The sequence below is a fragment of the Lygodium microphyllum genome, chromosome 24 (genome assembly GCF_053477565.2).
Source record: "Lygodium microphyllum isolate KBCC chromosome 24, Lygodium_microphyllum_v1.1.10, whole genome shotgun sequence".
In the NCBI taxonomy this organism is placed as follows: Eukaryota; Viridiplantae; Streptophyta; class Polypodiopsida; order Schizaeales; family Lygodiaceae; genus Lygodium; species Lygodium microphyllum.
Window position 1 is genome coordinate 80,473,712 of NC_141158.1, and position 72,089 is coordinate 80,545,800.

The following is a 72,089-nucleotide window of genomic DNA, read 5'->3' on the forward strand; positions in this document are numbered from 1 at the left end:
TTGATCAATGAGGGCGCTGACTTTAATGTCATGACTCATGATCATTGGACTCAAATCGGCAAACCACAGCTACAACCCACTAACACCAAACTCAATCCATTTGGCAGTCGATCATATGCACTTCTAGAAAAATGCAAAGTTGCAGTCTCTATCGAGTCTAAAAGCTTGCCCATGATCTTTTATGTGTTGCCAATCACGAAAGATGCAGGCACAAAATTGTTGTTAGGACAAACCTTTAAAAAATAGACCCACTATAATGTCGACTAACAATCACAGTGCATCCACCTGGCCATGGGCAACGCATGAGGCAAAGCACGAATCGTCACAACCTTTAGCAAGGGCTGCGCGACTCCATTAATGTTCGCAAAGCCACTGATAGAGAAACCCACCATCAAACCTAAGGAGGGGAATCATGATTCGTCACCATCCACCAAACCTTAGCACTAGCAAAAAAGCCAACCACAAAGCTAAAACCCTTGAACACCAATTCAAATGGATGCCAAAACATCCATGATCTTCACCTAGGAGCACCCAACCCTGAACTCGCAAGGCTAGGAACCTCCCCTCAAAAACTAGGAGGCCTAGAAGAAACTACAGGCATCGAAGAACAGTCAAGCCATGATGGGTCCCCAAGAACTTATTGCAAGCACAAGGCTATTACAAGGGTAATACCTGGATTTGGGTACATAAAGCCAAGACAGCCAAGCACACTACTCAAACGTCGCCCTCAAGATTGACCAAACAAAGCATCAAGACAAATCACGCATCAGCGTCACAAAAGCCTCTAGGTGCAAGGCCCATTACCCTTCCAAAACCTAAATCCATCAAGACTTAATAAGTTATCGACCCAAACTGCATCTCGCTACTCCTAAACCGCCTCAACCTTGCCCTACTAGTACCCCAACTACCGCCCAAGTATCTCATAGCATGCCACCCACTACACCGGCCATGCCTAGTGCACCAAGGCCACAACCCCAGCCAGAAACGCAACCAGAGTTGCACCCGTCGACTACTCAACTGTCCAGTCCAACCAAACCTCAAGATCCTCTTACCAATGAAGATCCATTCTGACCTTGGCCGCAGACTTAGTGAAGAATACATGGGATGACTTGGTTGCTTGCCTCAGACGTTTGGATGCCACGTTTACCATGCTTGCTAAAAGCTACAATCGATTAGACTTAGGTCTTTTGGAAAAAGCCTTTAGCAACGGAAGTGCGAACGCTGCCTTGCTCATGGGAGGAATCTGAATTCATATTTTTCAAAGCTTCCCAAGTAGCTGAGAAACTCATTGCCATCGAGATTTCCGTTGAACAAGCACACAAACAACACTTGATCACATCTTATGACAAGAGCAAAGTCCTTGCCACTGACCAGAAAATTGGGAAGTTGAAGCAGCTCGCTGACGACTCCTCTTTTCTACACACATGGTATGCTCTTTGCCTTCAGTGGGAACTAAAAGGATGCCAAATCAACTTCCTATAGGAGGGTGTTGACCACCATTTGTAATCAACCCCTTGAGGACCACATCAGAGGGCATCCCCATTTAGATCGAGTCCTCACAGAAGAGAGAAGCTCCATATTGCCAGCAGAGTCGACTTCGGGGATTTCCTTCTCGATGTCCTTACTTACATCACACAAGTAGGTGTTAGACCCTACGACATGGACCACTATGCTCAAATGGAATACAACCCCGATTTTTATCATTAGCTCATGCAAAAATAAACACATTAACCATGCACGAAATGCCCTTAACCCCTTAACCATAATCCTAGGAAGGATTCTTCTTTTTTTCGCAGGGGGAGGGGGTAAGGTGGAAATAAGAATAAAACTCAAAAGCAAAGGAAAACAAATCAAAACCAATTCATGGCTAAGAAAAAGGGTTGTAAAATTTGGGATGTATGGACTACTTGAGGGAGAAGTTTAATTCTACAATTAAGCATTTCAATTCCGCAAGCATGTGATCTTTTTCCTCTGCAAATAATTGTTTTGAAAAGCACTAATGGTGAACATGGCTTCATGATAGGCACCCAGCATGGCAGGCCAAGAGAAAGCCAACAAGTTTTCGTTTTCACAAGAAGAGCATGCAAAATATGGCCTTTATATGGAAACAAGGGCCTTTAACCAATTCAAGTTTAGGCACGTCTTGAACTTGGAGGATGTTGCCATGGAGGAACAAGCAGTGAAGCAGATCATTGAACAATGACATCTGCAAAAGTACATGGAAGCAGTCGGCCAAGCCGTCGACTACGAGAAGTGCACGAAATTCCTCCGGACCTTTGGTAGGAACCGCAGCAACGTAACAATGCGAGAAAGAGAAGAAACCCGCTAATTCCATATCGAGATAACCCCAAATTTGGTAGAGAAAGCATTGGGCCTAGCCAATAAGGTGGAAAGGCGGTCAAAGAGAGATGTGTACACCATGTTAGGAATGGACAAAGTGGTGGTCCACACAAACGATGGCATCAGCCTGGTAGACATCCTCGACCCTGAAATCTAGCTCCATGCTAAAATGATGCACGCACTATTCTCCAGCCATAGATACAACTCAATAATGAGCCAAATCAACGTGCCTATGTTGGAAAGCATTGCAGTAGGATCCCTTGACGAAGTGGAAGCTTCAAGGGAAGGACAAGGTGAAGAAGAAGGAGTTGGAGAAACACCAAAGAGGTCATCCCCTCACCACGAACAGCAGCCACACTCCAGTGAAAGGACAATGAGTGATGATGAAGAAGAAGAATGAAAAACGCAAAGTAGCCAACGAAAACCCAAAAAGCCAAAGAAGAAGGATTCGCAATAGAAGGTCGAGGAGGAAAGTGGGAAAAAAGAAAAAGTAGACTTACAAAAAGCTAAAAGAAAGTCTAAGAAGGAAGAGGAAGAGAGGATGAAGAAAGAAAAGGAGGAGTTGGAGAGGTTGGAGGAAGAATAAAGAAAATCTGGCCACCCAAGTGAGTTTCGAAGCCCAGCAACGCACCTTCCTAAACACACTACTAGATGTCACTCAAACGGAGGAAGGAGGGGTCGTTGACTCCATAAAGAGGAAGCTAGGGATTGCACCCATGGCCCTAAAAGCACACCTGCAGATGCCAGTGCAGCCCGAGCCTTGGCCTTGAGGATCAATGAAACTATCTACTACAAGCAAGCTTGGCTCCACAAGAAGCCGATGCACTAGGGTTTGTTAATGAGGGGGCACAACAGGCAGGCCAGCAAAAGGAGAAGAGGCTAGCACAAGTTGACATGGGACCTCACAAAGAAGAACTCGTCCCACAGCCTCCTTCCCCACGCCCAGAAGAACATCAACAGCAAGTAGACACCTCTGCTGAAAGAAAAGTAGAGCTTAAGAGGAAGAGACAACGGATGGTGGAGCAAGCAAAGTGAAGATTGAATGCCAAGCCAGCAGTGGTGCCAAGAGTGCCCACCCCACCAAGCTAGGACGATGGCCCAGTGAGCTTTAATGTTGAACTTGTGATCTGGAAGCAACAGGAGACCGCTAGAAGGCCCTTCGACCTTAATTTTTTATTCCCTGTCAACTTGTGCAAAGTACTACCAGTTAAGGTAATGAAAGAGGTGATTAATGTGGGAAACTAGCTAGGAGACAAATGGACCTCAAAGAGAGCAGAATCCCACCCTATGTGGGGCCGAGGAGGACGCAGATTTTTCGTAGGATAAAGTTTTTGAAGTGCCCAGGGCTGTGAATGGCTATGAGTGCCAACCCATATGGAGGCGAATTTTTTAAACATGGACGCCTGGATGGCTTTTTGTAACACCCTACCCTTCAAGAGGAATAATCCAACCTTTATGCCATATCCGAGAAGGGTAGGAGTGGATTTTAACCCAAGCATCCATAGCCGATACGACTTTCCATGGATCTACAACGCCAATGCCACTAAACCTGAAGAGGCCCTCGTTTTCACGCTAGAGAATCTATATGATTCAATAATCTGCTTCATCGATGAATTCTCTTCCTTTCCCAATCCTGCCTTCATCACGACCTGTAATTATCTTAGACTACTTAGGATACTACTTAAACATGATCCTGCACCACAGGAGCATTGCCTTACACCCCTCTTTTTAGCCTCAATGGAATAGATAGTTGTGCCATGGCAAGATTGATGATGCGAGCCGCTCTACTTCCTTCATTTTGCTTAGCCCTCCTGGAAGAAATGAATGATAGCCGCTTCACATACTGCAATCATCCATTTCTTTCCACCACCACTCTCCAAGTACGTATGAACCTCAAAGGGTACATGCAAAGTTGGTAGTTCCCTAGTAAATCTCATAAGCCCCCAACGCCACCCTCTCTCGACATGGATGACAAAGATTAGCTCTCATCATGACTATGTAATTCACCAAAAAAAAAAAGAAAAAAAAGAGCAAAAGAAAAAGAAAAAGAAGAGAATAAAAATGAAAAGAGAATGAATTCATAAGAAAAAGTAGTTAGCTCCACATTGGCCACAGTCATTGCACTTAAGGGTCCTCAAGTTAGAAACATTTGGTGGCTTCGATCGGCGGTTAGTCCTGTCCCTAACCCCCTAGCCCATTTTAATTCTCCACTTCACGCTTAGGGCACCTCAAGGACAAGACTTCCAGATCTGTCTCCCTAAGTCGTGCACCACACATACAATGTCCACAAACTAGGTCTTCAAGTGTGGGACAACGCCCAAGCTTGCATGTGGTTCGATCCAACTCCTAGTTCCACTAGCACGAGCACAATGCACAACACGATAAGATAGATACACCCCCATGTAGTGCACCTTCTTTTCTTTTTAGGTAAATACAAATACTGCAACCCACCAACTTTGGAGCCCCCATCATCAACTCAATTCACTCTCGACCCCAAGATCGATCCCTATGTAACCCTATCATCATCGACTTACACGACCATTGTTACATATGCCACCATGCAACCGAAACAAAACAGATGAGGACCAAGGAAGCCCAAGTCAAAAAGTGAATGAAGAAGCTAATTCTACTCGCGCAGGAAAGTGCAGGAAATAGCAACCTCAAAAAAAACGTAGAGAAGCTCCGAATATTTTGACAATGTCCTCTCAAGGATGAGGGAGGTCCTATCAAGGATGACATATACTCTCTCAAGGATGAATGAAAGCACCGAAGATTCTAGCAAGGTGCTCAGAAAGAAGGTGGGGAAGCACTTGATATTCTAACAAGGCTCTCTCAAGGATGAGGGAGAGCCTCCGAGGGGTCTCGCAAGGAAAGTGTAAGGCGCAATGTAATTCATTTTATAAGAAGTGATTGGTTCCCTCCTGTACAGGTGGTAAAGCCTACACGAACATAGATGAAGTGATAAGGCAACTTGAAGGGAATAGGGAAAGCCGAATTAAGATCGTGTCGTAGCGACCTTTGAGGGCGAGAAGAAGGATCCATCCAACACCATCGTCAATTTTAAGGATGGATCCATCCATTTGCTATACTCCAAGAAGAATCAGTCCAATATGATCTTCAATTTCAAGGGATAGATCCATCCACTGTCAGCGTCACGGAGAGATCCATCCCAACTTCATCTTCAATTTCAAGGGTCGATCCATCCAACACCATCCCCCGCAAGGGCTCATAAACAAACTCAAAAAAGCCATCTAGTTACACCCATCCCACCTTCCAACTACTACCCATCAATGTCATGAGACCAGCACTAGCCTAAGAGGGGGATAATGTTAACCTCAACACAAGAAAAAGTGAAAAAAAATGAAAAAACACAAATTGGGAGCTGAAAGAGACAGCCTAAAGAAAATTAGACGCAACAAAAGAAGCAAAAAGAGAAATGACCAAAAGTACAAGAGCGGCCTCAAAAGCGCAAAAGTGCATTTTTAAATGCAAAGCACCCCTAAAACTTTGTAAAAAAATACCATGCTCCCTCCTATGCAATTTGTAAAAAAAGATGGGCAGTAGAAATGAAACTTAAAAGATAAGAGGACAATGGAAAAGAGGACCTAGGCCACGGTCAACCATGTAAAAAAAGGGATAAGGAGATAATCGCCCAAAAGGGATTTAGGATTTTGTATATAAACTGAAAAAATGAATGAGGAGCTCATTCTTTGGTATTTGGCAAAGTGAACTCATCTTCTCTTCTCTTCTTGCTTGCATGTACTTGAAAGAGAGAGTGTGGAAGTAAGGAAGTGTGTGCGGGTGAGGAATCTTGGAGGTAAAGCTCTCCATCATCTCTTCTCTTCTTTTCTTCTCTTCTCTTCTCTTATCTCGCACACGGCTATGAAAGATAAAGCTTGAAGGTAGATGCTTGAGGTTGCTCAAGCTCGCATCTTGAATCGTGGGGCTTCTAATGTGCTCGAGGGAGGAGGCAACTCATTTGGGCATCGAGATAAGCTAACTACACCTTGGTAAGATCAAAGGTGCATCAACTAGATAAGAGATAGCCATAAGTGTTCGCTTGAAACACTTGAACAATAAGCAATCCAAGAATCTTGGCGGTTGAGTGTAAGCTCGCCTCTATTATCTACATTGGGCATTTCTTTGTATGTGGCAAGGATTCAAGAATCACTACCTAGCAACTCTCTCTGCATCTAGGGCGATTAAAAAAAAGAAGCTTCAACCATGATTTAGATACTTGGGATCCTACTAGCACATTAGCCTCTCCTAAGGTTTCGCATCACATGGAACCTACATGTTAGCTAGATCATCTTATGTACACTTGATTCTTTCAAAAGATATCAAATATTATCCGAAAAAAAAACACCCAAAACCGACCAAAACATTTCCTTGTACAATATGTTTCGACCTCTAGTATCTTTAGCAAAGACCAAATAAGAATCTAGGCGAGAAGAAAAGCACATTATCCCAACTATGTCCTTAATGAAATTTCATATATTCCTGCACTTACATTCCCCAAGACAATTGGCTTAAGGATATAGAGCAAGCAGTAAATTGCAAATGTTTGTGAAATTATCCATTCAACATTAGAAACAAGCACACACAAGGTCTCCCAACTTATTGGACCATTGCCCATTGTGTGTGTGTGTGTCGGAGCATAAGTTGAAACCCCTCTTTTACATTAACACGGAAGTCACAAAATATACAGCCTGCAAAACTTCCTGAGCAGTCTTTTCAAACCAGTATGAAGTGTATCTCTTCAATGTAAATGGAATGGAGTCACACAAGTACACTGCATCATCTCTTCACATTTCAAAGTAGTAACTTGGAATGAACATGGCGACAAGTTTGCTTCTTGACATCACGTCAATGTACTCTCAAATACAAACTCAAACCAACTTCGTTAGCACATCAGTATTTCTTTTCTCGGCCTCTTGTATTTGCTTGCCCTGTCCATCGATTTCATCAACTCCCATTCACGGAGCTGTTTCATTATGCATTGCGTTTACATTCATCGTCATTCAATCAGTGACTACACCAAATTCCAATGTACACAACACGAGATACAAAAACATGGGATTGCTCGGGAAAACTCCAAAATTAAAAACGATTGCTTCACACCTGCCTTGGTGTAATCCAAGCCTGGCAATTGGCCGGTTGAGGTTCAAAGAAAAGAAAAGAGAAATCTATTTGCATCCTGATACAACCCAGTTTAGCATCTCTCAAACCCACCGGACCTTATATTAGAATTAAGGTAGTTAAGGGTAGAAAGTAAAAATAAAGTAGCTTTATTAGGGAGAAAAAATGCAGAAAAGAAATGGAGGTCACCTGTCAACAATTATACAGGTTAGAGCCACCAGATGTCCAAACTCTAGGCGCAATGTGTACGCTGTCAAGTGATGCATGCTCAAAGGATTTCAACTTAGCTCAGTGATTAAGCGTTCCATACAACTGAGCTCGAAGATTGCCTTATCCGGCCCACCCAAGGGAATAACCCATGCTTCTTTGCCAGTTGATAGTTGTTAATATCAATACAGTAATGATCCAATTGACCAAATGATGTGCTATGGAATGGCCCGGCCTTCATGGCCTGACCTTCGACTGACTAGCTGCACAATACACTTTTTACGTACAAAAAGACTACAGTTGGCTCATTTTCCAGCCAATTTACAGAGAATGGAGGTCTCTTCTTTTGCTCATATGCAGGGAGTTCTTCAAGACGTCTTCCCAAGTACACTTGCTGCACGTCTGACGGTGGCCTGCGCTTCAAGAAAATGCCCAAATAAAGAATACTTGCTGATGGGAAAGCTGATCTGGTGATGTTTCTTCCTGAAGCATACATCTCAGCCCTGGCCTTTGCATTTTTTAAAGGCTTGATGCTCATGATCCCACTGTTATTCACTATCAATACTACGTCCTCCCTTCATCCAAGCCAGGATTTGCACTGCCTACACGACGAGATATATGCTTTCCTCTTCCCCCTTTGCCACCCTGTTTACCTTTTCGTTTTCTGTGTGGATTGGTTCTGTCAAGGATCATTGAAATAGACAGTGCTGATGGTGGTGGTGGTGGTGGTGGTGATGGTACTGGTAGTGGGGGTGGAAGATGCTCTGCAGAAACCTCGAGCCAAGGGGTCGTTTTTGAAGGTACAATAACCTCCAGACGTGGATGTGTTATCCACCTGCTTTGCATGCAAGTTGAAGTTAGAAAAAGAAAATAATTTCAGATATCCTGCAGAAAGCAATGCAGACTAGAAATTTGAGCAAAGCAGCAGTGCCGTACAATAAAGTATGTACTTTTCAAGTAATTCTGCAACTCGGATCATTGAAATGGCTGCATGCATTTCTCTGCTCAGAATTAGCACACATACATACCCACCATTACCAATAGATACAATAAAGCATGTACTTTCCAAGTAAGTCCGCTACTCAGGTCATTTGAAATGGCTGCATGCATGCCTCTGCTAAGAAACTAGCAAGCATACATAGCCACCCATTACCAATAGATTCAATAAGCATGTCCTTTCCAAGTCATTCTGCAGTTCAGATCATTTGAAATGGCTGCAACTATCTCTACTAAGAATTAGTATATATAGATAACCACTGTTACAACCAGCTAACCAACACAAACGAGGCTTTCAGCTTGCTTACCCTTTTACTATCCCCAAACAAGGATGTCATAAACCCTACCTCACTAAGTTCAACATTGTATACTAAGCACAGCAAATTCACCCAAACCAACCTCTATGCTGAACTGATGGTGCTGCATATTGAGAACAAATGGACCTTCACGCTGCAGTTGCTGGGACATGAGGTAAATAGGCCCTCCCCTTGGGCCTCCACATTGGCTCAATCACTTCACAATGAGTGAAAAGCAATGCAGTGGTATGCATCTTAAGTTTTTCAGTTCCCCAATTTTCATGTTCCAAGATTTAGCACCTCTTAATCCTCCATATCCACCTTGATTAGTTCCTGTGTCTCCTGATTACACTTCAGGTTTGATGCAGTCAAACCCAACTGCAGTTTTATAAGGAGAGTCTACATAACTAGGTCTCTTTAGTCTCATATCAGTAGGCAGTCACCTTATAAATTAACTATGATTAAATGTAAAATACATATAACCGACCTACTGTAGAACATTCTTGGTATTTTATGATTGAAAATAGGCCAGTGTTCCCTCAATTGTGCAGTGCCGTTCATTTTGCAGAACTCTATCAAAATCACAATTCTCTGAGAGCAGCAGCTAGTGTCTTCAATCACAGGGTGTTACAGAGCCTAGAGGTGGAGCTGTACATCAGCTTTGAGAAGCACAAGCACTGCTAGGCACACATAAGAGGGGGTCTTTTCTAATGGTGCAGCAACAGAGTGGCACAAAGGAAGGACCAGGCAGAGAAGAGAAGGGTGGAGGAGAGTACAAAAAGGTTACTCCAAACTGATTGAGGGAGAGTTTGAGAAGATCTCCAAGAAGAAAAGGTAACATTTGCAAGAATCAAGGGTGGCAAGTGCAAAGTTGCCAAAGCTAGCACTGACAATGCAATGAAACCTCTTCAAGAATCATCACCCCTACTTTCCATTCATTTCTCTGTTGGGTGTAAAGTCCCTTCGGGTGTAAAGTCCCATTAATCTCCATGTGTATAAACTTACGGGTGTGAACACACCCTTGTTTGTACCCTAACATTTAAATACTTTTTTATTATTTGTGTACCATAACACTTACTGTTACACTCATCTTGGGATTCTCTTACTCACTCTCAGCTTTGCTCCTGCTCCATTCCTCTCACACTCCATTGCACTCTCTCACAACAAACTAGTATTAGAGCTACGTTAACAGTGTGCGCTTTTCCCAAGAACTGCAAGCCAGTTCTGCGCATGAGAAGAAGCTCATTTTTGCTCAGACAGTCCCTCAACAGCAAGGCGCAGGTCGTATTCTGCTCAGACAGGTCAGAGTCAGCAGCTGACTGGCTATCGAAGGCAATTGGACAAAGGGGGGCACGTTCTCTGCAGGCAACAGTGAACAGACAAGCAGGTCGGGCAGTCAGCACATGATGTGCAGGTCCAGTGGGCGACAGCAGGTCAACACATGTGTGCAGGCGCACAGGTCCAGTGGACGATAGCAGGTCGACACGTGTGCAGGCACGCAGGTACAACAGGCGGCCGCGTGCACGATGGGTGAAGCGTGATGCAACAGGCCAGCGACAGCGCAGGCCAAGCGTGAGGCAACAAGTCACGGTCACGTATCGGCGGTTTTCTTTTGTCTTTTTTTTTTTAATTTCTGCAAACTTTTCTCCTTCCCACTGATGGGGGTTCACACCCATAAGCACAGCTCTCAGATTTGTGCACATTGGCCCTGAAAATTTGGGGATTTCCCCGAATTTGGGAACTGTGATACAGAACTAGATAATCTAACCCAAAAATTGCATAAATTGTGCACATTGGCTCTGATGTACTTACAGACATTAAGTGACTTGATACAGCTTATATCATGTGGAAAATTTTGATGGACACTTATGAAAATACAACTCCACTAAATCAAGTGCATCTCATGCGCAAGCTTGTAAACATTGAGTTGGATGAGTCTAAGCCAGCATCGGAACATTTGAGTGCTTTCACGAGGATTTTGAGTCAACTACAAGACTCTAGTTTGCAACACTTCAATGATAAATTGAAAGCTATTTTCTTGTTGATGACTTTGCCTGATAGCTAGGAGTCTTTGGTTGTTTCACTAAGCAACAACCCTGTTTTAACCTTTGATGGTGTTAGGGGCTTTATTCTCATTGAGGAGATTAGAAGAAAGTCTAGTAGAAAAAGTAGTGGTTCAACCTATCATCTTAGAGGTAGGTCACAAAAGAGGAGTAATGCAAAAAATAAAGGCAAAAGCAAGAGTAAAAGCAAGGGCAAATTGCAAGATGTTACTTGCTATCAATGTGGACGTAAAGGGCATAAAAAGACCAATTGTTAGTACTACAAGAAAGAGCAAGAAAGAAAGAAATAAGAAGGAAAGAAAAAGAAGGATGACAAGAAAGATAATGACAACTCTCCCTAAAAAGAAGTTGCAAAGGCAAATGTTACATCCAATGTGGTCATTGAAAAGCTCTCTGACACTGGAGAGATACTTGTTGCAGCCTCATGTAACAATGTAGATGTTATGGCAGTAGCAGGTAATATGCACATCACTAAAAAGGAGGTAATTGATGCCTTACTTTCACTCATGATGGGCTGACCTAATCATGGATAGTGGACAACGGTGCCTCTTTTTATGTTACTCCCTCTTTGGAGTCATTTTCTGAATACACTGCAAGTTGTCTAGACAAGGTTTACTTGGGTAACAATTATGCATGTGAAATAGAGAATATAGATACCATTCACTTGGCCCTTGAATATGGCCATGAGCTGATTTTGCAAGATGTCAAATATATACATGGCATAAAGATAAGTCTACTGTCAATTGGGTGGCTTGATGCAAGAGGGTATTTTACTACCTTTGGTGGTGGATCTTGGAAGTCCACAAAGACTCTATGCCGATTGTTAAAGGCAACAAAAAGGGGACTTTGTATTATTTGCATTGTAAAGCATTACCTAGCAAGTTTTTAGTTATAGCTGAAGTTTATTCACAGATGGAACTTTGGCACAAAAGACTTGACTATATGAGCCAAAAAGGCCTTCAGGTTCTCTCCTCTTTAGGGAGATTTGATGTAAAAGGCTCTGACCTCAACTTTTGTAATGATTGCATATATGGAAAGCATGTGAAGTCTCCTTATTACTCTGGTGTCATTAAGACATCCAATGCTCTTGACTTAATACACTCTAATGTATGCACTATGCCTATTAATTCACATGGGGATGCACAGTACTTTGTCACTTTTATTGATAATTTTAGTAGGAAGTCATGGGTGTAAGTGTTAAAGAGTAAAAAGGAAGCTTTGGATGCCTTTAAAAGGTTTCATGCTTTTGTTACCACACAGAAAGGGCTCGAGTTAAAAGCTATAAGACCGGATAATGAGAGCGAGTATGTTTCTCATGAGTTCAAAAAGTTTTGTGAGATGCATGGTATTTAGAGGGAGTTGACAGCCCCTTACAATCCTGCATCAAATGGTGTGGCTGAAAGATGGCCATTCGGCCCTTTAGTATTCGGCCCTCGACCAACTACACTCGGACACCCTTCACTCGACCCATCCGAGTGAAGCATTCGGACCAACTTTAAAATTCGGCCCTCTACCTTGCCGACTCGCCCCAACCCCACTCGGACAAGTTAACATTCGGCCCGGCCGAATTCACCATTCGGCCCTCAGTCCACTTGCCTCGGCCCACCTGACTCGGCCCTCGGCCCACTCGGCCACTCGGCCCTCAAACAACCACACTCAAACTGGCTGAATTCGACATTCGGCCCTCGACCACTCGGACGGGCCGAATCAAGCATTCAGCCCCTGCAATTCAGACCTATTGATCCGAATTTGGATTTTTTCAAATTTTAACCTGTAGACCCTGAAACTGACTGAGAGACCATATAGAGCAGAAACCACATCATAGATTTATCACTGGGCTGAAACCTAGAGCAAGTAGTTCAAAACTTGGTTATAAACGGTCCTTCAAATCGTGCATGGAATTTACTGTAACGGCCCTGCGGGCGGGGGGGGGCTGCCCCCCTGGACCCCCGCAGAGGGGGCTCTGCCCCCCTCCGCACCTCCCCCAAGTAGGTTGGAGAGAAAACGCGCGTTGTGACAAGTCCTCCAAATTAGATCCTACTGTAGTCATGGCTTTACACAAGCATGGATTCGCACCTGCAAAAGAGCAACCAAAAGCCCGTAACCGAACAAAGACAAACAAAGACCCTAGAACCTCAATGGGCCAACCTCGCCAACAAGGGCAAAAAGTCCACACCACAAAGACACGTATGTATTGCATTCGGACTGCATCTAGTCAAAGTGGAAATCAACAACATCAAGCTACAACTGCAAGGATGACTAGATATGACAGTCCTAATGATAGATGCACCTTGAATAGCACAGCACATACGATCCAAGACATCAGTGGAGAACCCACATCTGGTCGTGCAGTTGGGGACTCAAGGGCATTTGTCAGAAGGCCTAAATTTACAAGCCAAGACCCGGAAGACGAAGACATAGTATCACATGCTTATCTCAGGGTCAAACTCACCGCGAAAAGAGAGCACACTATCAATGCTTTGATCGATAAAGGAGCAGATTTTAATATCTTGACCTATGAGGCATGGACCCTACTAGGCCAACCAAAGCTAACACCGACTAATGCAACTCTTAGTCTTTACAGGGGACACCCACAAGCACTTATAGAGAAGTGCAAAATCCTCACAACAATTGAAACTGAGAGCTTGCATATCCTATTTCATGTTCCTCCAAATAGTGCTAATTGCGAAAAGGAAACCCTCCTAGGAAGACCCTTCAAAAGGGCAACCAAGTGTAAGACCAATTATGTAGCACAGAGGATACACTTGACACAACTAGGTGTGAGAATAGTCACAACCTTTAACAAGGGTGACCTCATTGAACCTCGAGGGAAAGGCAAGAAAGGTGCTGACATAACAGGCAAGCCTAGTAATGAGAGCAAGGACCTGTTGAAAGAGTTGATACAAGCACATGTTAAACAACGAGAACCAGTGAGTGAGGCCACGCTTGAAGCAAGGAAGTTAGGGGGCAATACCAAGGACAGGCTTTGGACTTACAAATATCGTAAAAGACCACAAAAGAAGCCCAAGTCTTATAGACAAAGGTATCGATGAAGAGTCAGCACAACGCCGCGACGGATATCCAAAGCGTTGCTATGTGAGAGAGAAAAATCAGACTTTCTTCATGACGAACTGAAGAAAATCTGTCATTTGCAACTGCTGCCTTGTCTCAATAGCTTATAGATGTAAAGTATTAAAGAAAATCAGTCATTTACTATTGTTGCCCCCAATAGCCACTAGATGTTGTCACCTCTTGTTGATTGGTCTTCTCCTACCCCTGGCTATCTCAGAAGGTCCTCCAATGGCTGTAAATCAAACCAGCAGCATCTCCTCCCTCTCTCTTGCAAGCTAAATACACTAAAAATGCCTCTTTTCAACCTCTAAAGACGTTTTTCAATCTTGCATGGGCATTTTTGACAAGTGGCAACCTTCCCAAATGGTTTTTTCAGCATTATCAATAATTAAATATTAATTTTCAATCTTTAAATACTAAAAATTAATCTAATAATTATTTTAATGCCTTGAAAAATAATTTGACTGGCCAATAATTAACTTGGCTAGACAACTTTCATTCCCGAGTGTCTCTGTGCTATCTTTGACCATCAAATTGGCATTAGGTACCATTAAATGTCACTTCTCTAGTATCACCAATTGACACTTATAACCAAATGAATGACCTAGACCAACAACTTGCACCAAATACTACCAAGTACCTATGCGGCGTAACTTATAGCAACTTTTACCTTTGACATCCCGTGATTTCCTCAGATCCTAAGCTCGTAAATTTACTCTAACCCCAAATATACCTCACATGTGCAACATTTACTTAACCATGTTGTTAAAAATTAATCCACATGTTAAGTGAGGTTTCAAAAATACATGTCCTCGTGACACCATTAGCTGAACATTCTGTACCTTTTGACATTGAAAATGAGTAGCAACCTATTGTGCTATAGTCAGAAAACAATGGAAGCAAATAGATGCACACGATGGAATAGGACAGCAAGAAAAACACGCTCAAAACAAGTTACAGCAGCAAAAAAATGCTAAAAATCAACCACCAGGTGATGGTGTGCACATACCTGAGGATATAGGCCCATTGCCTATTAATACAGATCATTGGATAAGAAGATCTAGACATGTCAAAAGGAGCCACATAGGTTTCAACCATCTTTGGATTGCATTTTATTGACTGATGAAGATGAGCCGCTGACATTTAGAGAGGCACAATCATGTAAAAACAAGAGAAAGTGGAAGCTTGCTATGTAAGAAGAGATGAAGTCTCTATATGCGAATAATACATGGAAGCATATACCTTTGCCCAAGGATAGGAAAGCTATTCCTAATAAATGGGTTTATAAGGTGAAATGTATTGATAGGAAGCCCAAATACAAGGCACGTTTGGTTGCTAAGGTCTATACACAAAAGAAAGGCATAGACTTCTAGGAGGTTTTTTCATCAATGGTAAAGATGACTACGCTCCATGTTTTATTTGCTCTTACTACATCCTTGGATTTAGATTTGGATCAGATGGATGTGCATCGTGACCTAGATGAAGAGTTGTCCCTGAAACAGCCCGAAGGTTTTGCTATTCCAGGGAAAGAGCATTTAGTTTGTAAGTTGAACACGGCTCATATGGGCTGAAACAAGCCCCTAGACAGTGGTATAAAAAGTTTGATACTTTTATGCTCATGGTCATGTAGATCACTGCTTATACACTAAAAAGGCTGATGATGGAAGCCTTATTGTGCTGGTCTTATATGTGGATGACATGCTAATTGCACGAAAGCATAAGAGTACTCTACATGCTCTTAAAAAGCAACTGAGTTCAGCCTTCTCAATGAAAGATTTGGGAGCAGCTGAACACACTTTGGGCATACGCATTAAAAGAGATAGAGGGCAGCACTTGTTTCTCTCACAAGACAAGTACATCAACAAAGTACTTGATAGATTTAATATGGCTAATGCTAAGCCTCTTGGTGTGCCTTTACCGCCATATACAAAGCTTAACAAAGCTGATTGCCCAAAAGATGATGCAATTGCTACTGCTATGAAGGGCATACCTTATGCATCAGCTTGTGGTTCTTTGATGTACGCTATGGTTGCAACTCGTCCTAACATTGCTCATGCAATGGGAATTGTTAGTAGATTCATGTCTAACCCTGGCAAACCACATTGGGAAGCAATGAAATGTATCTTTAGATACTTAAAAGGTACACAAAAAAGTGTATATGCTATGGAAAGGATGCTATGGAAAAGGTATACTAGAGTTGCAAGGATTCTGTGATTCGAATATGGTAGGAGATCTTGACACTGTAAAATCTACCAATGGGTATATCTTTACTTTGGCTAGTGAGGCCATTTCTTGGCGTTCAAGGTTGCAAAAAATTGTAGCATTGAGCACTACAGAGGCTGAATATATTTCAGCCACAGAAGCTTCTAAGGAAGCTATTTGGCTTGGCTCTTTAGTCAAGGATTTTGGTCTTTCTTCACGAACTCCAACGCTTGCTTGTGATAGCCAAAGTGCAATATGTTTGGCTAAGAATGCCATGTTTCATGCACATACCAAATGCATAGATGTTCGGTATCACTTCATTCGACAGGTCTTGGATAATGGTCTTGTCACACTAACTAAGGTCAAAACCCAAGATAACCCCACAGATGTTCTCACTAAAAGTCTTGCAAAGACTCAGCATGAGCATTGCATTCAATTAGTGGGAGTTGGCTAGCTTAAAGGTACCACTTCGGGCCTTTAAGTGGGAGATTGTTGGGTGTAATGTCTCTTGAGGTGTGAAGTCCCATTAATCTCCATGTGTATAAACTTACAAGTGTGAACGCACCCTTATTTATACCCTAACATATAAATACATTTTTATTCTTTGTGTGCGGTAACACTTACTAGTACACTCATCTTGGGATTCTCTTACTCTCACTCTCAGCTCTGCTCCTGCTTCATTCCTGTCTCGCACTCCATTGCACTCTGCCACAACATTCTCAATGTCCCTCATGATTCTTGTTTGGAAAGAGATGACCTACAAATGTTGAGAAGACGAACAAACTTACCATTCACCTAGTGTACAGGTGTGTAGCAGACACCTTGATCCAAGACACACAAGTTGAAAGCGCAAGCTCAAGACTACTTGACTATCCTAAAGCAATCAATGGAACAACAATGGAAAAGGTAGCAACAGCATGGAAAAGGTGACCTCAACAATGATCACCAATGCCCTGCAATAGCATACTAATATCGATGTTGATCGTACCAATCCTTGAAAACTGAGAGTAGCCATAGCAACTCTCGATACCTCTCACTAATGCCTTGCAAAACAAGCAAGCTAATTCCTTCCAAAGAAGAGTCTCTCAGGTCCTCCATGTAAGAAGGCTGATATAGAACACATCGTACTTTAGAGATGGCCATCAATACTTAGCATCCAAAGTTTCTTCTCCAAGGCGATCAAGGAGAGCCATCAATACTTGGCATCCAAAGTTTCTTCTCCAAGGTGATCTTGTGGGCAAAGGTCTTTTGATGATACAAAGAAGTAAGTTTTGTCCACACTTCTGCTGCCATCTTTAACCTATGAACATGAACACGGACCAAGTCCTAAAGGCTCATAAAGAGAAAAGATCAGGCTACACAATCCATAGAAAATCCCTTGCAGGATCCTCCAAGAGATGAGGAATAGGGATAGCGACAAAATCCCAAAGATCAAAGGTGTCAAGAATACACTCCAATTTGCAAGACTAGAGTGAGTAATTTGATCCGTCCAAACAGTCTTCTTTGGAGAGAGAAGGAAGAACAGGCACCTGAACAAAAGGTGCCATCATAGGCATCCAAGGGCCAGACGAACCAGCCCTATAGAGATATGAAGAGAGGGAGAAGGAGAGGCTACTCCGATCGATGTGATCGATCAAGAGAGGGCTCCCATTCAGAATGGGGAACAAACCTCTTGTCTTCACGATGATCACGCTGTCTCTTAAAGGGAGTAGGCATAGACTCCTCATCTAAGTCATCAAAGCCTTGGAACCAGTGATAGTCCATATCTCTAAACTTGCAAGCACACTAAATCTACTACCTTTGGCTGAAGAAAAGCCCCAACAGAGAGAATGAGTAGCCAGACCTTCAAGGAAACAATTGTAGAAGACTTGTCTTTGTCGAAAGCAACTATAAAACACAAAAAATCTATGTAGAAGACAAAGAGTGTGCAAACAACAGTCCTTCACAGAGACGGAGAAGAATGCTGCAAGTTGTCAAAGCCCCATCAAACTCTAACAAAGCTCACAACCAAGAGATGATAGACCGACAAAAGAAAATGGTAGGCTAACACACAAAACTTGTATTGGCCAACCATGTCAACTGCTTTCATATGAACGTATCCATGTATAGAAGAGGCCATGATATTAATAATGGACCTATAATGCATGTCAAACCATCCATTACATACAACAATAAATCCACATTTCTTCCATTTCTCCTTAATGCCAAGAAAATCCTTGTCCACACACTTTACCTCATCTACAAGTTGCTTTGTGCGAATACTATTATATGTAGAGGGCTTATAGCTAGTGTGTGCCTCCCTATCGCTTTCATCATATCAACATAGTATGGACTCTCCTCAACTTTTCCCCAGCATAGAAAAACCAATGAGTAACAATTTTTGGATTCTTTCTTAATTGCAAGTTGCAAGCCTTTGTTGGAGCTTCCTTTAGTTTAGCTAGCTTTGCCTTTTTAAGCTTGGCTCTTCAAGAGTATATTAAACATTTGCATATGTAACATTGGAAGCATCTCCACTTCCGCCACCATGCGATCCTCTCCAAAATCAGCCACAAGTGCATCAACAGGTACCAAGGAAATTAGCACATCCTGCAACCATACGCACTTTTTGACATATTCTTTTGACATACTTAGGTGGTTTATGTGATGGGCCTCCATCCCAAGAACAATGACAATATTTGCATTTGCACATGTACTTTTAGTTTGCCAAAAAAGTGTAACTAATTATATTACTTGAAAAAACCCAGCAATGTACAAGTCCTTAACAGTCTAGCTAGAGCTAAATGCAGTCTAGCTAGAGCTAAATGCTAACCAAATCATATAAATACAAGGCCTCTCAATGCAAGGAATGAGGGAAAGAAGCCAAGGTTGAGAGATATATCACAATTGAGTGTTTTTATCGCATAGTGTGAAAAATAACCTCAGAGTACGAAGGAACACTATCAAACCTCTTGTCGATGCCAAAAGTCTTCCTAAAGCTACTCCCAATGGCCTTGGAGAGAGTCAATGATAGACGAGAAAAGTATATATAGAAACGCTCTCTTCCATGAATGTAAGCTTGTAGTGAGCCTTCCACACAGACCACCCTTCGATAATATCAATAAACTAGCGACACTAAGAAATCTAGTACCTTCCAAAGGAGTAAGACATCCAATCCAACAGCCCCGCACAAACTGATCTCAATTATTAAAATTGTGTATGTTGGAAATCGGAGAAGTGAGATTATTGGCAGATTTGTGTGTTCATGTGTCATGAGGACATGTATTTTTGAAACCTCACTTAACATATGGATTAATTTTTAATCACATGATTAAATAAATATTGCACATATGAGGTCCAACTGGGATTAGAGTAAATTTACGAGCCCGAGACATGAGAAAATCATGGGACATCCAAGGCAAAAGTTGCTACAAGTTATATATTGCACATGTACTTCGTGGTATCTGGTGTCAATTGTTAGCCTAGGTCATTCATTTGGCCAGAAGTGTCGATTTTGATGACACTAGAGGTGTGGCATTTAATGGTACCTAACGCTAATCTAATGGTCAAAGATGACATAGAGAGACTTGGAGTGGGAGATACTTAGCCAATTTAATTATTGGCTAGTCATATTATTTTTCTGAGCACCAAAATAATTATTAGATTAATTTTTAATAATTAAAGATTAAAAATTAATATTTAATGATGGATAATGTTGGAGAAACCATTTGAAAAGGTTGCCACTTCACCAACTTGCCCATATAGACTGGTAAAAGGCTGAAAAAGAAAAAAATCGAGATCGTACTTCTTGTAACAAATGTGGGAGAGCTGTGAGAAGCCATAGCCAACCTATTTTTAGCCATTGCAGCCAGCCACGAGTGAGTTTTGAGGAGGCGATTGCAGATTCGGACCCTCCATAGCTGGGCAATTTCACCTAGGTACAAGGTAACAGCTGATTTGGAGGTCTCAGCTGTAGGCAACAGCATTTAATGCTATTGTGGCAGGGCAGTAACTGCATTTGATTGATTTTCAGTCATTCTTTGCGACAAAACTCTAAATTTTCTCTCTCTACAGCTTTCTCTCTCATCTCCCAGCCATTTCACAACCTTGCTCCAAAGATCTCAACATTTGGACCCTTGGAGATTGAGAAATTGTAAATTTCTCTATTGTAAACCCTAATTTACAACAGAAATTAGGGTTTAGCAACAACCTCAAAAAGCGTGCCAAAATTTGGAAGCTCCAAGACTTGGATTTTTCACGGCTGAAGGTGAATTTCACATAAATTCAGGTGAAGGACTAGCCAGCCATTGAATTTGGAGCATTTCCATCGTCCATTGAATTTGGGGCATTTCCATCGTCTATGAAGTGGGTGAATGCCAATTAAGTCCCCGAATCAAGGGGCAAATCAAATTGAAGACTTGCTGGTCACTTTGGACAGCAAAGGGAGTTTGGATTGCAACGGGGATCGGGAGAATCCCATTGTAAATCAACTTCTTCTTCAATAAAGCTAAAGAAATACCGAAAGGGGCGCCAATTTTGGGGCCAATCGAGTGTGCATTGTCCAAGATCAGTAGGTAAATTTGTATTTTCAGATTTGCATTTATTGTTTGCTGCTGTAATTAAGTTGTAATTTCATCATGTGTGAGTTTTGTACATGTATTTGTGGGTTGGGTAGACTATGATATGGTCGCCACATTATTGGCGCTTGTTTAAGGCCAATTGGTAATTATTGAGCTGGCCAACTACATTTATGATTTTGGCTAACTCTAATTTTGGCCTCTAAAGGATTATGATTATTTGCCTATATATAGGTTGGGCTCCATCCCCCTGATCATCCATCACTTCAACAAACTCACACATCCGTAGGTCTTGCTAGAGAGAGGAAGCCATTGCCAGTGCCCACTCAACCAGCTACTCACTATTGTATTTGATCAGTCTTATCTTGGTATATGGATTCCATTTTCCATGCATTCTTCTTCTAAGTTCTCTTTGCAGTGTTCTTCTCTCTTTGCAATGTTTCTTTCTTCTCTTGTGTTGTGCAATTCTATGACAGCAAGTTCTCATGCTTCCATCGCTACACTCACTTCAAACATGGTATTAGACACCCGTATTCAAGATCTTGGTGTTGTTTTCAGCTACTGCCAATCTGCCCGCAAAGTATCCAATTGATCATCCTTCTCTTGTCTACTACTACCTAGGTGACCTATTCCTAATCGGCATATGTGTTCTGCAAATCTCATACATCGTTTTATGCTTGTACTACCTACGCTTTTCCTACAACTGCCTACGCCTTCTTGTTTTTTCTTAACCTTTTGTAGGCTAGGTGACTATATTTTCATGTCTTGTTGGCTATTATCTTACTTTACTGACTGTGTCTGATCGAGATTTCACCCTTTTGCAACGATCATTTTATGACCAACTGTCCCCTTCACTACATGTGAACTCCTAATCAGTGCAATTTGTGTTGTATTCCAACTGTACTCTCTCTCTTTGTACCTCTTCTTTGCTTCATCTTTTCATTTTCATCCTCTACAAATGGCACGTCCCTTCTATTCTACTAATGATAAGCTTCCTGGTCTTGATTACCCAACATGGAGTGAAAACTTGGTTTGTGCGAAAGCACCTGTGGTACATGGTTTCAAAAGAAGTTCTTACTTGGGATACAAATGATGCCCATGCTTATTCTCCTCTTCTCAAGTGTCTCTCCAAAAAAGCCCTTCCAATAGTTACCTCCTACAAGACAGCTTTAGAGGTAAGGGAGATGTTACAAGTGTTGTACAAGGCTCCATCAACCATGCAAGTTGTGACTCTCTATAGTCAACTCCAACAAATCAAGTTTGAGCGAAGAATATTATTCAATCCTTTCTATTTCAAAATACACAAGTGTAGGATTAGCTTCGGCACATGCAGTCCATCTTTCTAGAGGCTCATCTGGTGGGGATTGTACTCTATAAGCTCCCTCCAAAGTTTGATGCAAGAGCCAATGCTCTACGGACCCAAACATCATTGACACCGGTGAGCTTTACACCTATGTCCTCAATGTTGCTTGAGTATGAAACATCCTTGATGTTACAAAGGAGGCTTCCACCTCAGTATGGTGGCCATCCGGAGACTTTTGCAACTTAGTAAGGGGAGCCAAGTGTGAGAATGTGCAACGGAAGAGGAACACAAACACAAAGAGAAAAGGAGAAAATAGAGGACAGCAGGAGAGAGAGAGAGAGAGAGAGAGAGAGGGAGAGGGAGAGGGAGAGGGAGAGAGAGAGAGAGAGAGGGAGAGAGAGAGAGAGAGAGATCTTCACTGAATCTGAAATGACTGCTGAATACAAGGGTGGACTGATCAGTCCCTACACGCAGCCCAAAGCATCAGTGAGGGCACCAAATCAGGCTGGAAAATGATGACAGCACCGAAGACAATGACAAAGACAGTGACGGTAACAGAGACGGAGTGCGCAGCCAGCAGTCCTCAATGTAGACAAACGAGAACGGCCAAGTTGGAGAGTGCACCTACAAGACAAAGAAGTGAATAATCTGCCCCAGCCAGCCAGCTGCTATATATAACAGAAAATGGCCAAATCTGGATGACTTGAACAGCTGGCCAACTGCATTACTTGCAGTCTGACTGCCAATTTGGTCAGTGAAAACGCTGATGTGACAGTGCATAGCTGTTGTGGCACTCCTCAGGGCTGATCACAGCCAAACAAAGCTGAGCAGGCAAAAAATGCACACTGAAAATGAATGACAAACATAGTAAAAGCTCTAATGTCCCTATCAAACTCTAACTAGTGCTCACAACTAGCAGAAGATAATAAATTAACAAAATAGGGCAGGCTAACACCCCCTCTCAAATCTTGGGAGAGTCTGAAGACCCAACAACCGTATATGTTGAAGCATGGAAGCCTTGGGCAATGGCTTCATGAAGAGATCCGCTGCATTGTCCTCCGTTTGACAATAGGCCACCGCTAACTCAGAATCCACAATCTGCTCTTGTACATCATGATACCAAACCTCAATATGCTTTATGTGAGCATGAAACACGGGGGTTTTTACAAGCGCTAAGGCACCCCAATTATCCATGCGCCGTTGTGTGGGTCTTGTCTATGGAAAGCCAATCCCCACCACCATTCGACAGAGCCAACCTACCTCCATAGCTATAGAACAAAGTGTGCAGTACTCCGTGTTTGTAGAAGGTAAGGCCGTAATAGGCTGCTTCTTACTGCTCCAAGAGATAGCTCCTAAGCCAAGGGAGAGAGCATAACCTATAGTGGATTGTCTCAACCCCACATCACCTGCCCAATCTAAGTCACACCTTCCAAAAGTGTGGCCCCCTCTCCATACATAATCTTGTAGGATCCAATCCCTTGTAAGGGGCGCAATATGCACAAAGCAACTCACCAGTGAGAGCATGAGTATAAGCTTTCATGAAAAAAGACAACAATGCCACTACAAAGGAAATATCCGGACTAATGTGTATAAGCCAGACCAAAGAACCAACAAGATGTCGAAGTGCAATGAATGCAGAAGCATATGGACAAGACTAAAAGAAAATGAACATGAGAGAAAGGGAGAGAGAAAAGAGATAAGAACACAAAAATTTGCAATCAATGAATGTTGAAATGAAGAGGGCAAATATGCAAGGGTTGTTGATGTATCTATTCGAGCTATCTCTCTCCCGCAAGCACCTAAAAAGCAAGTGAGTGTGGCAAGCTGCCAAGTAAGCCTAAATAGGAGGAAATAAATACAATAGAATAATGCAGTCGGCCAGCAAAACTGGCTGACCTAATCAAAAAGCTGCCGACTGCATCAATATTGAATAAAATAATCAGCAACTAATCCTCCAGCTGCCATGTGGCACCATCGCCTGCCTGATGGAACTACACATACATTGTGCTTGCTGAAAATGCCCATTGACTGGCAAGAATAATGAACAATGCCCTTCGTGAGTACCTTGGAGAGAACTAACTGCACCAATGGTAACCTAAGAAATGCTAGTCTAGGGGATGACTAATTTCTAACACCCCCTTTCATATCCTGGACGTGGCATAAAGCTCAGGGATCTCGAATGTTGTTGGAGAAAAAGCTGAGGAAGCACCTTCATAAACAAATCTGCAAGATTATCCTCCGTCTTGCAATAAGCCACATCGATGGTCTCATCCAAGATCTTCTCCCGAATGAAAAGGTACTAAATCTCAATGTTCTTCAACCTAGCATGAAACAATGGGTTTTGTGTCAAAGCAATGTAACTCTCATTGTCGCAATGAGGTGTCATAGGACCTGTCTAACGACAGCCAAGCTCTCCTAGTAACCTCTGAAGCCATATTGTCTCACATGTGGTAAAAGATGCCGCTTGATACTTTGTCTCTGTGGAAGAAAGAGCAATAGCGGGCTCCTTCTTGCTACTCCACGAGATAACACCGATACCCAAAGTAAAACAATGTCCTGTCGTTGACCCCCGATGGTCAACATCTCCAGCCCAATCCAACCTATAAGAACCAAAGGTGAATCTCTAGTACCCGCTAGATAATGAATATCAATCGCGGGTCCCCCTCACGAACCACAACATCCGCATAGCAACTTGCCAATGTACCGTCTTGGGTTCACTCATAAACCCAGTCAACAGACCTACAAGAAAGCACAAATCAACCCAAGTGTTAAAAAGCCAAATCAAGGACCCAATCAACTACCTGTAGTGAAGTATCCACCACTAGAGAATCTAAAAGGGTTGTACCCTTCCAGTTTATATCCATAGGAGTAGAAATGGCCTTACATCCCTCCATCTCAAATGTGACCAAAAGCTTCTACACAAACTACTACTAGGAGATGAAATCCCCCTCAAAGACTGGTAAATCTCATGGCCTAAAGAGAAATGAAGAAGGCCCATATTTGTCCTCTCAAACACCTCATGTAGTGCCGCCTTAGTCTCCTTGACCTTGTGGACATGGTCACCTGTCAAAATAAAATCATCCACATAAAGCACAAACAACGTGTGCCCTCTAACTGACGTGTGGGCATATGATTAGGGATCAGAAGAGAAAGGTTGATGCCCCAACTTCCCTTGGAGGAATGAGTCTATCTTCTCATTCCAAGCACGTGGAGCTTGTTTGAGGCCATAAAGGGCCTTCTTCAACTTGCACACCTATCCATCTGATGAGGAAAAGCCAAGAGGCTACTGCTCAACATAGATCTCCTCCTTCAAATCATCATTTAGAAAGGCAAACTTCACATCATACTGATAAACCAACCATCTCCTCCTTCAAATCATCATTTAGAAAGGCAAACTTCACATCATACTGATAAACCAACCATCTCCTATGACTAGCTAAGGCAAGAATGACTCTAATGGTAGCCATCCTAGCTGTAGGTGCAAAGGTGTCATGGAAATCCACCCTCGCCATTGTGTGAAGCCCTTTGCAATGAGGTGCGCGTTGTGCTTATCCAGAGTACCATCACTATGATATTTTGTCTTGAAGACCCATTTGACACCAATCACCTTCCTATGAACAGCTTGAGGCACAAGATCCCAAGTCATTCCGCTCAATAGCATCCAACTCCTGCTTCATAGCCTTCTTCCAATGTTGAGACTGCAAAGCCTCCTCCACGGAGGTGGGTTTCCTATCTTGTATCGCACAAGTCATCAAACAATAGTTAATACAAACAAGTTCGATAGCATGTGCCTAGTTCATCCAAGACCACCACAGTCCTATCCTATGGCTTTCACTCTTTGTGAACTCCCTCAATCTGTGAATCACGGAGTGTGTCTTGTTGAGAATCATGGACCTAGAACTAGATGAGCTATGGTAAACGCAAATCAAACACACGATACATGATAAAGAGAAGAGATTGTAACTCAAGTGAATTAGGTTCCAAGATAGATTAGCTTGGACTCATAAGCACAATCTTAAGTGACTCAAACTGAAAGTACCATTACCATTGAAATGAGTGTCAAGTACATGCCTTTATAGCTTTTTGGATAGTACCATTGTACTCACTGTGCATATGGGATTTTGGACATCTCTTCCTAGAGCTTCTAGAGTATACATCTTTGTCATATATTATCTCCTAGCCTCTTTAGGGCATAGATTCAGCCTCTATGGGCATACATTTGGCCTCTATGACCAAGCATCATTTGCTATTCTCAACACCCCCCCTCAAATGATGAGTTCCTATCCTTGCTAGCTTTTTCCCCCTCTGCATGCAAACATGGACCAGGAGACTAGCTCTTTGGCAGCCTAATCAAGTTAAGGCTTGAAACTTTACATTTTTTGTATTAGTAGAGTTTGTTACATCCACTATGGAAAGCAGATCCACTACAGGAATATTCTTTGTTGTCAGTTAGCGGCGGAGATTTCTTTATCTTCTTCATGCCTCTTTGACATCCTTTGCTTTTCTCGATCTTCTTGGTCTTTGTTAGTCTTGGTCTTATGCTCTTCATCTTTGACTTGACAAGCTCTCTTTGACATACATGACATAGATTTTGAGATACATGATTTGCGGGATTTATTTGGCTTGATGGATAGACAATTACTAAAAAGGTTTGACATGGCAATGGATTTTGGAGAAGTGTAGGTGTGGATAAGTGTGGGAGAGAGAGGATGAGCTTGTGTGAATGGACTTTAACGCTTTAACCTTAGCCTTTATGAAAAATTAGACCTTTTTTTTTTAACGAGGATAATTCAAGCTGCAGGTGGTGAATATGTTTGAGATAGGCTCTTCGAACAGCACGGCTAATTGCTCTGACTGCCTCATCTTGCCCAATGACATGGTTGTGCAGTGTCTTCTCCATCTACAGCAACAGATTTGACTCATCTATTGAACCTTTTCCACAGGTATCCCTGTCCAGGCAGCAACTATTTGTTAAATGTCAGCTTCAGGCACAACTGGGCCAGAGTCATCTGCCTCACTCTCGGACTATGCCTGTTTCTTTCCTTCTTCCTGGTCTTGCAGGTCATGTCCTCCATGTTGTTCATGGCTGCATATACCACCTCTCGGACTGCACCTATTCCTTTCCTTCTTCTTGGTCTTGCAAGCCGTGTCCTCCAGGTCATTCATGGTTGCAAAGACCACGGCCCCACAACCGCTGCTAGAGGACCGCTGACCACCCGCTCTTCGGCTTCCTTGCACTCAAAGGGTCCATTATTAGCGCTCAATTCTTGATCTACCTCTAATAACTCTATACCATCGCATACATATGGAGATTGTCAATGGCCTCTCACTCTCCTCACTCTATATACGATCACGATCCCCCCTTCTCTATCTTCCAAGCTTGACAAGTATTGATGGTGGGTATAATAGATGAGATTATAAAGAAAATCATATTTTGAGGATGGTTTCCCAAGGATTGTTGTTCAAGCTGAAAAGCTTGATGTTAGCTTGGAGCTTCAAGCTCTTCTTCTACCACTTCACCACCCAAGGTAGCAGCAAACCTATTGCTCCCCGTCAAGGTGAAGACCAATCCAAGCTTCTTGATTTTGCCTTGAGTAGAACGCCCTTCCTTGAGCTTCTTCGCCTCAAACACGCACTTGATATTGGATGGCTTTAGAGATTGGAATGAAAATAGACTTGAAGAATGAAGGAGGGACAATTTTTAGAGCTTGCAAGGAAGAAATCACACCACTAGCTACCTAGCTCAACCATGGCTCTGATACCATGTTGAGAATCATGGACTTAGAACTAGATGAGCTATGGTGGACGCAAATCAAACACACGATACATGATAAAGAGAAGAGATTGTAACTCAAGTGAATTAGGTTCCAAGATAGATTAGCTTGGACTCATAAACACAATCTTGAGTGACTCAAACTGAAAGTACCATTACCATTGAAATGAGTGTCAAGTGCATGCCTTTATAGCTTTTTAGATAGTACCATAGTACTCACTGTGCATATGGGATTGTAGACATCTCTTCCTAGAGCTTCTAGAGCATACATCTTTGTCATATCTCCTAGCCTCTTTAGGACATAGATTCAGCCTCTATGGGCATACATCTGGTCTCTATGACCAAGCATCATTTGCTATTCTCAACATGTCTCAAGCCCAATGAGAAGGAGACCGGATCTCTCCCCTGCGTGCACCATTTGCTGAAGTCTTTGGAATATCCCCAGGTATCCTCATTCAAAGAGGAAGCATTTCCACAAGGCATCGGTTCCAAAGGTACAATTGTTGGTGCCCAACTATCTCTTGAATCTCCAAGCACGGGGTGCTCCTCACCCCTCTCTAAGGCTAGAACCTCCATGAACCAAACATCTTGACTCATGTAGACATCTCGCTTATCAAGATCATACAATTAATAATCCTGGGAGTGCAAGTTGTAGCCCACAAACACCTATCTTAGAGAAGCCGCTTGAAATTTATCATGCTTTGTCGTCGGGATGTGGACATAGATGTCACACCCAAAAACCATGAAATAGAAACATCAAGCTTAAACCCAAAATATGCCTCGTAGGGTGTTATACCAACAACCGAAGTAGGGACTGCAATAGTCACAACCTTGACCCAAGGACACTGGAGATGTCTGTCTATGCTTCCTCATGATGCGAACCATCTCAATCACACTTCGGTTCTCCCGCTCCAATATGTTGTTCTCCTAAGATATGTTTGTGTTTGCAAACTCCTAGTGAATACCATGATCTACACAAAACCTAGCAAGCTTATTAGATACAAATTCTCCACCCTTATCCAATCATAATGTCTTCAGTTTTCGGCATGATCAGTTCTTCCCAAAGAGTAACCAATCCTTGAAGTGGAAGAAAGCCTCCAACTTTAGCTACAAAAAATAAGCCCATATCATCCTGCTAAAATCATCCACAATCAGCATGAAATACAAGCTTCCCTTAAGGAACTCCATCCTCATAGATCCACACAAATTTGTGGAAACAAGCTCCAAGGGTGCTAAAGACTACCTCAAAGCCTTGTTAGGAATTGCATCACGATGTTGTTTCCCACAATTGCAAGATACACACAGCTGCTGGCTCACCACAATGTCCAGCATAACTTGAACAAGCAACAAGAGGTCAAGGCAAAAGGAGACATAAGCTTGTAGATGTCATTCTTCTCATAACCAAAAGTAAGCACCTATCTCGATCCACAATCAAGAATCCAAAAGGACTCCTCTTCAAACACAACCAAGAGGCGGAGGACACAAATCTTGTGTACCAAAAGCAAATGGTAACCCAAGCATGGCACATAAAGCACCTCTGAAGTATGAGCATCACCCTATCCATCTGGAATAAGCTGCATATTACTCATCCCCTGAATAGGAACAAAAGAGCTATCGATGATGAGAATGTGTCTATGCGAAGGCCACAAATATGCAACACCTATTGCAGAAGGAGTCATGTGCCGAGAGTATTTTGAGAAGGCAAAGCTACAAAAGATAAAAGGCGCAAAGAATTTGTATCCTAAGCTAAGTATGTGTTACTTTAGGCCCTTCCCAATATTGGAAAAGCTAAGTGATGTGGCATAAAGGTTCGAATTGCCTCCACATTGGAAGCTACATAATGCTTTCATGTTAGCTTGTGTTTTTAGTATTTCTCTCTTCTCATTGCGTATTTTCATTAAATCCAACCTCTCTGACTGCGTTTGCTGGTGTTCGATACCAAAGGCTACCTTGCTGCATTTTGAGATCCGTCTCAGAATACGACACACTCTCCAACTCATCACCTCTATATTAATCCCAAAGATACAAGAATTCGAGGTTCAATATTCATTGCATAGTGCGTTGTTGCATGAGCATTGTACACTCAATAATCATTCACTTCATTCTTTATTGTCTTCACTATCTTTGAGTTACCCTAACCCTAGCTATATTCTAAGTTATCACGTTGTGCTTTGCCATGCGATTGGTTTTGTGTTTTCTATGTTTAGAACATTTCTTCACACAAAGGGCTTAGCATTTTAAACTATGGATGGCAATGGCCAATTGGCAAGCAAGGCCAAATAAATTTTTAAATTCCTACAACTAATGATTGTTGAGAATTTATTTCTAGAGGCTAAGACATAGGAACAGGAAACGGTCATCCTGAGCCTCCGAAATCCAAAAATGCCATTCCAGATAGATCTGTCAAAGGGGATACCAAAATGGGATGGGGGATGTCCCTTGTTCCATCCCCGACAACCGTCTCCCCATACCAACTATCCCCTTGTTAGGGATGACTAATAGGGGACATTTTAACTAGTTTTTTTTTTTAATGGTTTGCTATTTTGGGGTCTTTTAGTCTCCTTCCAAAGAGTACTCTTGTAAGAGCCACATTACATATGTGGTTTTTCTATAGTGGAAAACATATGTATGCATGCATGCACATGCACATGGTCTTTGGTAGTACGCATTCACTCACACATCACATGCATACATTTGGTAACTATGAAATGTAAAATGTTATTTATGTACACCGTCCCCTTCCACCTCCTAAACCCAACCCCTATTTTTTGCCATCCCCTACCCCCGAACCCATCCCTGTCCCATTCTCGTCCCACGTTCCATGTTACTATGGGATGAGAACTATTGAAATACATGGATCTAGAGCATAGCTATGGCGGATGGAAGAGAAAGAGAACATGGTAATCACCCAGAGGTCGTTGCAAACAAATCTAAGTGTGGATACCAAAAACATGGTGGACATCCAAAGGCTGTAATAGGGGGGTTCACAAAGTATACAAAGGCTATAGTGCCAAGTTACATGAGAAGTTTACAAGCTTATGAAAGGAGCATTAGAGCAAGGTTATCCAAGGCTTCAAAAAAGTCTATCAAAGTAGTGTAAATAGAAGGACTAGTGAGGCTTGTCCTTCTGCTCCTGATGGTCTTCTTCTTCTTCTACTTCTTCATGTCCATGGTCTTCTTCTTCTTTCACAGCTACAAGATAGGCCTTTTGATGCCTCTTTCTGGCATGGCAAAACTTTTCAATATGTCCAATCTTTCTGCAGAAGTCACAAACTACCTGGTCCTTTTTGCCTTTGTATCTGTTATTGACATACAACACTTGTTCATCCTTAGAAGTACTTGGCGATGGCTTGAGCCTTGTCATCACTTTTCTACCAAGCAACTGCAAGAGTTGCATCTCGAAGCTTCTTCTCTTGTCCACTAGTGATGGCCCATAGGCCCTTCTGTTAGCTAGTCATCACCTAGACAAGCAACGGCCACGTGGCAAGCAGGTAGTCGGCCAAGTGCCACATGGCAGCAGTCGGACTACAACAATCGACTGCATTAATTGCAGCCCACCTGGATTTTTCTGGCCATTATTTTCAGCCTATTTATAGGCTTTGTTTTCAGCAGCCTCAGTCAATTGTGCCCCACAAATTTCAAGCTATAGACCATAGAGACTACCCTCATGGCTGATGGAGATCGAGATCTTCGAGGTGGAGACATACGCAAATATTCTCTTTGCACCTATGCATCCTTATACAGCATTCTTCACTGCAAATTTTCTGTGTTTCATTGCCTCTTTCTCTCTCTCTCTCTTCTCTCTTTGTTCACTCTTTGTCTCGGTCATTCACTTCCACATTGCTTTACTCTGACATGGTATCAAAGCACTAAAGGATTGACCTAGGGTGGATCCATCTGAAGAGGAGATTTCAGTGCGACACAAGGCTGAAGTGCGAGTAGGTGGACTGAACCTCAAAAAAAGACTAAGACAAGCGTGGGCGAGCGAGAAAAGAGAAGATTTGCTGAAGCTGCTTCTATTTTTTGCCGTTAGAGAAGAAAGAAGGCTGCATTTTGGACCTTCAAGTGCAGATTTTACCTTTTCATCGCCTCCGGCAGGTAAAGGAGGAGCTGGACAAGCGAACCATGACCCTAGCATGCTGTATTTTCACAATTAGAGGGGGCTGCTCTTTGCGTTTTGTGCAGGCATTGTAGGTGAAGATGTCTTCTGAGGCTGAGACAAAGTTTCAGGCGATCATGGACCGGAAGGTGCCCGTCCTACCAACTCTTCCTTCAAATCAAAAGTTCGATGGTGAGAACTACCGCATCTAGCGGGTCATGATGCTTGCCATATTGGAGTCCTATGATTTGGTGGAGCTTATTACGAAGGCTATCAATCGTCCTTCTTCGCGTGACGATTCCCAACTCTCTTTCAAGGAGAAGGTGGAGTTTTCAAAGGCTCAAGCACATTGGGATAAACTCAATGCTCGCATTCACTCGTTTTTATTTCTCTCATGTACTACAGCTCTTATCTCTCATATAGAGCATTTGATGGTGGCTAAGGAGATATGGTTGGAGTTGGATCAGATGTAAAATCGAATGACCGTCATGAAGAAGAGAGTCTCTTTGGAAGTGCAAATACAGACCATGAGTGTCAACAAGTCATCATCCATGTGGGATCAACAAGCTAAGGCAGCTTCAGGCACAAGGAAGGTGATCACTTCTGAAGACATAGCGATAACTCTCCTTTCACAGTTACCACCTTTGCTTCAATGGTTTTTATTCCGCCTTGATTGCTTCAAGGCGGTCTGAGACTCTTCAATGGGAAGAATTGGTTCCTATGGTCTTGAACCAAGAGGAGCAACTAAAAGGAACCAATGCTTCGAAATCTGAGGCTTTGGTTGGTCAATCCTCTCAAAAGAAGGGGAAGGATCAAATGAAGGAGGAGGACAAATCTAAGAAGGACAAAGACAAGGAGTCTACTTGTCACATATGTAGCAAAACAGGTCACTGGAAGAAGGATTGCCCCGACAAGGAACAGAAGGAGAAATCTTCAAAGGATTCCGGAGCAGTGGTTGCTCCCTCATCAATTGCTTTCCTCCATTTGGATGTGGTTGAAGATTCGACCCTGACGGCTTTTGATGCTACGTCGACAGCCCCATTCACTCAAGAGTGGATTGTTGATAGTGGTGCCTCTTGGCACATGACTCCTTCCGCAGGTGTTACTCATTTGCGAGCTTCTCATGGTCAGATTCTCATTGGTGATAGTTTGTCTATTCCTATTCAAGGATGGGGCAACATGCATCTTATTCGAGATGGGCATGGTGGTGCCCATGCATCCGAGGTACTTTATGTGCCGGCTTTGGGATATCATCTTCTCTCGGTGCACAAGATTTGTGCCCTCGGCCTTTTGGTCGAATTTGATGTGGATTCTTTTCGGATTATTGATCGTGGATCGAGACAGGTTCTTTCTTCAGGTTATGAGGAGAATAGAGTCTACAAGTTGCGGTCTTCTTCTGCCTTGACTTCTCTTCTTCTTCCCTCCAAACTCAATCCGATCTTTGGCATGCTCAGTTTGGCCACCTCAATTATGATTACCTTCGGAAGGCATGTAAGGACCAGTTTGTTCGAGGTTTGCCGGATATTGTGGTGAGCCAGCAAACCTTGTGTATCCTACATCTGTGGGAGGCAAACTCGTGATGTTGTTTCCCAAGGCTTCGAGGCAGTCTTCAACACCCTTGAAGCTTGTTTCTACCAATCTTTGTGGACCGATGAGAACGGAATCCCTTCAACGGAGCTTGTATTTCATGCTCATTGTAAATGATTACAGCAAGAAGACATGGGCCTATTTCTTGAAGCTGAAGTCAAAGACTTTCTCCAACTTTAAGGATTGGTTGCTCTTTGAGGATAACCGATCGGGGTGGAAGTTGAAGACCTTACTTACAATCGAATAAGGATGGAGAATTCATTTCTAATGAGTTTGCTCATTTTTGTGCAGATCGTGGTATTCACCAGGAGTTTGCCAATACAAACACCCCTCGGGAAAATGGCATCTTGGAGGGGAAGAATCACAATGTGATCGAGATGGCCCGTACCACGATGGAGCATCGTCAGACACCTCAATGTCTATGGGCTGAGGCTATCGCTACTGCAGTTCACATCCTTAATCGTTCCCCTACTTCCACTGTTGTTGGTATGACTCCTTATGAGGCGTACTTTAGGTCAAAGCCAAATGTTTCTTATTTCACGGTTTTTGGGTGTCATGCCTATTTTCACATCCTAAAGACACAACGTGACAAATTTGAATCAGCTTCCAAAAGACAAGTGTTTGTGGGCTATAGCTTGTAGTCTCGAGGCTATCGATTGTTTGATCCTGTTAAGCAGGATGCCTATCAGAAGACGCAGATCTAGAGCATGGCTATGGCAGATGGAACACAAAGAGAATATTCATGATGACATAGACTGAAGAGACCAACTGTTACTCAAGTGAATTAAGTTCCAAGATGAAAGCTTGGATTCATAAACACAAGCTTGAGTATGAGACTGACAATGACCAAGACACTAACTGAAATGGGAAAGCATCATAATATTGCATTCATCATATATTAAAGTGACATCCAAGTACAATGTTATATAGAGATGTGTAGGTGCCAATCTTCCTCTCTATGCATATGGGATTCCTACAGCCTACATGTCTTCAACCCATCTGCTCTTACAAAGAGGCAGCATGGATGTGATTGCAAATCTCAACACCCCTCCTCAGAGGCTTTAGTGAAAGCAACACTTGCAAAGTGTAGGCACACCACAAACACCAAAGGCTGTTGCAAAAAAGGCTAAGTGTGGGTACCACAAACATGGTGAACATCCAGAGGCTGTAACAGGGCCCTTACAAAGTGTACAGAGGCTATAGTACTAGGCTACATGAGGAGTTTACAAGCTTATGTCAGAAGCGTTAGGGCTAGGCATTACAAGGCTAAAAAAGTCTAGTAAAAAATTGGGTCGAAAATTGGCAGGCCCTTGTAGTTTTCAGTATTTCTTTTCGCATAGATCTTCAATTTAATATAGGCCTTCTTGTCAGTGTAAGTCTAGCTTGCTCTTTTTGATCTTATACTTGTTCTTCACTTTGCTTGCAGCTTCAGTGTCCACTACTTTGATATTTTGGTCCTCTTCTTCTAGGTCCTCTTGGTCTGCTTCTTCATTGACTTTGCTTGCATTAGTTGCATTAGTCTTCATGTCCATGTCCCCCTCGAGCAAAGATATCGTTATCCTTGAGGCAGCGGAAATGACTTCAATCTCTTGCACTAACTTCAAGGTAGCAAGCATGTCTTCAAGTGCTTCAAATGAATACATCTATTGCTCTTTGGTGTAGGCAGCTTCATGTCCTCCTGCAAGTGGATCACAAAAATCTTCTATGTATTGTAGATAAGCAACACAAGTCATGTTACTCTTCATGAAGTGTATCCACATAGAGATCTTCTTGTTTGTCATTGACATCAAGTGAGATCAGACCAGCAATGAGTTGACTCTTGAATATGTCAAAGGATACAAGACAGTTGTGTGAAGGCACACTGTAGTATCAAGAGATACTAGAGTTGAAGATGGTGATTCTTGATGTTGTTCTTTTGCTTGATGAAGCTCTTTAAATCTTTAAATCTTCCAAGGTCTCCCCTCCTCACAGACTTGATGGGCAATCAGTGGATTTGAGTGAGTACAGTCTAAGTGGCACGAATGAGAGAATGAAGTAAACTTGAAGTTTTGGTGCTTGTGGCTATGGAAGTGAGCTATGGATGCTTGATCTTCGAGTCTTCCAAAAAGCACTTCCCCTTGATGATTTGAGTGGTGAATCTTGCTTGAAACTTCAGAAAATCAATGGATTACAGTGGCATTAGCTAGGTAGGAGAGAGAGAGAATAAAGATGAGGTAAACTAAAAGCTTAAAGTTGAAAAGATATGGCTTCTCTACAATTAGGGTTTTGACCTGACCGATTTTTTATTCCGTGCAACTCGTATAGGCAACTATAGCACGAATGGTTTAGTGGGGAGTAAGCTTACGAGGTAGGCGTCATTTGCTCCATGAACAGTAACGGATTCGCGTAGCGCAAGAGGAGAATGAATAGTATAACCACAGAGTGCACCTATTTTGACGACGGGCAAGAAAACACACAATGCTAGGCAGTGTGTAGCTTAATGTCTGCAATTTCTATGACAGACTTATGCGCCCTGAAGTGACAAAGATATTTTAAAAAGAAAGCGTGAACTGATATGGCCTGTAGAGTAAAATATAGAAGCTCCAAGTGTTGTAGGTCCTATCTATTGGCTATGGCTACCAAATAGTGACTATGGGGTTCAAGTGAGGAATTGGAGTCATACACTCACACTGAGCTGGACTGAGATGATGAAGAGGAGCTAAGAGGAGTGAAAGGAGAGCTGGGCCATGCTCAACTGAGCTCTGATATGATGTCAGAAGACACGGATCTAGAGCATGGCTATGGTAGATGAAACACAAAGAGAATGGTCATGATGACATAGACTGAAAAGACCAACTGTTACTCAAGTGAATTAGGTTCCAAGATGAAAGCTTGGACTCATAAACACAATCTTGACTATGAGACTGACAATGACCAAGACACTAACTGAAATGGGAAAGCATCGTGATATTGCATTCATCATATATTAAAGTGACATTCAAGTACAATGTTATATAGAGATGGGTAGGTGCCAGTCTTCCTCTCTGTGCATATGAGATTCCTGCAGCCTGCATGTCTTCAGCCCATCTACTCTTACAAAGAGGCAACATGGATGTGATTGCAAATCTCAACAATGCATATATGAGCCGTGACGTTCGGTTTGTGGAGGTTCCAGCCCCTTAAGGGGGTGAGGACCACCCTGTTCTTGGAGATCCTGGTGATAGGTGGGCCCTAGCGATTGTTCCTCTCGAGCCTATGTCTCTTAAGGACTCTTCTTCAAACGAGGAGCCTAGTTCCCAACCACCAAATTCACCGATTGGTCCTCCACTGTCGGTGGGCCTTTCAGAAACTTCAACATATGGAGAGCACAGAGGCGAGATCCAGCCTCCTCCTCGTTGGGCCCATAACATGCTTCGAGATTCAAGGATCGAGGAGGTCCCTGAGGAGTGGTAACTATAGGATGGACCACGAAGGTCAAGGAGGCACCAGGTACATTCTATGGAGCTTGTTAGCTCTAACTATTGTTTAATGTCTCGTGTTATACAGGATAGAGAGCCTACCTCATGAAGGAGGCTTCAATCTGATCATTGGCAAAAAGCAATGGAAGCTGAGTTGGAGGCTATTGAGCGGAATGGCAATCGGTACCTTGTGGCCCATCCCTCTCATAACAAGGTGATTGGTGTCAAATGGGTCTTCAAGACCAAGTACCATAGTGATGGCTCTTTGGACAAGCATAAGGCTCGCCTTGTTGCTAAAGGTTTTGCTCAACGCACAGGTATTGATTTCCATGACACTTTTGCCCCTAGTGCTCGTATGGCGACTATCTGTGTTGTTCTTGCCTTGGCTGGTCATAAGAGATGGCCCGTCTTTCAGTTGGATGTGAAGTCGGCCTTCTTGAACAATGATTTGAAGGAGGAGATCTATGTAGAGCAACCTCCTGGATTTGGTTCCTCAAATGGGAAGGTTTGCAGGTTGAAGAAGGCCTTGTATGGCCTGAAGCAGGCTCTGTGTGCTTGGAATGAGAAGATTGACTCTTTCCTCCAAGCAAAGTTGGAATGTCAGTGCTCTAGGGCCAATCCGTAGCTTTATGTACACACTTCCGAGGGTGGTCATGTGTTGTTTGTTTCGTATGTTGATGACTTGATTGTTACAAGTGACCATGCCCAAAAGGTCAAAGAGACGAAGGCAGCCTTACATCAGAAGATCAAGATGATGGATTTAGGACTTCTCCATTTCTTTTTGGGCCCCGAGATTTATCAGACTCAGACGGGGAGTTTCATCTCTCAGCAGAGATATGTACAGGAGCTCTTGGTGACTCTTGAGATGGAGGATTGTCAGTCCATTTCTACTCCTATGGATCGGAACTCGAAGGCCACTTCACACTCAAATTCTCCTTTGGCGGATGCTATCCGCTAGCGTCAACTGATTGGATCATTGATTTGGCTCCTCAACACATGGATTCATCTATGTTTTGTTGTAGGTTTCTTGGCTCAGTTCATGAGTACACCTCAGCAGATCCATTGGTAGGCTACTCAGAGGATACTACGATTTCTAAGGGGAGCCTCCGACCTCGGGATTTCCTATCCAGCAATTACAAGTGCTTCCAATCTTGTTCTTGCAGGTTGGAGTGATTCGAATTGGGCTGGCAATGTGGACCATAGGCGGTCTACTACAAGCTATTGTTTCATCTTGGGTGCAAATGTTATCTCTTGGAGTAGCAAGAAGCAGCCCACAATAGCCCTCTCTTCGACTGAGGCAGAGTATCGGGCCGCGTCTTCTACCACCTACGAGACTGTGTGGCTTCAACGATTGTTAGAGGAGCTTGGCTGCCCCCAGACTCATCCTACTATTCTGCAGTGCAACAATGAGAGTTGCATTGGCATGGAATCCTGTATTCCATGCCCGAACAAAGCACATAGAGATCTAGTACCACTTCATCAGGGCAAAGCTTCTGGATGAGACCATCAATGTGGAATACTGTAAGACCGAGGACAATCTTGCAGATTTGTTTACAAAGGCACTTCCCTAGGCTCTACTTCGCCAACACTCTAGATCCATCCTCCTTATACTTTGTCTAGGATCTGAGAGGGGGTGTTAGCTAGTCATCACTTGGAGAGGCAGGGCCACGTGACAAGCAGGCGCCACGTCGCTAGCAGTCAGCCATGGGCCATGTGGTAACAATCGGGTCGGAGCCAACCTAGATTTTTCTGGCCATTATTTTCAGCCTATTTATAGGCTTTGTTTTCAGCAGCCTTAGTCAATTGTGTCCCACAAATTTCAAATTGCAGACCATGGAGACTACCCTCGAGGCTAACAGAGATCGAGATCTTCGAGGTGGAGACATACGCAGATATTCTCTCTACACCTGTGTATAATTCTGCATCCTTATACAGCATTCTTCACTGCAGATTTTTTGTGTTTCACTCTCTTTCTCTCTCTTCTCTCTCTATTCACTCTGTCTCGGTCATTCACTTCTACATTGCTTCAGTCTGACACCTTCATCAAGATAAGCTTTATGCGTGTTTGCCAGGTATGAAACCCGACTCCTTTGAAGAGACATGTCAAAGAGTCTTTCCCCATGCTGGAGTGACTGGAACAGCAGCAAATTAGAAACAAAATTCTAAAAAATGAGCTCACTTTGGATGTGTCAAGAGACACAAGCAATGGCATTGATAAATAGTATCAAGAGATATTAGTTGAGCTTGATTGTTGTTGCTTGAGTCTTTTAATCTTCATAAATCTTCCCCTCCTTGCTGGTTTAATGCCCAAATGTTTACTAGGAACTAAGTAGGAACTTAGATCAGAGTGACACAAACTCTAATAGTAAGTGAAATTGAAGTGTTTTATAGCTTGAAGAAACTTGGCTATGGCTGCCCTTTTAGGGTTTCAGTCAGGGACCTGGTTTTTCACTGATTGCACCTCATGGAGTGGACCATTTGGGAAAATATTTGAGCTAGAGATTGTTAGTAGAGTATGCCAGCTCATGTGTGAGTCAAAGCATGTGTTGTGGGCTGGGCACATTATGTAGATATTTTAGGCATTTTTCTTGTGTAGCATTTTATGCTCTATAGCATTTATTGCTACCAATCGGCCAACATTAATGTTGGCTGACCTGATATATTTTGTGGCATTATTCATGCCTATATATTCTGGGCTCCCTATCTTCAATCGGTCAGTTTACCACCTAGAGGTCCCGTGGAGGGAGGAGCCAGTGCCAGTGCCCACGCAGCCAATGACTCACCGTTGTATGCGACAATCTCGTGTTTGATATATGGATTCCATTTCCCACGTATACATCTGAGTTCTCATCTGCATTGTGTTCTCTCTTTCTTTTCTTTTTTCTTTTGTCTTGTGTTTAATAATTTATTTCAGCACATGTTTATGCTTCCATTGCTGCACCACTTCTGACATGGTATCAGATTTCAAGTTCTATGCTCCTGCTATATTTTCTTTGTTGATTTTAGGACTGTTTTGACCATTGCTAATCAGCCGACTACTGCTCCAATCAGGTAACTTGTTTTACCTGCGTTTTTGCTAACGTCAGCATCTGAACAGCCTGTGTCAGCCCCTCTCCTACCTACATGGCAGTTCCAGCCTGCGTTTTGGTGTTTCTACATCTCCTCCTAGCTGAGCGACTGCATTTTCAGGCCGTTTTGCTGTTTCATGCAGTTTCCGACTGATTTTTTGACTTTTTGCAGCAGCTTTTGTCTTATTTTGGTCAAATTTTAGGTTATACTATATGTGAAATCTTGCTTTTTGTAGTCTATGCTTGTGTTTTGGCTGTGTTCCCTCTCCAAATACCTTATTTTCTCTACTTCTCTTCTAAATCCTCTACGTATGGCTCCTCCGTGCACATCCACTAATGACAAGCTCCATGGACCTGATTATCACACGTGGAGTGCAGTGATAAAGGCTTGGTTCATCCAAAAGCGGTTATGGTACGTGGTTTGCAGAGCTATTGCACATCCTCAACAACCTTCTCCTATTCCAGCTGATTTTGATAAAGACAACCATGAAGAAGCAATGCTTACATGGGATTCGGATGATGCCCATGCTTACTCGGCCTTACTTCAGTGTATTTCCAAAGAAGTCCTACTGGCGGTCACCTCCTGCAGGATAGCTTCAGACATATGGTCAAAGTTGCATCTAATGTACGAGGCTCCTTCACCATGAGGGCCGTTACTCTCTATGGCCAGCTCCAGCAACTAAAGTTTGAACCCAAAGATACGATCCAATAATTTCTACTTCGAGTTACCCAAATCCAAGACAAGCTTCGAACAATGCAATCTGCCCTATCAAAGGCACATCTTGTTGGTACAGTACTCTACAAGCTTCCTCCAGAGTTTTGATGGAGTAGCGAATGCTTTACGAGCACAGACATCTACGACTCTTGTCAGTTTTCTTCATGTGTCCTTGATGCTGCTTGAGCATGAGGTGACTTTGCAGCTACAGAGGCCACTTCCATCACATTATGGAGGTTCAGATGAGGCTCTTGCAGCTTCAGAGAGGATTTCGAAGACAAAGAAGTTGAAGGCCTAGTGTTACCACTGTGGCAAGAAGGGTCGTGTACAAAAGGACTGCGAAGAGTTAGCAGCTTCCAAGAGAAAAAGGAGCACAAGACGATGCGAGATGCGGACTCCTTCGACGAGTCATCATCTGTCGTCTCAGATTCCGACTCACATCCTCCGGCCAAGGCAAAGTCCAGGTGCCGAAAGGATTCTCTTCTTCGAATTGTCGGAAGGGCTTGGTGGCCCCTTCCTCAGCTGCTTTCTAGTGGTGGTGATGAGGTCATCCCTCAGGACTCTCCGGTGCCAAAGAGCGAGTGTGAGAGGGTGGTGAGATGGGGCAGTCGCACCTCATCTATATCTCTATACAAATGCACAGGATCTTATGAGGGACGTCCCTGACACATCAACTGAAGTCTGGCATGTTCAAATCCTGGAGCTAGGATTGACATCCAGATACATGATGGGCTGGTTATTTGACAAAGAGCGAGTGGCTTTCGTCTAGAGCTCACATGAGGATCCATTTAGCGGTCTAGCCAAAGGAGGGGGATCCATGGTCATTTCTGCGCTGCAGCATTGGTGATAGGATGGTCAGGTGTGCTACATCAGAAGCATTATTGACGGACATTGAGAGTTGCTATGACCTTCTCTATTTTCAGGAGCCGGTACGATCGACATCTACATCAGGTTTTCTCCAAGGCACCTTGGTGGTGGCTTGATCACCCACTGCCTGGGTATCCATGGTTCTACTTGGTGGTTCTCTGTTGTATGGACTATGATGAGTTATTTATCATTGTATCATTGTATTGTATCAGATCACCCATGATCTGAGAGAGGGTGCTAGTAGAGTATATCAACTCATGTGTGAGTCTGAGCATGTATTGTGGGTTGGGCACATTATGTAGATATTTTAGGCATTTTTATTGTGTAGCATTTGATGCTTTATAGCATTTATTATTGCCAATTGGTCAACATTAATGTTGGCAAACCTAACATATTTTGTGGCATTATTCATGCCTATATATTCTGAGCTCCTTCTCAATTAGTCAGTTCACTACCTAGAGGTCCTGTGGAGAGAGGAGCCGGTACCAGTGCCCATGTAGGCAATGACTCACTATTGTATGCAAGAGTCTCATGTCTGATATATGGATTCCATTTCTCAAGCATACATCTGAGTTCTCATCTGTATTGTGTTCTCTCTTTCTTTTCTTTTCTCTTTTGTTTCATGTTTAGCAATTTATTTCAGTACATGTTTATGCTTCCATTGCTGCACCACTTGAAACCAGCCTTCCTTCTTGGAATGGGTGGTAATAACCTGATTTAAGAGTTAATTACAGCAATAAATAAGTGCACATAAAATGAAATACACACTTTGCCATAACATTCTTGGACAGTAGACTCCCTGTTGGCCCCAAAACTGGCGCCCCTTGCGGTATTTCTTTAGCTTTCATTCAATTGGAAGGAGTACAACTTGAGATTCTTCAATCTCCTCCTGCTAACCAATTGCTCTTGCTGTCATAAATGACCAGCAAGCCTTTTGGGTCATTTGCCCCTTGATTCACCCAAGACTTCTCCAATTTGACCCTTGGCTGGCCAAATGCTGCCCCAAATCAATTCGGGATGGGCTGGCTCCTGAAATCCCTTGATAATCTTCAATTATCAGGTGCTGATTTCAATCCCTTGAGCCTTCAATCTCTGGCACGGATCCCAAGGTGGCTGCTAAACCCTAATTTCTGCTGTAAATTAGGGTTTACTGCAGAAATTACAGATCAGCCCACCAAAAATGGCTGAGATCTCCTCCGAATAGCTAAGGATTGCTGAGAATAGCTGAGCATAGGCTGAAGGAGATGAGAGAATGCTGTAGAGAGAGAAAATTTTGAGATTTGTCGCGAAGAACTGATCAAAATCTGCTGCTGCCCTGCTGTACCAGCCCCAAACGGATGCACCAACAGCAATAGGAGCATCAGAGACTGTGATCTTCAGGAGAAAGTACATCAGCAACAATTGCCAGCTTCCCAAGGTCAAGAATATGCAATCTCCATCACCAAAATGGTCTCCAATGGCTGGGAATTGGCCCCAAAATCTGGCAGCAACAGTCCAACACCTCTTCCCAACAGCTCCAAAATGAAAAAACGAGATCTCCCTCTCCCTTCAGCCCTATTTAACCTTTTCCCCACTTGCATGGAAAAGTTTTGCCAAGTGGCAGCTTTCTTAATCCATTTTCAGCAATTTCCAGCCATTTAATTAATTTTCAGAATTAATTAATTCTGAAAATTAATTCAACCCTTAATCCATGCCAAGAAAATTGACCTTGCCCATCCAAAAATTAATTGGCTAGGCCATTTGCAACCCAAAGCGGTCCCATGCATTAATTGACCCTTGGACAAGCATTAATCCATTAATTAATGCCTAGTCCCTAGTGTCACCACTGACACTTAATGGCCAATTAATGGTCCTAGGAGCAAACTGACACCAAAATTCACCTAGAATCTAACAAGTGTAACTTGTTACAACTTTTGCCTTTGACACCCATCTTTTTCACAAGGTCCTTTGGCCTTCAACTATGAAAAAATAGCTTGCACCTCACAAGTGCAACACATGTGCATCTTTTAATTGCACATTTGATTAATCCTTTAATCAAATGTCAATTAAACATAAGCAAAGCATCAAATTTTCGCGTCCTCGTAACACCACTTCCAACAAAATAGTGTGGGTAATAGGCTTCAAAAGCCCTATGATCTTGGGGAAGATCGTGCTGTTTAAAGAGAGAACAAATATATGGACGGAAACAGACACAAATCAAGCAGTGACTTCAAATTCACGCAATGCTAGAGCTATAGACCACCAATGTCATCATTTGAAGTGCCACCACAGAGAAGCTTTGAAAGCACGAAAAAAAAATTTCAGAAGGAAACTTAAAGAGATTTGACTTGTATGAAGAGATATAAGAGCTCCAAGCACGTTAGGTGCAGGCTGGCGAAGGCTGCCATGAAGGAAAGAGTGGAGTTGGAGTGAGAAATGAACTCATGAGCTGACCAGAGATTAAGAGGAGCTAAGAGAGGAGTTTGAAGAGCTTAGCCATGCTCACCATGGCTTTGATACCATGTTGAAATGCATGGATCTAGACATAGTTGCCCTCGTACGTAGTACGCACTGGTTCGTACTATACGGTTCGTACCATACCATACCATACAAATTCGTACCAAAAAACAAGCATCTTTTTTTTTTGCGTGGTTGTTGTTGGTGGTGGTAGTTTGGGTTGTTGACTGTTGTTGACTGTTGTTGTTGTTGTTGTTGTGGTGATTTTGTAGCCTTAATCGATCAACCAAGAAAGGGGGTGGAAGCTTGATTAGACTCCTCATACATGTTTTGTTATGATTTATCCTAGAGCCAAAGGCCATACATAAGGTATTCAAGCAGTTCCATACGTTTCTAATTGATGTCCCATCATTTTTCACAATATGTTAGTATCATCAATAAATAAATTCAGCACCATTTGAGAATCATCATGTAGCTTAATCCTATTGATTTTACCTTTGTTCACAGCTCATTTTGCACCACCCAACCCAAAGCATTAGTACACATTGCTAATAAAACTAGGCGAGAGGATAGCTTGGCCTAATGTACCTTCTGAGAGTACACAAATTAGTGAATGTACCATTAGTAGCTACTTTAGCCTTAGCAATGCCAAACAAAACCATAACAAAATTCATAAATCTTTTACCAAAACCTTTGGTGGTTTGTTTGGTAACTGTTGGTCTCATAGGTTATTTTGGCCTCTTGTAGACGTTAATAAAGCATCTCATATCATTTCATCTCTCTCTCTAGTCTCTTCGGAGACATCTGATAAAATTGGAACGATACAGAGAAGATTAGCATGGCCCCTGCGCAAGGATGACACGCACAAATCGAGAAATGGCTCTCTCTCTCTCTCTCTCTCTCTCTCTCTCTCTCTCTCTCTCAAGCATACATGCCTCTTATTTGTATGATCATTCATGTATGATGTATCCACTCCTATGTATGTACTCTTAAGTTGTAGCACATGTTGCGCATGCAGCATATGCCATATAGGTTTTGCATATTACCCTCAAGTATTCATCTTATATACTCCAATAGCATTGCTATTTAGACTTTAAACATCTGTTCTATCATCTATAGTTCAAAATAATAAAGTTAAATTTTTTTTTGTACTAATATCGTACCGTACCTTATAAAATCTTAAGGTACCATTTAGTACCGTATTTTATCGTAGTGTACTGTACCGTACTTTTCGTACCTGACAACTATAGATCTAGAACATGGCTATGGCGAATGAAAGAGAAAGAGAAAACTCATTATAACATTGACTTAAAAATAATGACTTCACACAAGTGAATTAGGTTCCAAGATGAAAGCTTGGACTCATAAACACAATCTTGTATGTGTAGACAATGACATTGACTCAAAGGACAAAAAGTATAATGACACTGCATTCAAATGATAGGCAAGTACAATGCTTTGTAGTCTTTTGGGTAGGTAGCACTTTTCACCACTGTGCTTATGGAATTCGGTCCCTTCTCCTAGATTGCTTGCATTTCCCTTGGCCCAACTACTCCATACTTTGTTGGGTAGGTAGCACTTTTCACCACTGTGCTTATGGAATTCAGTCCCTTCTCCTAGATTGCTTGCATTTCCCTTGGCCCAACTACTCCATACAATGATGCTACATTGGGTGTGATTGCTTAAATTCTCAACAAGAACTACACTAGCAAGTGTGTTACTTGATAGGTAGAGAGAACTGCCATGCAAGGTTGGGCAGGCTTGTAGGGGTCAATTGTGGGAGGCGGAATTAGAAAGAATGAGCTATGTGAGCAGATGATCGCTGTCCTAGGATTTGCAGCGGCAACAATGCAGCCATCTAGCAAGTGACAACAATTCATGTGCATAACAAGACAAGGGCAGCAGCTTTCCCCCTTTCAACATTGTTGGTGCCGAAAGATTTTCTCTCTCAAGCTTATTTTCTCTTCTCTCAGCAAATCTAAAGCAACAAAACAGCGCTTATTTACTAGAATTGTTTTACGCAATGATAACGTGATGCAAGAGAAAAACTAACCACATCATTCAGACATTTATACCTCTAATTCCTACACCACTTAAACATAATTACAACAGTTTCCATGCTCCCGAGAAAAATTTTCTTGGAAGATACTATTTTAATTTCAAAATCTTAAAAACTCGATACCCTACATGACGGTTATATTTTAGTTGCGAAATGATCGCCTACCATGTCATCTTCTACCCATTCCTTCTACCAATGAATACTCTGCTTTTGATCCCGTTTTGAGTGAACAAGATGCACATAAATGCATACAACCAAAACTTGACACCACGTATTAGCTTTTCATAAGTTTATGGTATTTCAATTCTCAAACGAGCAAATTAAAAAAGATGAGCATTTGGAGGGTGTATGGCAGGGGGCAATTTAACTATTACATTAGCATTGACAAACTATTGACAAAAGGGACTCTTTTCAATGTAAGCCATTGCATTATTTCCTCGTTAATCAGTGGCTTTTATCCATTACAGCACCTCCTTGTTATCACATTTGGAAGCATATAGAACTACCCTTGCATATAAACACACAACGAGCTTGTATTGCCTTAAATATATCGGATACTTTCAAGTATGTAAGCATTAGATACCTAGCACCATAAAACACATTAAGCGAGCAAACAACAAGGAAATAAGCGTGCGAGCATTAGATACTTAGCACCATAAAACACGTTATGAGAATGAACAACGGGGAAATTGGCGTTTTATATTTGAAAGTAGAAATGTCATTGCTGTGACAATAGGTATTTCATAAACTGACTGCTACAAATTACAAATTTCCATTTTGTCTCACACACTAGGTTATGTAGTGAAAGTAGATATGTTGCGATTGAATTAAGAAAACCAATATTGTAGTGATTCTCACACACTGGGATATGTGAAAGCACACAAAATCTCAAGAATCTACATAGTTTATCAGCACCTCACTCTAAGATAAAATTGTCCCAATGACCGATAAAGTCTGTTAATTCTTAAGAATGACTGAAATTAGACACATGCTGAAATGAGCAGAGTCAGTTATATCTGAAAGAGAGAAAACATCTCACACTTATCCAGTTGGGAAAACAGAGAAAAAGAGCTATGCACAAATGAAGACAGACCTGGGAGGAAACTTGCTGTCAGTTCGAGCCTCCACAGGAAGCCACCACATTAACACATTCCGTCCACAATTCCCAAGAGGCTCCACATATGATGCATTCCTTAGAATATCAAGAGGACTTTCAATCAGTGTCTGATTTCCTTTGAACAATTCTGCCCAGGTCTTGATCCATGAAGGCTGCCCTCGCTCTTTCCAAACAACTCTTGAATTCAGTGCAAAGCTGGCCCAGACTACACTCTGAAAAAGTCCAGTCCCGTTGATGCTTCTGTTCTTTACAGGAATATGCCAGCCAATAACATGTCCAGTTGAGTTGCAAGCAGGACCCTGTAAAAGCAATGATTGGCTAGTGCCTCTATTCTCCTGAGCAGCATCTGAGAATTCCCTGTTTGTAGCTTCTAGCACACCAATGGAGAATGCTCCCATCCATTGCACCTTTTGTGCCTCTTCAAAAAAATCTAAGGTGTATGTATTACTGTCATCAGCAAATAGAACAATGCCATCGAAACGACTCTCCCTTACAAACCTGCAATGGCAAATTTACAGGCAAACTAGTAAATTCAGCATAAATTAAGACCCTCTTTGCCAATCAGAAGATGTCAATAAAATTCAGTAGACTCCATACATGAAATTTTGAAATTTATTTGCCAGCCGAAAGATGACATTAAACCTGGATCATATAGTAAACTGGATTACCTCAATCCTTCCATTCTGAGCAGTGTTTCTAATTGCCGCTGTTCCTCCCAAACAGCTGGCATTGCAGCTGCATAACCTAAATGATGAAAGTGCAGCTGTGAACTTGAAAGCAATTCAGCTGTTTCATTGGATAATCCACCAGCTTCAACAACAATCCAGATCAAAGGGCCAGGCAAAACTCTCAGAGTGTGGATGAGGCAGGTCAAGTGCACTGCTTGAAAAGTGCGCACATAAGTTGGAGTGATAACAATCAGTTGCTTCCTTTCTTTCAAACCATGGCTGCGGCGCTGCTCTTCTTGTACAAGATCCATAAGCCGATGGGCAACCAGAGTTTGCAAGGGATCTGGATGAGGCCATGGCCTGATGAGGATTTCATGCCTTCCAACGTGGACTCGGCTGCTCCTCTCAGGAGGTGATTCTGCACTTGAGAGAGATGATGGAGGCAACGAGTTCTGTTTGCTTTCTTGAGAATGGGGAAATCTCAGTGCAATTTCGACACTGCTACCAGACTTGCTTACACTGTGCAAATTTGAAATGCTCTTGGAGAAAATGGTGCCTTCAGACGATTTGAAAGAGACTACAACAAGCAGGGCTTCTCTGGAGAGCCGAAATCCTAATATGAGCGCTGCAGTGCAGAGCAATGTGTGCAAGATCAGACGAAACAGTGTGGGAGACTTAGGTAGAGTTTCCAAAGGCCGCTCAGGACTACTACTCTGACGAGCAACAGCGCTACGACTCTTGCAGAGCTTAGTCATTTTCTCCTTTTCCCGCGCCACTTGAAAAGCTTCTGTCCTCTAAGCAGTTGCCCGTGCAGGGATGTAAAATCCAGCATGTCCTTGATGTGAGGTGGTATCAACCACATTCCATCTAATAATGCGTCAAAATCTCGATCAAAATGCGAAAGAAAACGAGCGATCCGCGGATCAAAGATGGTGTGCGAGCGACCTGGAATGCGGCCACGAACCCTAGCTGAGGCGGGAGAAGGTCGTTCGTGGCGAAGGTGTGCTGCGATGCGAGGATGCTGCTATGAGGTGGTGAGAGGAACGTTTGTCATCCGGAGTGTGCCGGGGGAAGAGGTTGTGGCGGGAGGAGCTGAGGACGTGCGGGATGGCAGGAGAGAGGGATAGGGAGGGAGGGAGGCCGGGGGGGGAGGGATGGAGGGAGGTCAACGGCACGAGGGGGAGGGGGAGAGGGAGGCGACGGCGACGGCGACGGCGAGGCGAGGGAGAGGGAGAAGGAGAGGTACAGGACGGGGGGGATGCGATGGCGGGGGCGGGCTTGCAGGCCGAGATGACGATGGCCTTGTCAACAAATGCGGCGAGGTGCGCGGAAGAACTCCATAGCCATGGGGCGAGGGGAGCTTTGACTGTACATGTATCATGTATCTAATTTTGTGCCCGTTTCGCTTCAAAAGAAGACGGCCCTCTCTTGGCGGTCTCCCCTTGACCCCAACCACAGCCCCTTTTATACTCCCCTTAATCACTCTCGTTTAACGCTAATTAAACCCTTACCCTTAGAGACTTTAATTAATGGTTCACCTTACACATTAAGGCTGGGTGCTTCCCCCACATTATTACTTCCCTTTTTTTGGATTAGGTAAAACTCTAACATCTTGTCTCCTCTCATTAGGTGAGCATTTTTTTTGACCCACAATTGTCTCATTGGTTAACATGGCATTTTTATGTTCACTTCCACATCATGTGAAGCCCGATCCACCTCTAGCAATCATCATGAGAACATTGCTCGTGAAAAATCAAGGTTTGATGTAAAATGAAATGCAAAATTTTCAACAAAAATACTTCATAATTCAACAAATAAGGTTTAAAACCATGAACTTTGCAAAATCTTTTAAGTTGCAAAAGAGGCCAATGCATGGAATTTGATTCAAAATCCCTTCAAATTTTTGAGTTTAAGGTTTTTGTATCTGCTAACAATCAATTGTAGAACAAATACATAAACCGTTTGATTAAATTTTTGAAGGGATTTCTAAATCAAATTATTTGTATTATTTCCATTCTAAACATACTTACAATTTTGGGTTTAAATCTTCTTCTTGAATCTTGAATACTTTTTTTGAGAATTTGCAACCAATTTTACATTAGACCTCGGTTTTTCAAGAACACTAGGATACATGAGCCATTGATCATTATCTTACTTCTTCTTTCCCCATTGAGTAAGCTCAACCCACTTATTGATTAGGTGAGCTTAATCCAATTCAATCAACCAACATAAGTTCGTAATTATCGATACATGAGCCATTGATCATTATCTTACTTCTTCTTTCCCCATTGAGTAAGCTCAACCCACTTATTGATTAGGTGAGCTTGATCCAATTCAATCAACCAACATAAGTTCGTAATTATTGATACATGAGCCATTGATCATTATCTTACTTCTTCTTTCCCCATTGAGTAAGCTCAACCCACTTCTTGATTAGGTGAGCTTGATCCAATTCAATCAACCAAAATAAGTTCCTAATTATTCTCTTACTTCCTTCTTAGTCCATTTAAAACATTGATTAGGTGAATTTGATTAGGTGCCCTCTCTTTTGTGTAGGTGTGCCTTAGTTGGTGGATTTGCTCATCCCCCAAGCTTGTAGTGATATTTGAGCAAACTCTCACCATCATGTCCTTGCAAGCTTGGGTGTGATATGCATTCATAAGATCCACACTTGTAAAACAACCAATATGACTTCTTACCTAGACATCCATTCGTATGCTTCTTTCTCTTTAACTGCCTCGTGATACAATTGATTGAGGCTAGTTTGTTATAAAGGTGTCATTAAATACATTCTTGTTAGGTGCTTCGTCCCAAAAAATTTGTCTTATAGAGAAGAATTGAGAATCTTTTCCATCTTAGATTACTTTATACATCCTTTGCTATGCAACACCCATCCACATTATTCCGTCTTGACAATGTGCACCAATGGTTGCATGGATTATTTGTGAGTACCTCCCACATACTCCCTTGCAGGGTTTAGTAAAGTAAACATGTAATTGCCAACAATGGGCTTGGAATCACTTAAGCTTGCATAATAGAACAATGTGAGTGTTTCTAAGCATAATAATAAACCTTGAAGTTCTGAATCAAACTAAGAGGAGATGAAATTTTGTAGTTGAAGTAGTCATACAAGATTTATTGAATCAATTTGTGAGCCAAGAGCCAAGCCACACAACTTACTTTCATGGGCTTTAAGCTTGGTAGGGTGAAATTTCAAGTAAGAATATTGTATGTAATCGATGTTAAAAATCACCATAGCCTCCCTCTTTACTAGTGTTACATTATTTGTGAATAGTTGTGGCTAATGCATTTTCCTCAAACAATCAATGATCATCTATCCATCATCCTTATATCATGGGCTTGGTTAACGAACAAGTCTATTCAAATGACAAACTCTATGTCAACAATCATTTGCCTAATCTAGATGATTGTGCATTTTCATTAAACTCTAAAGCCACCATATGTCACTAACCATTCATTGTGTTATCATCTACTTAGTTTGACATATTAGTGACTTTATGAAGCAAGTTGTAAATTGAGATTAGTAAGGTTTCATCCACCTAATGCATATAAAGGACATTGGACTTTGCACTTCACTAGTGTTTTCAACTACCAAAGGTGTATCCTTTTTTGGGATGCCCACACAAACATTTTAGTTGTGGGATAACTTTTTCCAGCATGGTAGCATGAGCTACTAAATTATTCATTATTACTCAAGTATTTTATTATGAGTATAGTTAATAATAATCACTAGTTACTCATTGGATTTACCATCCATTGAAAGGGTAGAGCATGACCATGTTTAGTTAACACTTGATTTCCAACGAGTTTTGAAAGCCTTCTATTGAGAGCCTTCATGACAAAAGGCTGAAAGTGGAATCTTTGTGTAGGTTGCATACTACTATCAATTTCATTTGACAGCATGGCATTTAAATAGATCTATTGGTTGACAATAAGAAAATATTGTTTTCTACTTGTTTTGAGAACTTTGGCAATAATTATGCATTAAGTGTATAGGACAATAGGAATATCCATTGCAATTTACTAACATTCCTACAAATGCCATAGTTACAACTAATATGACTTATTCCACATTGCACAACTAAATTATATTGAATTCTATTCGCATCTATATCAAGTGTTTGTTTGATTGTGTGAGATTGATAGGTTTTGATGTTATACACGAAAGAACTAATATTTCCACCTGTGTTTTTTGATAGGCATAGACAAATGTAGAGGATGAATGTGTACACACATAGAGTGTTCATGCACATGTGCAACATATGCACACATAATGACTCCCAAGGTCAACAATACCATATGCCAAAATATCTACAATACATGTATGTGGATCTTTCTACAATCAATACTTTTTCTACCAACCTTAGAAGCCTCAATACTCCCAACAAAAACTTCTTTATATTTCCACTTCATAATCTTTGCATGTAACACTTTTGAAAAGTATTATCCCAAAATGATGAAATTATTAGGCATGGACTTATCTAAGTTTTTCGTCAATAATTTGTTATTGTGAACTAATAGACTTAGGCTTCAGCATGTCAAAAGGATGAAATTATTAGCCATGGACATATCTAAGTGTTTAGTCAATAATTTCTTATTGTGAACTAATAGACTTAGGTTTCAGCACCTCAGACCTTTCAATTCTCCTTGCTCAATCTTACTACTATATTATTTTCGCTATAGGTTCGAAAAGCCTCGAACCTCTAGAGGGCTTCCCAAACCTACCCCCTTTTCTAAACCTCCCTTTTTCAATGAAATCCCCCTCCCCTCCTCTCTTTCTCACTTGTAATCTCTCCTTTTCTCTTCCCCCTCCCTTTTTTCATTAAAAGCACCCCCTCCCCCTTCCTTTTTAAAATTAAAACCCCCTCTCCTCTCTCTCACTTATAATCTCTCTTTATTTCCCCCTCCCTTTTTTTATTAAATTCCTCCCCTCTCCCCCCCTCTCTCTCATGTGTAAGGCTTAGGATCTCTCTCTCTCTCTCTCTCTCTCTCTCTCTCTCTCTCTCATAAAACTATTTTAATTTAATTTTTTTCAAATAGTTTTTCACACATTTTGAGGGAGATAGAAGAAGAGAGAGAGAAAGAGAGAAAAGAAGAAGATAGAGAGAGGAGGGGAAAGAGGAAAGATAATAATCTTTTTTAAATTAAACATTTTTCCTCTCCCCCTCCCCTCCTCTCTCTCATATGTAAGGCCTAGATTCTCTCTCTCTCTCTCTCTCTCTCTCTCTCTCTCTCTCTCTCTCTCTCTCTCTCTCTCTCTTAGATTAAACTTTTTAATTAAATATTTTTACAAGATTTTTTTCATTTTAAGTTTTTTGGACATAGTTTTTCACACACTTTAAGAGGGAGATAGAAGAGGAAGAAGAAGGAGAAGGATAAAAATAAGAAGAAGAAAAAAGAGAAAAAGACAGAGAGAGAGGGGAAAGAGAAAAAAGAATAGTCTTTTTTTAATTAAACATTTTTAAATATAGTTTTTAACTTAGAGAGAGACAGAGAGGAAATACATAATTTAGAAAATAGAAAAATAGAGAGAGAAGAAAAAATATAGAGAGAAAAAAGAGAGCGAGAGAAAAAAACTTGAAACAGAAAGAGAGAGGAAAAGTAAATAAGGAGATATATATAAATTGAGATAAATATATAAAGAGCAAAAAAAAAGAAGAGGAGAGGGAGGGAGAGAGAGGGGGAACAGAGAGAAAGAGAATTATAGAGAGGAAATATAAAATTAACGAGAGAGAAAGAGGGGAGAGACAGAAATAAGAAAAGGAGAGAGAGAAAAGAAGAAGAAAAGAGAGAATTTGAACATACATAAAGAATTATAGAGAGAGGAAATAAAATTTAAAAGAAAGAGAAAATAAAAAAATAAAAAATCAAGAGAGAGAGAAAGAAAAGAGAGGAGGGGGAGAGAGAGAGAGAAAGAGAGAAAGAGGAAAAGAATAAGAAGAAGAAAGAGGAAAAGAGGAAGAGAGATGGAAAAAAAGAGAAAAGAGAAAAGTCTTTTTTAAATTTAAATATTTTTTGAGAAAGAGTAGAAGGAAAGAGGGGGAAGAGAGAGAGAGAGAAAATATAAAATTTAAAGAGAGAGGGAGAGAGAAAAAAATGAAAATTAGGAGAAAGGGAGGAGAGAGAGAGAGAGAGAGAGAGAGAGAGAGAAAATATATATATATATAAGGAGAGAGAGGAGGAGGAGGAGGAGAAGAGAGAGAATTACACAGGGAAAAGATAAAATTTACATATTTTAAGAAAGATTGAGGGGGGAGAAAGAAAGTGAAAGAAGAAGAAGAGAGAGAGAGAGAGAGAGAGAGAGAGAGAGAGGGGGGGGGCGGGAACATGTAGAGAGAATTATAGAGAGAGGAAAGATAAATTTTAAAAAGAGAGAATAAAAAATAGAGGAGAAAGAGAGAAGGAAAAGAGAGGAAAGAGAGAGAGAGAGAGAGAAAATAAAAAATTGAAAAAGAGAATGAAGAGACAGAGAGAAGAAGAAGAAAAAAGAGGAGAGGGAGAGAGAAGGAAAAGAGAAGAGAGAGGGGGGAGAATAAAAGGAGAGACTGAGTAAACTAAGAGAGGACAAAAAAAAAAACTAAAATAGAAGGCAGAGAAAGAGAGAGAGAGAGAGAGTAAATAAAAAATTTAGAAATAGAGAGGGAAAAGAGGAGAGAGAAAGATGAGAAATGGATTGTTGTGCGACAGCATGGCAACTTTGCTTGCCGTTTCGGGGCAACGAAGCTGCCACCGCAAAGCAACCTAGTATTTTGTGTACGCAAAGTGCGCGCGGAACGTTAGTTGCTACTATTATAGTAAACAAAGGTGAGTTAATATTCAATATCCTCATGTGAGACACCTTAAGAACTTATTCTATTAATATCCAAGCTTGATTATGAGTTTGTTAGTAGTCAAAGTATACAATCCATACATGAGGCTTGCCTTTCTTTCCCTAGAGCCAAAATAATATCGAATATTTCTTATCTAACTATGGACCTTCTATATACTTATTGGTTCTTTGTTTGTTAAAGATGAGTCAAATTTGACTACATAACTTAATGATAGTCAAATTGTAAATTCCATACATAGCATCTACCTTTTTTTCCCCAAAACAAACACGGTTTTGAATATTTGTTATTGAGATAATTAATATTATATGTCACTATTGCTTCTTCATTTGCTAAAGGTGAGTCAAATCCAATACCCTCATATGGGTCTCCCATTAATCATCTTCTTGACCCTAAATGCTTTATGGCAATAGATTGTCATATCCCAATGATATTCAATGCATAAGCAAAAAAATTTCATCCTCCATCTCACATTTGCAAATAAATAACATGTTTGATCTTGCCTCTCAGTCATTTCATCAATTCATGTGAAATCTAGAAATTATCAAGCCAAATGTTACAAATTCATGCAAACATTCAAGGATTATATGTTTTAGCTTTCCATTAAAAGTTTGCCCCTTGCAATTTATTGTGCTAATTTAATAGTGCATTTCCTTTTGAATTTTATGATTTTACCAACGACACTCTTATCTCTTATTGCTTTCCAAAGACTAGTAGGTGTATGATTACATGCGCGATGTTCACACGCCTTTGCCATCCATTGCTTTATTTCAATTTGTGATATGTGAGCAAGTAATTTCATTTGTCTCAATCCCCTATATACTTACTACTATATTATTTTCGCTATAGCTTCGAAAAGCCCCCAACCTCTAGGGGGCTTCCCAAACCTACCCCCTTTTCCAAACCTCCTTTTTTCAATGAAAACCCCCTCCTCTCCTCTCTTTCTCACTTGTAATCTCTCATTTTCTCTTTCCCCTCCCTTTTTTTCATTAAAAGCACCCCCTCCCCCCCCCCCCTTCCTTTTTTAAATTAAAACCCCCTCCCCACTCTCTCACTTATAATCTCCCTTTATTTCCCCCTCCCCCCCTCTCTCTCATGTGTAAGGCTTAGGTTCTCTCTCTCTCTCTCTCTCTCTCTCTCTCTCTCTCTCTCTCTCTCTCTCTCTCTCTCATTCGAACATAGTTTTTCACACATTTTGAGAGGGAGATAAAAGAAGAGAGAGAGAAAGAGAGAAAAGAAGAAGATAGAGAAAGGAGGGGAAAGATGAAAGAGAATAATCTTTTTTAAATTAAACATTTTTCCCTCCCCCTACCCCCCTCTCTCTCATATGTAGGGTCTAGGTTCTCTCTCTCTCTCTCTCTCTCTCTCTCTCTATCTCTTAGATTAAACTTTTTTATTAAATATTTTTACAACATTTTTTTCATTTAAAGTTTTTTGGACATAGTTTTTCACACAATTTTAGAGGAAGATAGAAGAGGAAGAAGAAGGAGAAGAATAAAAATAAGAAGAAGAAGAAGAAAGAGAAAAAGATAAAGAGAGAGGGGAAAGAGAAAAGAGAATAGTTTTTTAATTAAATATTTTTAATATAGTTTTTGACTTAAAGAGAGAGATAGGGAGGAAATATATAATTTGAAAGAGAGAGAAAATAGGGGGAGAGAAAAGGAAATAGAAAAGAGAAAAACAAAGAGACAATAAAAAATATAGAGAGAGAAGAGAGAGAGAGAGAGAGAAAAAGAATAAGAAGAAAAAAGAGGAAAAGAGGAAGAGAGATGAAAAAAAGAGAAAAGAGAAAAGTCTTTTTTAATTTTAAATATTTTTTGAGAAAGAGTGGGGGAAGAGAGAGAGAGAGAGAGAGAAAATATACATATAAAAGGAGAGAGAGAGAGAGGAGGAGAAGAGAGAAAATATAAACATAAAGAGAGAATTATACATAGGAAAAATATAAAATTTACATAGTTTAAGAATGATTGAGGGGGGAAAGAAAGTGAAAGAATAAGAAAAGAGAGAGAGAGATAGAGAGAGGGAACATGTAGAGAGAATTATAGAGAGAGGAAAGATAAATGTTAAAAGATAGAATAAAAAATAGAGGAGAAAGAGAGAAGCAAAAGAGAGGAAAGAGAGAGAGAGAAAATAAAAAATTTAAAAAGAGAATGAAGAGAGAGAAGGAAAAGAGAGGAGAGAGGGGGGAGAATAAAAGGAAAGACTGAGTAAACCAAGAGAGGACAAAAAATAAACTAAAATAGAGGGCATATATATATATATATATATATATATATATATATATATATATATATATATATATATATATATATATATATATATAAAATTAGACATAGGGAATTTGGGGGAAGAGAGAGAGAGAGTAAATAAAAAATTTAGAAACAGAGAGGGAAAAGAGGAGAGAGAAAGATGAGAAATGGATTATTGTGCGATAGCATGGCAACTTTGCTTGTCGTTTCGAAGCTACCGCCGCAAAGCAACCCAACGTTTTGTGCACACGAAGTGTGCGTGGAATGCTAGTTGCTATTATTATAGTAAACAAAGGTCAGTTAAAATTCAATACCCTCATGTGAGACACCTTAAGAACTTATTCTATTAATATCCAAGCTTGATTATGAGTTTATTAGTAGTCAAAGTATACAATCCATACATGAGGCTTGCCTTCCTTTCCCTAGAGCCAAAATAATATCGAATATTTCTTATCTAACTATGGACCTTCTATATACTTATTGGTTCTTTGTTTGTTAAAGGTGAGTCAAATTTGACTACATAACTTAATGATAGTCAAATTGTACATTCCATACATAGCATCTACCTTTTTTCCCCCAAAACAAACATGGTTTTGAATATTTGTTATTGAGATAATTAATATTATATGTCATTATTGCTTCTTCATTTGCTAAAGGTGAGTCAAATTCAACACCCTCATATGGGTCTCCCATTAATCATCTTCTTGACCCTAAATGCTTTATGGCAAGAGATTGTCATATCCCAATGACATTCAATGCATAAGCCAAAAATTTTCATTCTCCATCTCACATTTGCAAATAAATAACATGTTTGGTCTTGCCTCTCAATCATTTCCTCAATTCATGTGAAATCTAGAAATTATCAAGCCAAATGTTACAAATTCATGCGAACATTCAAGGATTATATGTTTTAGCTTTCCATTAAAAGTTTGCCCCCTTGCAATCTATTGTGCTAATTTAATAGTGCATTTCTTTATGAATTTTATGATTTTACCAACAACACTCTTATCTCTTATTGCTTTCCAAAGACTAGTAGGTGTATGATTATATGCACGGTGTTCACATAGCTTTGCAGTCCATTGCTTGTATTTCAATTTGTGACATGGGAGCAAGCAATTTCATTTGTCTCAATCCACCATGTATGGAAGCATTTCCACAAGATAATATGCCAATAGAAGATTACTAAAGGCCCAAAGTTTAATCAAATCACACACACACACACACACACACACACACATGCATGTGTATGTATGTATATTTGTATATATGTGTGTGTATAATGCATGCATATATATGTATGAACACTAATCAACAAATTGGAGGTATACAATCTATCAAGTCTCCCTTGAAATTTGCTAATATTATCATTTGTTTCAAACCTCATTCTTTAAACTATTAAGGCACATGACACTCATGAGGTGGGCTTAACCAAACTTATGCTTCCTTGAAAGACGATATGTATGCCTATTCTATAGCATCTTAAAACTTCCCAATGTGGTTAGCCTGTCTAAAATCTCAACTCTATCATAGGCAATATTAGATCCATAGATGTTGGTGATTGAAGATGCTAGATTGAAATTGTTCCTAATAATAGGAGGGATCTACAAGTGCTCTCAAAGTGAATTCAAGCCATGTTCAACCCCTTGCAAATCTTCCTAATATCTTTTTAGGGTGAATGGATGGGAATTACTTTAATTGTAATTATTAACAAAGGAGTGTCAAGTCTAATTTTAGGTGAGCTTAAACTTTGCTAACTTTTAAAAGACCCTACATGCTTGAATTATATATTGAGGTGCTTTTGCAAGCCCTCTTAGAAGCCTTTAATCACCACATTCAAAAGGACTACTTAGATTTGGGAAGGGCCCAAGTGTCTCTACCATTTTCACTTAAATGAACTTGCTTCTTTTTATTATAAGTGACTTCAGCCTAGAAGATATTATTTTTTATAAAATGACAAAGTTCCCTCAATGAAACAAGCTCCTATAACTAGGCTACACTTAAGTCCAAAGAAGTGATTACTTTCTTAAGATATGTTTGATTCCACTTGGTTAACTTTATTGTTCAATAAGCAGCTTCATTTGTGCTTGCTAGAGGACAAGCATAAAATGTTTTTCCTTTACATTTGGTATAAAAGCCTAAGATCAAGTTGACCATCACTTTATCCAAATAATCTCATTCGTATTACAAAACTTCTTGCAATGATCATTTTGCACACCATTATTAGCCATGCCCATGCTTACTTTTACTATCCTACCTAGCTATTCATTTTTTGGACACAAATTGTGTGTGCATAAAGCATTCCATTGAATCAAATCTTTTATAGTCTTACTAGCCATGACACTAATAACTTTATTTCTTTTGCTACTCTTATATGTTGCACACATACCTATTTTTTTAAAGGAAGACTAGCATTCACCTACATCAAAGTGTTATTTTTGAGGTGACGTTGTTCCTAGCTCTCTATATAATTTGAGCATCATTGGTCTCATCCTACCCATAAAGTTAACTTGCAAGTAGCATATGGAGTCCTCATGCCACGTAAATTTTATAGGGTACACAAATCACATAATTGAACCTATAGAAAGGATTTATTTTCACAATCCCTCGATGCTTCTTCCATGTTACTTTAATACTCTAATCACATGATGCAATATCTCTCTTAGTTGAAACATAATTACCTTCATTGATGCAAAATCACAAATCCTTACAACATTGCAGTTTCATCATATAATGCATCAACTCATAAAGCTACTAGGGACTATGAGAGTCACTACTCATGTTTAACTTGAGAGCGATAGCATTACATTTATTTAGTCATTTGATTTCCATGATGAACCCTAATCATAATATTTAGAAGCATAGCATTACCCATGGTCCTATAATGATCGAAGTCTCCCATTGTATGGGCAATGTCTGCATGTGTAGCAATGATGGTGTGCATCAATATAATATTTGTAGATGCATAAGGAACCTTGGCCATTTTAGCCTTTTGCTCATTTGACTTGGGGTTGGCCCCTTAGCTAAGTTTCAAATATGGAGGCCATGGCTATCTTCAAGACATGCATACCATGATCCAATATTGTAATAGAATGAATATGTTACATAATGGAGCTTAGTAGCATCCATCTATTCCACATAATCATGTGATAACTAATTTTGTGGACAGTAATAACATTTACCATACCAAATACAGTTGAAACCCTTAATGGTCAACTCGAATGATCTTTAAGTTGTAGATGTAGCTTTCAACTTCAAAGATGCATGGCAGTCTATGAAGTGCAAAAATCTCAAAGTGTTGGAGTACTTGATTGTTGCTCCTTCCTTATATGATCCTCTTCTTTTATAATGCTTGTGAGACTAAAGTGAAAACAAGGAAAAGTCTTCTATGAGTTCAACAAGATTGGAACATTGGGGGTGGGTTTCCAATACAAATTAATGGATGTATCTAGGATTATCATTTGAGAGTAGACTAATTCATAATAGGAGTTGCAAGTTGATTTAATTGCATATATCCAAAAAAAGTGGTAGCATTAGTACAAGCACATCTCTCACCATTTGTTAAGTTTTACTTTATGTGGCATCCACCTCTCTATGTGTTGGTACCCAATAATATGATATGCTTGATTTTTACCATTTGCATTGATCTTACTATATGTAGTGTGTAAAGTATCAATAATTTAGTGGCTCATATTGAAAGTATTTTATTTTAGGAGAAAAGAAATAGTTTTAAAATAAGAGCTTATTAATTTAGGGGCTCAAGAAAGTGGTATTAGAAAAACTTATCTAACATGTGACCTACAACACTTTTTCAAAGATGGCTTGTGTTAGACTACTTGTTTCACTCAAATCATCTAATTTTAAGTCTTTGGAGTTTCAAGAACGAAATTATGAAGATTTTTGGTTGTTATTCTAGAGTTGTTTTGCAAAGAGAGATAGAGAGATGATGCACACAACTATCGCATGAATCTACATGAATAAGATATGCGACCTAATTGAGATTTTTGGTTGTTATTTTGGAGTTGTTTTGCAAAGAGAGATAGAGAGATGATACACATAACTGCTACATGAATCTAGATGAATAAGATATGTGACTTGATTGAGATTGAGAGGGCAATTGAGATTATGGTCAAGATTGCAAGTGTGATTCAACTTGAAAATATGAGTGTGAGTAAGATGATCATGTACACATGAACGATCGCTTAGGGGTGGAGGTGGAGGGGTTTAAGCTCTTCCAAGGAGTGCTTTTTCTTCATTAACATCCACAAATTCAATGGGATGATTCTTGAATGAGGTTAAACCATGTCACTGTAATATTTTATATTCTCACTACTATAAGAATGATTTATTCTCTCACGTATCAAACTCGTATCCAGATTCTAAATCTCCTATCTAGTTTCCCTTTGTTGGCAACTTTTTTTTCTATATGTTTTATTGTCACGTTGATTGTGATATAGGTGAAGAAGGAGCATGTTACACTAAGCTTGATGAGCATTATAAGCATTTGTAGCATTGGATGGAGGATGGCATGGTTTTGGGGTTCATCAACAACATAAGTGAACTCAGGTTGACATGGAATAGTGGAAAGCAATGTGCATGAAGACATATAATGAATGTGCATATTTGCATCTTTGTTGGTTAGAGAGAGTAATATGCTTAAAGCCCTTTCTATGGTTTCATGTTAAGGATTTAGGATAGATATGCCAATTATTATATTCTTTTTTTGAAATTCGGTTTTTACTTTATGGGAAAGTACTAGGTGAAATAAAAATTAGAAGTTTGTACTCTAATCTCTATTACTTAAGGGATTTTTTGTATTAGTTGAGGTTTATTGACAGAGCATTCTCTTTCGCTCTAATGGCCTTTAATTTGTTGAAAAGGGATGGATACTCTAGGGAGTGGTGGGATTTTGAGGAAACTTGGTCTATGTATTGCTATGGTCATTAAAATTTCGCTAAAGGAGATCACACTCTAGAAATGCCGAACTTGGATCACCTTTTCCTACTCTTTGTTATCGGTTGGGTGGGAAGTTGGCTCTTTGATTGAGGTATTGGATGCATGCTTGCTCCCATACAAGTGCCATTAGAATAAGAAGAGTGCATGCAACTATGGGATCATTATTACAAGGAACCACTAAAGATAGTCAATGTATAATTAAGATGGTTATAGAGGTGCATTTGACACCATTATTGTAATTCAACTACATTAAAAAAAAGAGGGTAGGCATTTGAGCTTGCAAATGCTATTATAAGGGAATAGTTGAGGAGATGAAGGATGAACCACAAAGGCATCACAAAGTCATAAGTGATAAGTGCAAATCTTCCAATCAAAGCAATAAAAATATGAGTATAAAACTAAGCACAATGATGGTTTTGTCAAAACTAATAAAATCTAAACATAACAATCCTATTAATATATGAGAAATCAAATAACAAGAAAGATAGTGTAAATGGAATTAAAAAATGGGTAGTAATAGAGAGGAATACAGAATAGAGAGTGGTAATGGTAACATACATAAGGTACATTTTTAAAGGTTAGCTTATAAGTTGCTTGTTGCTTTTAATGTAGTTGAGTAAAACATGAATGTTAAATATTTTACTGTGAAGAGTGCCTCATGGATGTCTACTTGTATTGCTTTGAAATTTGGGAGCCATTGTTTGATGAAAAGGGCATCCTCTCTCTTCAAGAAACCCAAATCGAAAGAATTGACTTAGTGGAAGCCAATATGTATGATATTTGCAAATTGTATAAGCATGCAAAAGAGTTGGAGATGATATTATTGTTCTTATTACAAATTACTTGAAGCCTAGTGTTCATTGAGTTGATGGGGCTAGTAACCTCATTATTGTGAATATGTGCATCGGCAATGGAACTGTCACATTAATCTCTTTTAGTGTGCTAAATTTCTACACAAAAATAGCTAAAAAGTGCAAGTGGCTTGAGTTGAGATCATTTAGACTCCTCCCCTGACAATGGGGGATAGGAATATGTCCAAGCCTTCTAATCGATTGCATGGAATCAATTGTATGAAAGAGATACACGGTGTTGTTTTCACTCAAATAGTAAGCATAGCAACAAATACATGTGTGCGACTACATGCTTGGATTGTCTATAACTCACTCATCATGATGGTAGTGCATAGCTTACAGTGAACTTCATGTCTTGTATTGTCTTTTGGAATTGAGTAGAGCTAATAATGGCTCACTACAATGTCCTAGTTTTATATAAAAATTTCAAGATGAGATTGACTCGATATGGTCCATGAAGTTTGAAATAACACAAGCATCATTCATGTAAACATTGCGATTAATTATGAGAAGTTCATTAGTGTTATCATTGCCATGTCCAAAGCCATGAGATAAGGTTGTGTCTACGAGAAGGATGGTTGGTATTATTTCAAGGCATCAACCTTCATCATCCTCAATCTAGCCAAATTTATAGAGGCTACATGTAGTGTGTTTCATGAAGATGAAAAGCATTATGGGAAAATAGGTTTTAAAATGCAACAAAAGCAGATTAGGATTTGGTGGGAGATGATCCTACTAATTTACCTCAATTTCCCCAAAAGCAAGTAGAGAAAAAAATGAGGAAAATCATGGGGAAGTGCACATATTCGACAATGACATCACTAGGATGTTCAAAATTAATTTGTTTTTAATAAATTGTCATGAACATATTTTGGGCCATGAATATAATAGATGAACCTATCTTGGGGCATGAATATGAGACTTGTTGACTTTCTTTGGGATGTAAAGAGGAAATTATATGCTAAAGTAGGTTTGATTTATCATTAGCAAACATTGATACAAAACTCCCTTCATTGGGCAACATTAACCCCTTGGTATATTCCTGCTTCCTTTTCTCAATGCCCTTAAGAAGAGGATCTTTTACCAATGGAAACAATAGGAGGGCCTAAGGACATCCCTACTTGATGTGGATCACTTCAAAAAAACCATGGAGTAGCCACCTCATTAGTAAAATTTGGTAAGGGAATTGTTGAATCGATCACATGACTTATTAACCTTAACCCTACTATCAAGTGCCAAAGTCAAGGCCAATACCAAATTTAGAGCAACAACAAGAAATTTCCTTACATGTACAAGTCCATGTTGTTATTGCTACAACAAAGTAGGAAGAATAAGCTTAATTCTAAAAACCATAGCCTATGATGTCACCTTGTGCGCAACATTAAGAATGGTCAGAAGTCTTCGCTAACTATGCTTACTCCTATCTAATGACTTAGGTATTTATTGAATGCTTGTACCAATGCTAGAATGCATATTACTTGAAGTTCTACATTGAGTAACTAGTCTATGTGTATCCCCTCAAGAGTTGCCTCAAGATGTTTGAAAGAGCTCAATAGATAACTACTAAGGCTTTTGTTGAAGCTCTTCTTGAAGTGTAAGCTAATTCTTAGCACTAGACTCTATCTTTTACGTTAGAGCTAAAAAGGTTGTACTTCTTATGTTATCTATAATGGAGGAATGGGATACTTAGTTGGCTAACTTGAAGTTAAAGAGGTAAAGTGGGAAGACACGAAGATTGTTGCTTATGCATGATTGATTGAGTTGGTTACATCCACTGCACATTTTGATGTTACTTAAAATGTAAGAATTAGGCAATGATATAAGAGTATAGAGCTATTGGTAAATCCAAAAGGTTGGGACTTATATGATCTAAAATGGCAACTTGCTCCTTACATTCTTCTAAAAAAGATCTATGAGGGTGAAATGGAGTCATCATAGTATATAACATTCATTGATAATAAAGATCATCCATGGAATTGGTTGGAAATATAGCTGTACATTATAAAAGACTTACAACAAAGGCTTCAAGTGTCCAAATGACCATGAATTTGGCATTAAGATTTGAATGGCTAAATTACCATGAAATTGGCACCAAGCTCACTAAAACATCGATGGTGCAAATAGACCAACATTTGTGGATGAAAAGTCACCTCCATCATCACAATGTTTTGAAGGGCAAGGCAAATGCATATGTTGCTTAATGCTCTCCATCAAAATGGTCAAAAGATTTTAACCAGAGCTAGGTAAACTTTTATATAGCAAGCCAAAAGTACAAGGATGGAAAAATAGATAAAACTTTAAAAGTAGCTAAACAAAATTAGGGATGTTGAGAAGCCTACGCAAATCTAGCTAAGACGTAATGCAATATAGCTTATAGAAATTTGAAAATTTTGTAATTTACAAACCATAATTTCTAGAAGATTTTGCTAGCAAAATCTAGAAAATTCACCCAAGTTGAGAAGTAAAGTTAAATACATATAGATAACCCACCAAGATGACAAATTTGCACTCAGTTGATACATACTATCCATTATTTATTAGGGTCATATCCAATTACACCTACCATACAATTGACATAGTTGTTATGTAATATATATCATTGCATTTGCATTCACCCTTGTATTTAGAGTTAGGCAAGCCTAATTATAGTGCTTGATTATTGAGCACAAGAGCCACTACAAGCGGTGCATTGAAGAGCTGACATGAGCAGAGGAGAAAATGTGACCCATCATGACAGTTGGGGGGAGAGAATCTCTCGTTGCTTGACATGGCACATGGGCAAAGAGAAGGAAGGTCCCATTACAAGCAGTGGCCTATATAATGATAGGGAGCAAAGCATGATAGTTGTTTTTGTTCAAGCATACTCATAGTCCTAGAGACCAAGCAATAGGAAGCCTTCTTTCTGCATGCCATATCCTTCCTGAGTCTTTCTTCGTGACTTCCTGAGTGGCATTCTGAGTTCTCTCTCATAGTAGAGATTATATTGTATTTTCCTCAATCATTGTGTTTAGTAGTAGTACTATTTTGGTCATTGTATCCATTAGTTGTTTAGTCTTTGTTCTCTTAGAGAACTATGATGTGACCATTTGGTCCTTGGTTGATGTATCAACTTTGATTTTACGCTTCGAATTTAGTCTTGAGTACATTTTTCTGTTTGATTTCATGTGCTATGATTATGTCTCACTCTTCAACCCGAGATCTAAACATCAAAAGTGATGTCAGTGTCTGTTTTGTGTCAGTACTCAATGCGCTCATCATCATTTCTATGGAGGTTATAAAATTGGATACTGATAGCACAAGATGGCAACCATGATTACCATTCCTCCATGTGCTAAGCTAAATGTGTACACATTCACATAGTACACCTAAGGCAGTTTTGGCTGTAAGCCATACATGGCAGTCCCGATCTCGACAATGCCACCACCTCTTGAGGCAGTCCCGTTCCTCAATGAGCCATAGTCAAGGCACAACAAGCTACCCCAAATTTTTGGAAGCATCATTCACACTCCACTCTCCCAACTAGGAGTGAACCAAACCCTTCAGTCTTTTCGCCTATCACACCTTTAGATCTAACAAGTCGATTTTTAGCTTCACTCAACCTGTTAGGGGTTCCACTAGTAATCCCAACTTCACCTGCCATCTAGATTTCAATGGCATACCTTCCTAGTATTTCCCTCCCAAAGTTATCGGGATCTTCCAATGAAGGTCCGGATGCTTTTATCTGATAGTTTGATGTGGCATATATAGTCAATTACCCTAGTCAAGTTAATGAAGCTCACAAAGTTGCCATCTTCGAATCCTCAATGTAGAAGAAGGCTATAACCTAGCTAGTTGCAAAACATAGCTAGCCATCATGGAATGAAGCCCTAAATGCCTTCCATATTTAGTTCTAACCAGACTGAATGGATGTCCAAAAACTTGAATGACTTTGCTACTTCAAGCAAGGTGATAGATCAGTTTAGGCATAGACTACCAAGTTCACAATATATTGAACAATTGCATTGATCCAAATGTGCAACCAAAGGATGAAATACTAGATACCCTATATGTCCAAGGTTTTAACAAAACTATTTGAAAAGCCTTTACTTCTTATTATCTATCTAGTACCAACATTGACTTGCTTTATAAGAAAGCTCTTAGGCTAGAGCAGTTCCTATTGAAAGAGAAGCCAGGAAAAGGGAAGAAATCTGGCAAATTAGCCCAAAAACACCAACATGAAGACAATAGTGAATTGAAATGAGGTTGGCAACCTCTGGTGCACATAGTACAACAATCGTAGACGTGTCTACGGCCTAAACCAAAGATGGTGCAACAATTGCAACATGGCCACACACAACACTAAATACTACTAGTACAATGGTAGGTTTTAGATGGCTCATTCCGAAGGTTGGCAAGGAATCACACGGCAACCAACTCTAGCCAATGGACAAATGTCTAGGTCGATTTGGTTCCTACATTGGCTATGGTGTATACCAATTAGGACTACTAGCAACCCATCAATGGTTGTGGTGAATGTGGTCAAGGTGGAAGAGGTTGAGGGAACCCCCCCCCCCCCCCCCCTTCCCCACCTTTTTAAACATTGCTTCTTTCGTAGTCCTTACCCTTTTTTAAACATTGGCACAAGATCAGCTCATTCCAAAGGAATCACTCCCATTCTAGATGGAAGCCATCACCTAGCTCGATATGCGGCACCTACATCCTAGGCCAGTAGAAACACCATGTCAATTGACTGTCCAAGAAGCCATTGCTCCATAAGGGCCAACTCATCGTGGTTTTCAAAGCCCGGATGGAAAAACTCCTTAGCAAGCTCAAATTTCAGTGGAATGGTCCGTTCTGGGTATTTTAGGACTTTGACACTATTTGATTTTATTATATGACTGACTTGAAGGGTAAGTTGTTGCCAAACACTGTTAATGGATTCTAGCTACCACATTACCATGTGAAAGGTTTCCAATGCCCATTCCCCATCAATCTGGATTTGTCCACACCGGATTTCAAGTTGTCTTGTCCATTGGTCCCCCACCTCCAAGTCAAATTCAATCCAAAAGTTATAAGCCCTGCTAATGTGTCATTCATTTATGAGGTCGACTAATTTATAAGCCATGCTAATGTGTCATTCATTTATGAGGCCGGCTCATTTATAACCCCTGCTAATGTGTCATTCATTTATGAGGCCAACTCATTTGAGAATATGCCCAACAACTACATGCTTTCTCGAGAACTTCATTTCATTCGCATCAAACATGGTTATGGCCAGTTTTGCTAAGTGGCACGTGTGCATTGGCCACAGTCCCTACATATTAACTCATTGACTTTTTAAGGTAGTTTTTCTCACTCATCTCTCTCATTTGTCATCTCCCTATTGTGATCATTGTCTTGGCTCCCCAATCTACCCTCTCTGTGCCCTCTATGCCTTATGTGCATCCTTATTCTTGTGTGCTACTATGGTGGTAGACTTTCAGCTTTACATTGAGGAGATGTACCCACCTACCACAAAGGCCATCAACAACTCCCACTTTGCAAACGAACTCAATTCATCACCCTCCCATGGGGCACTATGATGCCATGAGGCATATTCCATGGTGGATTCCATGAGGTTTTGTAGTGGATTCCGTAAAACTATATTTATTTGCTGGGGCTCATACTCAAGTTGGATTCCTTGTGCGAGAAGTTGACGGGGACGCCTATCCTTTTCGGGCGTCATGTTAATTTAATGTACACATGGGTGATTTCACAAAATACATGTTTAAATTAATGGATGTTTATGAGTTTAGAGCGTACTTGTATGCCTAACTTCTATGATCCCAGGATGGACTTCTTTGAATGCCCTAAATGCTAGATAAGGGCGAATTGGTGGATCATGTGCCATGAGATTTGGACATGAGTCCTAGATTAAGGGACGGATTGCCAAGGTGGAGTTACATCTTGGAGAAGGTATGAGATAAATACACGTTTTGCAACTGCTTTTAAGGAATTGTTTGACATTGTCTTTGTGTATGTGGTAATAAATTATATGAAGGAACTAGTATTTAATGGTTAATCAATGAAGCTATATTTGCATGCCAAACATAAATGTATTATGATAGTTAGATAAGTAAAACACATCCTTGAGGAAAGTGGGAGGGCGAGATCCCCGATGGGTTGTCCTATAGATAAGTGGTCTTGATAAGCCATGAGTTTTCCTTCAAGGTGATGTAATTAGAAAAGGGCCAAGTACTTGATTACCTAGCATGTCATCTTAGATCCTTGATCAATGTCATTTTAGGGGACTGGAGTCGAGACTATACCCTATGGGTAGAGGGGTCAATGGAATTGCTCCCCCTAGTTTCTCACTTAGTATGAACCAAGTATGGCATTGATTCGCTTTGGGTTGAGTTGAGTTGCAAATGGAGTGGCTTAGCGGTTGATGTTAGTCAAGTTGATAGGTGACAATAGCATCGAATTAGAAAACCGGATCCTTATGGATTATAGTCAGAACCTTCCATTGTAGAGTGGACTCAAGAGAGGCTACATAAGAAGCCCTGTGTTATTCAGAGGAGTACCAAGGGCAACATTGCTTAGGATAATCTCTTGATGGGTCACTAAATTGTATCACTAAGGGGTCATTAGTTGGCCACATTACACATGGTATCAAAGCAAAATAATAATGAATCAACTATTAGCAATAATCCTTGCATGTGTTGCCTTAACATTTTAGCTTATAAGTTCAAGAGCAAAAGAATTGCAGTTATCTTAAGGAAACAACCTAAATGATATGATCTTAATTGTTAGGCACCTTCTATCAACATGGATGATGTGCTTCAAGAAAAGAAGTTCCTCTTCAAGTAAGTCAAGCCACTTGAGTTCACATGAAAAGGATCCAATGTTGAGATTGATGCTAAAGTCAAGATCGAAAACCTTGAGGATTATTTTGATGTGGGAAGAATAAATGCAACTAACAAAGCTATGATTGCAAGCTAAAGCTAATAAATGAGGCACACTTATGGTAGAAGCAATGGTGCTGAGACAATGATGCTAGCAAAACCCTTGTAAATTGGAAGGATATCAAGAAGGTCATAAGACAGAGATACTTGCTACCTTACTGTTTGACCATCAAGATGAACGAGTTCTTTTCCTTGTACCAACTAGGATTAGGCCTAGGGGCTTATTCTTCCCGACGCGGTGGAGAGAGAGGTTTTACGTGCAACCTTAGATGTGGATGGCATGGATTTTTTCAAGCTACTCTAGGATCAATAGGGTTTTTGGGTGCACATGGATAGTGTGGTGGGCAAATCAGATGTTGGATGCGTACATAGCGAGCGTCGAAAGGTCCCAAGAACAAAAGAACTCTACTAAAGCTCATAAAACAATAAGAAAGATTTGCACGACATGAATAAAAGAGACAAATTGGATACAATCTCTCCCCATGCCTTGTGTGAGCGCTTCACAAGGCATATATTTACAAATTTATTCCTCTCAAAGCTCAGAAATAGCCCAATTTACAATTAGCATGCTTTTAGCTTTTGTGTTTGCTTTTGTCCAAATAAAGAATAAAGCGGTTGGGCACCCCAAGAGTCGGGCTGCGCCCAAATAAAATGTCCAATAATGAAATATTTAAATCGACCGCCCATGCGCATACAAAATAGTAAATGTCTGTCAAGCGCTTTAATAAATAAGTGCGCCTAAATAAATATTAGCACCACGCCTTTAATGATAAAGCGCGCATCCATCAAAAATGATAATTTCATCTAGGTAATTTGAATACACACCATTGCCCGATGCTTCCCAACGCCACCAATGCCTTCTCTACACATCAATTGAAGCATTCACAATTGTTAGAAAATAATAAAATTTAAACCGACAAAAGTGAATACTTAGCAATCTTCAAGTACAAAATAAATAAAGAGGTTGGAACTTTGTCCTAACCGTGTGTTTCATAACAACTAATGCCCTTCTAGTAAAGATGTATAAGAGGAATGTGTGTAAAGGCTAATGCCCTATTAAATACTTATTGAAATGGGGATTTGAATAATAACTTTAGGGTGACTAGGGAGGATCGTATTACCTTTTAAGGTTCTTGTAAAGGTAGACTCATGTGTGTGTGTGTGTGTGTGTGTGTGTGTGTGTGTGTGTGTGTGTGTGTGTGTGTGTGTGTGTGTGTGTGTGTGTGTGTGTGTGTGTGTGTGTGTGCGTGCATGCATGTGCGTGCGTGCGTGCACGTGTGCACGCGTGTATGTGTTCAAATAAGAGAGTATAAAGGCCTAATTGAGAAGGTGGATGTATGAACAATTGTGAGGATGTCTCTCATGGAATAACTCCTAAAATAAGTCATTTCATCCTTAGAAGTTGGTCCAAGCATTTGGCAATGACAGTCCTAATATCTATCTAAAGAAATACAAGTAAAAAAGAATATTAGATAACCCACTTTGTGTGTGTGTGTGTGGGGGGGGGGGGGGTAACTTAAGCAAATATAATCCAAATTGAATAGAGTATGAGTATATGAGCTAAGGACCAAGGGTGGAACCCTCAAAATATCAATAGATACAAACAAATATGTGTTTGTATGTGTCTCTTAGTCCATCTCATACGTGACAACATCTCATAAGGTCAAGCACTAGAATGTGTGTGTGTGTGTGTGTGTGTGTTAAGTATAGCATGAGTACATAGGTGGCCTTTGAGATGAATGCATTTGTCATACAACCTGTGATAGCTACCATAACACCTTGCTTAGAGAAAATGCATGTAGAAGATGTAATATTCAAATGAAAGGCTTGTAGCTAAATCCAACCTTAGAAAAAAATCATCATATCTTTGCAAGGAACACATGTGGCTATCAATGAATAGGCCAAATAATGTGTAAAGCCAAGCATATAGACTAGATGGTTACCAATACCATTCTAGACCTTGAGCCATGAGGTGATATGGAAGAGCTATCATGGACAATGACCATGAGCACAACATTAAGGGAAAAAGGAACTTGTTTAGGCTAGGAGGTTGTTAGGCCAAGAGGCACCTTCATGATAGGTATGTTGTGCTTTTACATTCTCTATTTCTCTTGAGTTCACACACATGCACCTAAGCTTTCTCGCTCAAATATATCACATAGAAAAGCCCAAAATCTAGATTTCTCATGCAAATTTGCAAAATTAACAAGCCCTAGCTTCAAGCCATGGCTTTTCTCTGCGGTAGTGTGGAGGAAATAGAGTATTCAT

The 72,089-nt window shown here is 40.6% G+C and overlaps 1 protein-coding gene and 1 non-coding gene across 4 annotated transcripts; one reads left to right on the forward strand and one right to left on the reverse strand.

Annotated features, from left to right (window-relative positions):
- Positions 1-7,498: 7,498 nt before the first annotated feature.
- LOC148015284 (putative beta-1,4-xylosyltransferase IRX14H) lies at positions 7,499-49,447 on the reverse strand. 3 transcript variants are annotated; one of them, XM_087664927.1, is made up of 3 exons: positions 47,998-49,447; positions 47,306-47,827; positions 7,499-8,521 (listed from the first exon to the last, which is right to left on the reverse strand). In XM_087664927.1, exons 1-3 carry the CDS (start codon positions 48,750-48,752, stop codon positions 8,251-8,253), a joined length of 1,548 nt encoding a protein of 515 aa, XP_087521053.1. In that variant the 5' UTR covers positions 48,753-49,447; the 3' UTR covers positions 7,499-8,250. The 3 variants fall into 3 exon arrangements, with proteins under 3 accessions (XP_087521053.1, XP_087521055.1, XP_087521054.1); XM_087664929.1 differs by lacking the exon at positions 7,499-8,521 and adding an exon at positions 44,902-44,998; XM_087664928.1 differs by lacking the exon at positions 7,499-8,521 and adding an exon at positions 45,966-46,131.
- LOC148015285 (U6 spliceosomal RNA) lies at positions 44,942-45,044 on the forward strand. Its single transcript, XR_015688549.1, has one exon. It is a non-coding gene; the product is annotated as a U6 spliceosomal RNA (small nuclear RNA).
- Positions 49,448-72,089: the final 22,642 nt, after the last annotated feature.

Excerpts from the sequence above, each read along its gene's own strand:
- LOC148015284 (XM_087664927.1), bottom strand. The coding sequence starts at position 48,752 with ATGACTAAGCTCTGCAAGAGTCGTAGCGCTGTTGCTCGTCAGAGTAGT. Across the intron at positions 47,828-47,997 it reads CTCAGAATGGAAGGATTGAG|GTTTGTAAGGGAGAGTCGTT; the intron begins GTAATCCAGTTT and ends TTGCCATTGCAG. Across the intron at positions 8,522-47,305 it reads GACAGCAAGTTTCCTCCCAG|GTGGATAACACATCCACGTC; the intron begins GTCTGTCTTCAT and ends CATGCAAAGCAG.